This window comes from Adiantum capillus-veneris, chromosome 1 (genome assembly GCF_014529385.1).
Source record: "Adiantum capillus-veneris isolate H3 chromosome 1, ASM1452938v2, whole genome shotgun sequence".
Classification (NCBI taxonomy): Eukaryota; Viridiplantae; Streptophyta; class Polypodiopsida; order Polypodiales; family Pteridaceae; genus Adiantum; species Adiantum capillus-veneris.
The window spans coordinates 68,143,055-68,215,143 of record NC_140931.1 but is presented as its reverse complement, the minus strand read 5'-3'; the positions used below and the strand labels follow the sequence as shown (position 1 = coordinate 68,215,143).

The following is a 72,089-nucleotide window of genomic DNA, read 5'->3' as shown; positions in this document are numbered from 1 at the left end:
TGAGGAGGGATTCCATTCCCCCAAGCCACGTGGTGCAAGCTCCTATATTTGGCGGGTTGAAGCAAGTGTTCCCTATGTCAAACAGTGAGTCAACGAGCGAATTGAAGAAGAGAGATTCCATGAGACTTCCTTCATCGCGGCCGCCCTTTGAACCCCTGATCTACAACTCCAAGAGCTGTGTCTAATCCACCTCGCCTAGCACGACACATTGAATGCTATGCGACTATAGAACTTTTATCCCCAATTCCTCGCGCCCAAGCGATAAATTGCCCGTTGTTGATCCCTTGTCGTTGATCTCGTGTCACTTATAAGAGTTGGGTCACAGTAGGGGTTAGTAGGGTGAGTGTTTACTAAATAGATGTATGTCCATGTTTTCCTCCACGAATATAGAAGACCTCAAGTAACCCTACTAACACTTTGAAAAAGGAGGGGAATAAGCTATCTTTTAGGTAGTGAAAGGCTCTCCTCAAAAAGAGGCTTGCCTTCTCCAATCAAATACTTCCCACGATCTCCTTAAAATTAGAAACTCCAACTCTTTTCATCTACTCCGACGGGTGTGGCCTTCTTGCCCCCACTAATCCATGGTGCACCCCGGCTCTAAACGAGGGGCACCCGCCTAGATTCGTGGCCCACAGGAGGTTGTGGGAGCGAGTAAGGGCATTCCCACAGGGGAGATGAAGTATCTCTCTCTCTCTCTCTCTCTCTCTCTCTCTCTCTCTCTCTCTCTCTTTTGCATGCCTACATCCACCAAGCGGGTGAAGTCTGAGAAAAATGCACTACGGGCAGGTTTCCAGAGCACCTTTGGAGAGTGCAAGAGATCTTCACGTTGCCCTATATCTTGGTACTCTTCATGATGCAACCAAGGAGTCTTCAAACTTCCCATGGTCAAGCTCGAAAGGCTAAGCAAGAGAACTTCCTAGGACTACAAAAAACATGACTCATTACCAACATGTTGACACATTGTGCGAGGGTTGGATAGCCGGGAACATGCGCAAGGAGAATACTGGTCATAGCACTGGTAGCAATGCAAGGCTGCAAGAAACAATTTTATTTTTATTTTTTATTTCTTTGGAGAAGTACCTACAACTTTGAAATTACAACACACACACCCAACCCCCGTAGGTGGAGGCAACCCGACTCTTAAGGTGAGTCTTCCCGGCCGGGTAAGGAGGCCATTCCATCATATGGACTAGGGGAACAGCCCCTAAAGGTTTACATGTCAACGAGTGCTAGCTCAGTTGGTAGAGCATTAGCCCCTTGTGTCAAGAAACAATATTGATATTGATTGCAAGTTATGAAAGTTTTTGTGGAATGCAATGTGAAGGTCTCCCATTCAATGGCCTTGAGATAGCTATCAGGTTGCCCTTATTGGAGCTTGGGCAGAGGAAAGAATCTTTGAGCTATTGATGCGGAATGCAAAGTGAGGGCCCCTGTGCAAATATGCAACCATCTCTTGGTTTGCACTTATTGAAGGTTATATTGTCTCCCACAAGCATGGCAAAAAAGATGTGAGTTATATTTGTAGAATGCAAAGTAAGGGCCTCTCAACAAATGCGACCAGGATGTCAGCTCTAGGACTTTTTTGGAGGTTATGCCCAACATGGGCTCAAGGAAAGACGCTTTGCTGAGTAGTTTTTGTGAAACTTTGCAAAGTGTTGCCCTCTCTACAAACGCCATTACTTGAGGCTATTCTTGCAGCTTGAAGACATGTGGATCTTGGAAAAAATTGGTGACCTCTCTAAATCCCCAGAGTGATAAACTTCTAAGTTTTGAGACCACAAAACACACACACACACACACTCGTTACCATTCACACAAAGAGTTGGCAGAGTGTAGCAAACAACAAACAGAGTCAAAAAATCCACTTTTTAACTCTCTAAGAGTGTTCTAAGGGGACGTACGTACACACACACACACACACATTGTCAAGCATCGACCCCAAGCAAGCACAACAAATTCGGCATTGTGCGTAGATCTCGAGCAGCTTGGGAGAAAGCATGAGCCGATCGAGCAATTGATCTTGGCAGCAGACGGTATCAACCCGGAGTGGTAGAGAGCAAGAGAGAGATTTGGTATCTCTTCAGTTCGCGGCCATTTGACATCAGCATTAGGCTCCTGCTCCGCAAGCTTGACTTTGGTGGCTGCGACCTTGGTGTTTTTCTTCGAGCATTAGTGATTCGCATTGACGGCTCGGCATCGATTTTGACACCAATTTGGCGGTTCTTTGGCATCGGTGACTCGACGATTTTCAATGGCTCGGCATTGGCCTTGACCGACTTGGCGGCTATTCAGCTAGCATGCTTCCGCCTCGACGGCGAAAGACGGCATCGACGACACTTTTCTCGGTTTCTCGATCTCGACACTGCTAGAGACGATAGAGCGAGAGCAGCATCGGCTCTCTTCTAGCCCCCATCCAAAGCAACCCGCCGGCTTCGACGTACTCTCCACAGTGTTTCGCGCCTACGATTCTCTAGTTCTACTACGACGTCCACACACACTGACACATACAGCTCCAACGGCCCATTCCGGAGCGGGTTTTCCCTCTAGCACGCTCAACTCTTGGCAGGTGTTTTTGATCGACGTGTTTACCGATCGATAAGGTAGTGTGTGTCAGTTTCCCAACAGTTTTGCTCATAGGTTGCACAATGTTTCCAATGTGGATTATGTTGCACATGTAGTACTCATGTACGATTGTGTGGAGCATTTTAGAGATTTTTTTGGCACAGTCTTGTGTAGTTTCATTGTAATGGAATTGATATTTCTATTAATTATTGCAGCTGACAGGTGGAAAAGGTTTGACCGAGCTAGACCTACATATACGAAAATATATTTCATGTATTATTCAAGTGCTCTTTATGAGCTTCGGCCATTTATGACCGGTCGGCCAGTTTGTACTCACAATTAACCATTTAAGAAATCTATAAAACAAATACGTGCAAGAGGGAAATGGTCACTCTTGCACGGGGGGAGATTGCACCCAGTGTCTGTGTATTCTTCTCTCTTCTCCTCTCTTCTCTCTCGCCGTGCTGGCGTAGCACTCCACTCTAGGAGGTGCGTCTGCACGTGCTCTTTTGCTCTTCTCGCTCTCAGTCTCTCTCTGTTCGCATACGTCGTGGTTTATGTGCTATGGGAATCGCCAAGTATGCATATTTGTCAGTTTATGCTAGATATTATGTTATCTTGGGTATTTTGCAGGGCAGTCATGTTTCCGTTTGTAGCAGTGGTATCAGAGCATGTAATGGAATTGATATTTCTATTAATTATTGCAGTTGACAGGTGGAAAAGGCTTGACCGAGATAGGCCTACGCATATGGAAATATATTTCATGTATTATTCAAGTGCTCTTTATGAGCTTCGGCCATTTATGACCGGCCGGCCAGTTTGTACTCACAATTGACCATTCAAGAAATCTATAAAACAAATACGTGCAAGAGGGAAATGGTCACTCTTGCACGGGGGGAGATTGCACCCAGTGCCTGTGTATTCTTCTCTCCTCTCCTCTCTTCTCTCTCATCGTGCTGGCATAGCACTCCACTCTAGGAGGTACGCCTGCACGTGCTCTTTTTCTCTTCTCGCTCTCAGTCTCTCTCTATTCGCATACGTCGTGGTTTATGTGCTATGGAAATCGCCACGTATGCAAATTTGTTAGTTTATGCTAGATATTGTGTTATCTTAGGTATTTTGTAGGGCAGCCATGTTTCCGTTTGTAGCAGTGGTATCAGAGCGCAGGGGTTGTTCTTGGGGAGCTATTCATCATATCAACAAAGGACTCCATGTGCAACAGAATATGAACGGTTCATTCTATTTTTTCCTTATTTTATTTTTGTTGTTGTTGGAAATATTAGGAGAGACGTCTTGTTATTGAGAAATATTCATGTAAGTATTACGTAACCAATACATCTATGTTTTCTTAATTATGTATTTATACCTTGAATTAGTAGACTAAAATAATCTCTTGTTTAAGACGCGAATTTAAACCTGCTTAGCTTCATCCACAATATGCATAAGAGATTATATATTAAGTGTGTACTTTGGATATAGTTATATAATATGAGCAATATATATATATATATATATAGTAAGATAAATATGGAGAAATAGCACTCAGGGAACCAAAGAAGGAACCGAGGTGAAAAAAAAAGAGAATTTTCACATCGTATAAACAATTCCGAGGTGACCTCAATGACTTTTTGGATGAGTCTAGAGCTGAAGATCTGATACTCAGGAGGACCGACCTTAGGGCAGCGGCTCAAAGCTCGCTATCACCATGGTGCCTCCTCTGCAACCAGCGAGTTTTGTTTCTACTCCTTCATTTTCTTCTCAAAGTGACTTTCTGCTTACTGATCCATTGTGCAATGCTTGCTCACTGACTATGGACAAATCCCTAACACAAACCCAGGGGCTACCTGCACAACCCATCCACAAGCCACCCTCGAGCTCTTATGGCTTGTATCTTGTCTGCAGCCTACTGGAAGTCGTTCTCCATATCACGAGCAGCGGCTTGAGCGTCTGGCTTCGCCCCCTTTCCCAACCTCTCTCTCCCTTCCTCGTCAATAGGCAGCTACACACTCACAACTCTATCTCATTCTCTCTCTTGTTGCTCGGCGGCACCCAGTACACCTTTTCTCTGTGTTTTTCATGGCGTCGCTATTTATTATTTTATTTTTTTTAATCGTCATTTTCTGCCAAAAACTGCGTAGACTTTCACTCTCTCTCTTCACCAGCCAATCGATCGATCACTCTCCCTCCCTCTATCTCTTGCATGGCGGTTCCAGTCTGTTGTCAATCACTGCCAACCACGAGACTTTTGCGCTCTCTCACTCACACACCCGCCGCCCATAAGAGGCCGTCGGCCATTCCCCTCTGCAGTCCACCAACTCTCTCTCTCTCTCTCTCTGGCCGAATGGCGACACACCCACACACAACCTAGTTCTTTCTCTCTCTTTCTTACCAGGACTCCACCACACTCTCCGGCTTCAACTAATAGCTCCACACCCACAGGTTTAGTTGCATGCACACTCTCCAACGAACAGCTCTCTCTCTCTCTTTCGCAAGATCACAAACGGCCCTCTACAGCCGTGCCTACCCCACCAACCCTCGGAGTCGCAGTCACACTCACTCGCAGTCGCACCCACCATCATTTTGATGGCCATGCAAGGGTGAATTTGATGGCAGCACACGTTCTTAGTCGAGTTTACAATGCTCGCATTGCTACCAGGGGTTGGTATTAGGAGCTGCAGCAAGCACCCACTACTCTTATATTTATGTTCCACGCACTGTTGTCCGCGCTCAAACCACGCAGACACTGTTGACTGCCATTTTTTTAAAAAAAAACTACATATAGCATTTGGAGTAGCAAATGCTGGGTAAGAGACAACAGCTCATGCACGGATGGAGACCATCAACCGGAGACACACTTTTCGAGGTAACCTGCACGGAGAAATACCTTAAGCTTTACTGCAGCCCTGCATTTGGAGTACATGTAGAGAAACTGTCAACACAAAAACCGAAGAAAAGTGTGTGTGCAGAATCCTTTGGCATCTGAGGTCACAGTAGACATGAAAGTGACAACGGGAAAACAGGGTTAACTCAAGAAAAATAGGAATCAAAAGCGGTATATTTGTGCTATCTTTGACGACCTTGTGAGTTCCTTGAATTGTGAGTTCCGCCCAGTCTCTCTCTCTCCATCCGCGTCTCCCATTGCGGGGCTGCCATAGAAGAAGCATGGGAAAAGCTTGCAACACATCGCCACGGGCCTGGTTTGTTGCCGATTGCAGGTTGAGCCCAAGCTCGCAACCTAGTTCTCCTTTCTCAAGTGTTTAGTATTTCTCAATGCTCAGAACTGGCGTCACAGTAATGCTTGCACAATGCAATCCAATATTAAAATCTGCCCAGCTTGCATGCACGATGAACAAGACTCGGGGAGTTTTTAGTGGGCGTGTCGTCGACGGGCCACAGCTTGGAAGCTCGACAGACGGGACATATGGGAAGTTCAGCTCTAAGAACCGCAAATCACAAACAATACACACTAAATTTGTGGGGCAGTTCAAATTTTCAATCATCGACTTTTTTTTTCGCGCCATCATGTACAATCCCAGTCACCATCGTCGGTCTTGGTCCATCTCAGTTCCTATGCTGAGCTGAGATAGCATTCTCGATTGCTGCATCACTGTGAATTTCTTTTTGGTAATACATATAGATATATATTTGCAAACCATCCTTCACCTTTGAAGTTATCCCACATGATTCTCCACTCATTCGGTGATTTCTTAAGGTCTCCTAAGATTGTTCCAATGCTGCTAAGTTAACCACGTATAGTAAGTTGGTTATATTAATCGTCTTCCAAAGGCCCAAATGACCTATGAGATCTATGTGCTTCAATCTTGTTGGATCTCCTACCATGTCTGGGTACAAAATAAAAGGCAGTAACATAACGGCTACACTGAACATCAATGTCTTATGCAACTAGCTCGCATCGGGCTATCCTGGGATGTATTGCATCGGTCACTGAAGACCATCGACTCCACATTAATATAGTCATATTGGATGTGTCCCATGCCTTGCTAAAATAGTCTAGATCCTCTGTTCGAGCCTCCATCACTGATGGGGTGGCCCTCATAGACATAGGCGTCTTATGCTCCCAAGCATAATGACTCTATTGATCAATATACTTCTACTATAGGGGGCTTCTGACGTTTGTTGTACAACTTTCTCCTCTCCATGTCGAGTCTCTTCTTCTATCCTACTGGGATCCACCAACAAGTCACTTCACAGACTCTCACAAGGCAATATTCACAGTCCCAGTACTCTCTTTATCTTTTCTCCTTGACAAACACAGTTCCTCCACTTAGTAAGCATGACTAACACCTAGATATGGCCAGATCAATATCTTACTTGTATGTTTTCATTAGTGACATAGAAGTCTTCTGCAAGTCTTCTTGATTACACACTGTTAATGAATATTGAGTCTGGCAAATAACTATGATTGTTTAACATGTATATAACGCGTTCTTGAAGCATCTTTTACTTCTTTTTATAAACCTTGTCAAATTGATACTCATCTTCATTACATAAGTTTTGCCTAATTCCTCCACCAGTGATGCTATAAAATATTGTAGGATCTAACCTTTCTGCATACTACAAAGTTGTTAGATTTCTCTTGTTGACACTTGCATTACCAGTGATTTGACATTTGTACTTTGCTTTAGTCTATACTTTTTATTAGATAATCCAATTATCTATCTTCATTAACATTAACCAACTGATTATTTTGCTATTGACCTTCCTTTTTAACTACTTGTTTTGCATTTGACAGTTTAACTCCAAGTCCTTTCTTCAAACCACCCCCAGGTACGTAATTCTGCAATGTTTCGTTAAAGCATTTTAATCCTCTTCAATGAGTAAGTTCTTCAATATATCTATTGCTATAATTTGCCTTAACCTCTCTTCATTATGGTTCCTCTCTCTCATGTGATTACATTGTCATACATTGGCTTCACATACTCCTATGATACAACTCACCCGCTCTACTTCCTTCTAAGTTATTCTTATTTCGTACATTTATTTCATAGCACACAGTTAGTAGTTTGCAACCAGCATAATCCAAATGGATAATTTCAAAGAAACGAGATCTTTTGCTTCTTTATCACAGTATGTGAAATTACCCATCCTCACATTGTTGCTTGCTGCTTCCCTGAATGTAAATTTAAATTGAGCAACTTTATCATCAAGCTAATATACAACTACACACAAGATCTAATATGGATATTGAGAAACAGTTTTGTGCATCACTATGGGACCGTAGCATACTCCAATTTGGCACCGCCAGCTAGTAAATGTTTTGTTTTGTTTTTTTTCTTCGTGTCTTGTCTCGTCCATTGGTCACGTGCACACAGATTCGCCGATTTAGGCAGTGTGTCAATGCTCATTTATTGCAGATTCGTTGATTTAGACAACACAACCAACAAACTATAGATTCACAATTTTTAACAATACTAAATGCAGATTCGTCAATTTAGCAGCATTTTTGCAGATACGTCGATTTAGGCAGCACGACTTCTTGGTGTAGACTCGCCGATTGAAGCAACACCAATCACAAAATCATGTTGCAGTGGTGGCTGGCCACCATTGTAACTGGTATGATTTTGTTACTCGGGTACAGAAATTAAAGGATATTTGAATTTGAATTTGAAATGGATCATTTGATTCAAATTATTGAATGATGAGTGTGACCAATGATATCCTGATTCAGCAGGGTATAACATATACTGCTTATTCTACTGGTATAGGACACTAGAATAGGTAGTACGTGGATGACGACAGGCATAAACAATGTTATCTCGTTTCATAAATTTTCTATTTTTCAATGTGCTATTTCTGACACAGAATACTAATCACTATCTTTGACAAGTATGGTTTGCAGATTTTTATCTTTGCAACTGAGGATAGTTGGTTTCCAACGGAGAGGTATGTAATGGAGTTGATATTTATTGCAGCTGACAGGTGGAAAAGGCTTGACCGAGCTAGGCCAACGCATACGGAAAATATATTTCATGTATTATTCAAGTGCTCTTTATGAGCTTCGGCCATTTATGACCGGCCGGCCAGTTTGTACTCACAATTGACCATTTAAGAAATCTATAAAACAAATACGTGCAAGAGGAAAATGGTCACTCTTGTACGGGAGGAGATTGCACCTAGTGTCTGTGTATTCTTCTCTCCTCTCCTCTCTTCTCTCTCTCCGTGCTGGCATAGCACTCCACTCTAGGAGGTACGTCTGCACGTGCTCTTTTGCTCGCTCTCAGTCTCTCTCTGTTCGCATACATCGTGGTTTATGTGCTATGGGAATCGCCAGGTATGCAGATTTATCAATTTATGCTAGATATTGTGTTATCTTGGGTATTTTGCAGGGCAGCCATGTTTTCGTTTGTAGCATTCATGCTATGTATGCATTATGCGAATACAGTTTGAGCTAGCTATAGCTTGCAGATAGTGGATTCACAGGTTTACAGGTGTTTTTGGACAGGTATACTTCCATAGAGCCACTTGGTCAGGAGTGAGTTGTTTTGCCTATATGCCATTTTGTGGATTTGTTTATTGAGACACTGAGTGTCTATCTTTATGCGATTTGGTGAGATTTTTGGAGTTTTTGCTCATTTTTCAGGGGAAACTCTATCGGATTTTTTTGAGATTCTCGCCATGGTTTATGTGTATTCGCAGTTTACTCTCTAATGGTTTAGTGGTCGGGTTTACGCCCACTCTGGCAGTTATCTGCAAATTTTTGGCTTGCGGTTGTGTTGAGTTTTGGCTCATTTTGCAAAGGAAACTCTGTTCGTTTTTCCTTGTCTTCTCGCCATAAAAGTTTCAATGTTATGCCATTTTGTTCAGTGGTCGATATATTCCCACTTTGATAGTGATCCAAGTGTTAAGTCTTACTTTGACAAGTTTGTCAGCTTGGACACAATTGGATGTTCTTGTACCCACTCTCACAGAAGTGAGGATTAGTGTATGCTTGTGTGGCTACAGATAGATAGTCACATGTTTCACAGGTTTTTTCATATTTTTGCAGTTTCTCTTGTGGGATGCATTTTGAGCTAGTTTGCTCTCTACTTGCATATGTTGTTATGCGCTTTATGCTCGGTTGAGCAGTTTGTTTCACTTTATGCTTGCAGATAACAAATTGTGGAGCTGTTTTGTGCATATGCAAGCATCGGTTTTGATGCTATTGGTCATGGTTTTCATGATTGTGTAGTGGGCGAGTGACCCTTAAATATGTTGATCAAGGACAAACCACAAAGCTCTTACTCACATAAGAATTGTGCATCATAATAGGCTCATTCACACCTATGTAGAGTCCAACTGAATTTCTTAATGCCAAGATTGTCCTTCTTTCCACTTAAACCTTAGGATGAGTTAGAATGGACGATTTAAATTGGCGAACCTAACTCATAATTCTCAAAGATTTACAAATAACTTGAATCTAGACTACGTATGGAAAGCTACATCAACTTAGAGTGCTTTTATTACATATAACTATTAAATCCCCTTGCAAAAAAGCACCTCTTTAACTGCACACTCTTGTTGTATCATATGAGAAGAAGTGGGTCTTTGAGATATGTTCTTTAGTTCTGTGTATTATATGTTAGATCTTTTCTATGCTCCCTTGTAAAACATGCTACGAAATTCACTTCTAGTGGTTCCTATGTCGCATGAGCCACAGAATCTATTGAACTTAACATTATAAACTATTGGGATTGTTGAAGCTAAAACAAACACAATGCACATTTTGTCTAGTATGGGGAATTGCTATAAATAAACTCAAAGAAAGTATGATTATACACTAGCCAGTAATGTAACCAACTCAAAGGTCTTTATATCCAGCCATCACAAAGAAGCAAACATGCTTAAACATTCCGTCTTTTAGATCAAGAACACAGGCAAATTATGATATTCCCCTTTGTGATATGACTACATCCCTTCACTAGGCACAGCGACATGGGTAAAATGTTGATCTAGTACCAAACATTGATTTAGTGACGCAAAGATGGGTAATGCCATGTAGTTGATATATAGGCATAAGAAGAGAAACACTATTACAAAGGAAAGTGTCAAACAAATTACATTTTTTTTGTAGAGTAATACCTAACCTTCTAAAAGTATTTTCCAACTTAAATTGACCACTTAAGTCCAGGGAAAATAAAAAGAGAACAAGTGAAATTGGTTAAGTGCTAATGGATCAACCCGGTCAAGGCTTGGGACCAAAAGGGAAAAGTCCATAAAAGAGCAAGAATAATTGCTAGCTAATCATCTCAATCAAAGGTACAGGTAGAATGTAGCCCCGAGTTAGCTTCATAAGCCTCCAATGTTTATGCAAACATCTTGCACCCAACTTAATTAATTAAAAGGTAAGCTTATGGTTTCTATTAAATGAAAGGGAAAAGCTAAATACTAACACTAGATTAGCCCTTCCTCATGTGATAAAGTTGACTCTAGTCTTTGTTTCTAAGCTTGACTAGGCCACATGCTTGCTTTGTGTGAACTTAAACAAGTGTGTGTGATGTCTCCACTTGCCAAGGTGAGTCCCAAGAGAGGGAGGCGAGTTCTAGCATGAAAGGCAAGAGGGAAAAGTGTTGGAACATGCTTGAGTTGCATTAGGAGGTGTTCCCACCTCATTGGTGAAGTGTGAAGCATTCTAACTTAACACTAGTTTCACTCTTGCAAAACTATATAAGAGAGGGCTCGTTGCATTTTTTAGGCTCTTTCGCCTCTCACACACTCTCTCAAGTGCCCAAGATTGGCAAAGACATCTCTCTCTCTCTCTCATGGAGCTCTAGAGACGGACTCTATGCTCAAGCTCTTGCCCATGGATGCAAATCCAAGCCAATGAAAGTTTCTTCTTGTCCATCTCTTCTATTCTATTACTAAGTTGTGTTAAGAGCCTGCCCATGAGCAAGTGTACATGGAATATCATTTCTCTTGCTTGAAAAATACTTTCTTTCCACCTTCATCTTCCTCTTTCTCTGCAGTTTCTTTCTCCCCGCTAGGGTGTTTAGGGTTTGGAAAGAGGGTTATACCATGGAATCTTGAAGAACGCCATCTCCTTGATTCAAGAAAGGATTTGCAAGAGCACAAACATGTGTTGTAAAAAAGCTCTCTTTTTAGAGGATTATAATACAAGTCCTTTTGGAGGGGGACCGCCGACCCCAAGCAAATCCAGTCCTCATCAAGTTTTCAATCTTAATTGGTTATTCTCTTTGAATTATTTACACGATTGAATTGTTTTCAATGTGTATTTGTGTAAATAAATCGGCCCGGCACAATCTATATTCTCGTTGCTATCTCTCTCTTAAGGAAAACCCTATCCTTTCATAGTTAATTTTCATCCAATCTAAAAGTAAGTATCAGATTCTCTAACATTGGTATCAGAGCTGAGGTTTCTCTTTTCTTTCCTAAGAAGAGAGGTCCTTGAGTGATCTATGAAAGGTTAGATTTGTTCATTGCAATAGGATAAGTGGGACTGGGATCTATTAACTTGGTTGGTATGCCTATTTACAGGGTACGCGGGGCACCATCAAGATCCATGGTCTTAATAATGAAGTCTTTTGGTACTTGCCTACGGCTTTACCATGATTGAGATATTAGCCGTCGGATAGGAACCCGTGCCAACCTCACACTGTTAAATCCACTCTACTCTTTACATTTAACAATATTCTAAACCACTTGTGTAGTTACTCGAGTGCTAATTTTTAATGGATAAGAGGAGTGGTAGCTAAAGTTTTGGAAGTGCCAAGGAAAGAGCTAGCATACACATATAAGGGTGTTTAATCATGGCCCAACATAATCAAGAGAATGTTATTAATATTGACAACTTAGATTGGCTCATGGTATAGCTTTGATGATGGTTGCAGAGTTGTTAATTACCTAGCTACAAGAAGCAATGGGAAACCCTATCTTGCAAACAGAGGTTCGAAATAAAATTCAAGCACTTCAAGTTCAGATACTCTCAAGTGCCCAAGAAGAGAGAATTTCTACGAGGCTTCCTAGTGAGACCCCCAAAAGAGGAATCTCTTTGGGTAATGAAGAGGAGATACCGGACGGACCTCGATTTCTTGTTCCGAGGATAGAAGATCTATCGATAAGCTACAAGGGTCTACCTACTTTAGTAGAATAGATCTCAAAAGTGGTTATCATTAGATAAGAAGAGTGCTCAAGCTATTCATAAGATGGCCTTTGGAACAATTTTTGGCCTATACAAATTCTTGGTACTCCCTTTTGGACTTACCAATGTGCCGGCTACTGTCATGCCAAGGGTAGGACTAGGCGGGCACGGCCCTGGCAACGTGCCAGACACACATGCAGTAAAGGGGTCTATATATGGAAGAGGGCCAAGGGCCTATATATAGGATGGTTGGGAGGTTATTCGCAACTTTGTCTACCCTGCGGTCTCATATTGGTATCAGAGCTTAGGGTAGCTGCAGCTATGGGGGAGGGAAGGAGGAAGTCGTGGTGTTATTGCATGCCTGGCAAGAAGAGGCAGGTTCATCTCTCTCTCTCTCTCTCTCTCTCTCTCTCTCTCTCTCTCTCTCTCTCTCTCTCTCTCTCTCTCTCTCTCTCTCTCTCTCTCAAGCCGCGGCTATGGTGGACTATTTGGGTGTCGAGACAAGCGCGGGAAGCGACCCTAGCACACAGAGGAGGTCCAAATTTGACCTGCACATAGTTGCATATAGGTGTCCTTGATGGATTCGCACTGTTGAGCTGAGGCGTTTTCGTCACTGGCACAAGTGCCATGGAGGCCTGCTGCGCAATCTGGGAGTGGAATCGCCCTTCTCTGCGCTACCCGATAGGATTAGCCATTGCTAATCAGGTTCACACCATTTTTAATTTTTAATTTTTTCTTTGTTATTAGGTGCCCTAGGATGCCCAAGGGCCATCTTAGGGGGCCGCCCCACCCCACCCAAGACACCCGCCCCACTCAGGGACCCCGCCACACCAAGGGGTGTGCCAGAGGGGCCACCCAACAGGCCACAGTGGTGTACCAAGATCACAGATGGAGGCTAGGGGTGGATTAAGGGAGCCACAAGCGTAGACGTTGGCATGCAGGGTTCCGCAGGGTTACTGTAAGACGATTTTGGCAAGTCAATTCCTCGAATTTTACCTACAAAAGCTTGAAACCGCCGACAAACAGAAAAAAGAAAGTGGTACCCACATACAAATTGGCATAGGTACACGATTCATGGAGATTCAAAAACCTAAGGCAAGCCACAAACATGCGCCATGCGGCCACATGCACGGCATGTCAATTCCAGTGATGAGGTATGCAATAACTTTTTGTTTGACATGTTTTCAAAAATACTATGTAGCTCTTGCCTGCACCAAATGTGTGAGTGCTACGACACTCCAACCACAAGCAAGGCTTGTATTAGTTACCTTCTCTCCACATTATACGCAAGCATAAGGGGCTTCTATCAAGCATGTTTTTGTGGTTAGAACAAGCACGCCACGTGCGAGTATTTTTCTCCCATCGACAGGATCAAGCATGCATAAATTATTCCCAAACTACGGCTGTATCTCTCCATAAGGTGATACATGAGATCGGTTTGATATGTTTTTCTATTCTATGTTCGTGAGCATGACTTGATTTTGGATCAGTTGGGCTATGGGATGCTTATGAAGCATATTCTCCAGCTGGTGAAAGTATCATCTTTAATTTTCAATATGGTAAGATCTTTGACATGGTCATTTAGTTGAAAGTATTTGATAAGGTCGATCCTCTTGTGCCATGATATTTGTACATTGGCAGTAGCATCTGTTGACTACAAAAACTAAGTTTTTCGATGAAGCAAGGCTTTGCTTTTGGCATCTTGCATTGATAGATCCCATGTTTGAAATATGCTATGAGCATACGAACTTGGGAAAATTCGACAATTTTCCTGGAGGTTATTTCATTACATGCGAAGCGGGTGTATATGATACACGCGACAACTCTCTCTCGTGTAGCAGAATTCGCTAGAATCCAAATTCAAACGAGTTTATCTTCGAAATTTCTAGGCAACGGGTTACGTTCACTTCCAGTTTTTCTTGTTTTTTCATCTTTCCACTTTTCATGGAAATTATTGTTGCTATGCAAAGCAAAATGCTTTGGTAGTTTTACACGAAGCAAGGCGTCTCCCTTGTGCCAAGATACTGCCCATTGACTTGGGAACAAGGGCATTGGCACACAAGTTCAGGGAACTGGCATAATAGGGATATCACCTCACAGAATCCCTACCAATCTAGCCGGTGCACGACACTTATGGTTTTGGGCTCTCACCTTTGAGGCGGTCACTCTCGCCAAGGGCTTACCACTCTGCATGCAAGACATGCTAGCCAAGTGACATGAACTCCATCACTTTTTGCTTTACGCTTCTGCTATAACACCAGACACTCTGTCAAGGGCTAGATAAGTTTTGGATTGTTTGACATGATTTTTGGTTGCTATCAACGCACAACAACACTAAAAAGAACCTCAAACTTGGACTTGATTCACAGGCATAGTGCCCTATTCAAGTAATCCTCGTACAGTCACGACCCCATACAAGGTAGATGGGTCAAGATTTGACTTGTGTTTTTTGTTGCCTCTCTTGATGAGAGCGTCATACAGACAGATTGTTGTATGCTTATAGAATAAGTTGCAACCCAGGCATAAGATGCACAAGAGCACACGGATTGGGTACGCACTACAATAGGTTAAGAAACCTTCCTCAACCCAGCATGCTATCTCTTTCTCTCTCTTTCTTATTTCTCTTGAAGAATAATGAAAACTTTCTAAGAAGCTTTTGATACATGTTTTTCTCATGAGTCAGCCTGAGTCAAGGTGCTCTAACTCTCAGCTAGAAAGTGGCCAAGACGCCACCCAAATTAGTATTCCTCGGTTCGTCGATTGAACACTAATGTTGGCATTCCTTGGGTGATTGTTCTCAAGATCAAACAAATCTACCAAGTGGAGTACCCATCGACGTTAATGGACAAGCAAGAGTCTTGTCATTATAGATGTTTTGGGTGTCATTTTTGCACTACATGTTTTTAGTGCGACGCTCGAGTTGAGTTTTCGATAGTCTTAACCTCACATCAACTGATCTATCCCACGGAGTCTAGATGCAACAAACAGTTGAGACAGCATGGTTGTCCATAAGAGTGAGGCATTTCACTTGTGTGTATCTCTTGCTCTCTCTATAGCGCTATGAGTGTCTATGGAAGCACAATTTTGGGGTAAGACCCTACGGGTGATTACTAAATCACTCCATAGGCATTGAGGATCACAGTTTGATCTATCACAATTGTACTTTCAAGGAAACAAGTCTACACTCTACCACAGGGTAATAGACACATTCAACTTTTCCAGTTGATTCCAATCATTTTTGTACACGGTCGACTATGTTAGTTACTGTTAACTGCTAATTGAGTAGTTTCTATACAAGTTCAATTTCTTTATCTTCACTAATCGCTAACTTTAATGATTAGCAGGTCAAAGAAATTTTGATATGGTACGCTTACAGGTTGAGGGATATACTTGACTTCCGGGTAAGTATCAAGTATTTTCCACCTCATTGTAAGTATATGCTTTTGCTTTCATCCAGCTTGCTCTTTAGCCACGTGACAAGGTCATGTAAGAGCATAGCATTTTAAGAAAAAGTGTCATTTTCTCTTTTCCCTGTTCATCAAGATATTGCGATGGATTTGACTCTTGTTGAAGCAGTTGCAAACCTACATGGTGCGGTTCTGTCTAGCACATGTTGTCGCTTGGGATACAACATGGTCTAGGAACTCAAGGAGTTCGGTTTAGCCAATGTGGAGCAATGATAATGAGGGTCCCCCTCACTCCCATCTCAGAGTGTTTGCCGTTACCTCCACAAACAAGTACATCTCGTACTTGAAGGATGTCCTTTTTTCCAACATCCTTATTTGAGACATATTCCACATGTGGAGAGTATGAGTCTCTGGGACTGACACTGGCACCTAATTCCTAATGATGTGTCTCGACAAAGTCCCTAGGTGCTGGTCACATCCGTTTGTTAGACCATTTGGAGCACACTATATCAGGAAAAATTTCAGTGGCCAGAAATCGTCGGGTACTAAGTACAGACTTGTTCCGATTTCAAGTGATGTGAAACCACCACATAACGGATGGTTGTTTCTACAAATAGCCAAGTGTGCTATATTCATGAGCATGGTTGGTACCTAGGTGTGACTGCGTTTTCACATTATGTTATGATCCAACTTTCATTGCAAGGCTTTCACGTACGTACAGTGGAAAGTCTCGTCATGGAATTGCGGTTTGGATATGTTTGTGTTAAATGTATGCACACTAGATGTTATGGGCCCTAGTGTTTAACACAGATTTATTTGGAGCGGCATGCAAATTCCTGGACTTTATTCTTACTGCACCCTTTTGCACTGCAAGTGCAATCTCTCTTACAGATTTACTATGAGTTCACACCTTGCCATACACAATAATGGTTTAGTATGGGTGTTTGTGATTGGATGCTCTAAACTCTATGAGTTTACTTCGGTCAGATTCACATCAAGTATACAATTGAAACCTCACTTGGTGAGTCGTAGGTTATCATCAGTCATGGAAGATTGTCTGTAATTGATTGGGGAAAGCACCTCACTCTTATTCTCTACTATTCATCCCGCGTTGGATGGGCAGCTTACAAGCATTCTATTTAGTACTAAAGGATATGCTAAGCGCATACGTTAGTTAATCACTCTAGAGGATATGCTAAGTGCATACGTTAGCAAGCAGCGAAATAACCATATTGGTTACCTTTCTGGTTGGGAGTTTGTTTCACATGATGAAAGGCATGTTGCGACTAGTTTTAGTCTCTGCCTATTATTCTCAAGTTATCAACCTTGATTATCAGTTTGGATGAGGTTGGTTACTCACAAGAAGCAACAACAAGTCAAGGACTTGGTTGGTGTTGATAAGTATATCAGCGTGTTACTGTCATGGAAAGTTGAGCATAGGTCTTATTGCACGTTCCAATACCTTCAGAAAGTTTGAAACATGGGTATGCATTTAGACACCTTTTAGTTGTGATAACTCATTTAGCATACTCAAGTGAGTTCTAAATGGAGTTCCATGCTATGTTGGTTATGGGTCGGTTAATCAAGACGATTGCACAGGGACAACAATGTGGAAAAATCAAGATGTTATTCTTGATTTTATTGAACCTCCCACTGAACTGAGTTTCGATCCAATGAACCGTTGGATCCATGAGGGATGCCACAGTGGAAAACATTGGTGTTCTTATGAAGATACCAACACTTGTGTTTTCGAGGACGAAAAGGCTTCTCCAAGGGGAGAGTAATGTCATTGCCAAGGGTAGGACTAGGCGGGCACGACCCTGACAACGTGCCGGACACACATGCAGTAAAGGGGTCTATGTATGTCAAAAGACAAAGTATGACAGTGGGAATGAGACCGGCTTGCTTTAGCCATTGCGTATACGTGATTCTCCATGGAAAGTATATCCATGGATTTCATCTTTGGACTACCCGTCCATACATGGGAATATGGACAATAGTAGACCGGTTTAGCAAGCAAGCGCATTTCATACTTATCAACAAAAAGAGTATTAAAGCACACCATATAGCAACCCTCTTTATCTCACAGGTCTTTAAGTATCATGGTTTACCAACATATATAGAGATACTATAGATGTTCCAATAATGACTAGCAATTTTTGGAAAGGTCCCTTTGAGAATTTGGGTACTAAGTTGAATTTCTCTTTGGCCTATCACCAACAAACGGATGGCCAAAGTGAGATAGAAAATTCAACCATCATAGATCTACTTAAAGCCTATGTTACAAAAGTAGAACAAAAAGATCAATGGGAAAAGTATATACCCTTAGGAGAGTATGCGTACAATAACATTATCCAAACTTCTACAGGAAAGGCACCCATCGAGGTAATTAAAGAAAGATCCAAGCTCCTATTGATAGTCAAGACACTCGGGAACATATTTGTTGCTGATGAGTATAGCAGAGATCTTAAATAATCTTTTCAAAAGATCAAAGAAGCTATATCCATCACACAACATGAGCAAAAGGTTGTTGTTGATAAGCATAGACAAGTCTTAACCTTCAAAGAAACTGATTGGGTATTACTTAAGTTTCCAGAAGCACGCTTGTCACATTATGAGCAAGGGAACACAGGACACCCAACGGGTCACCATAAATATTATGTCGAGTTAGCAAAAATATATTATGGCCTACTTCAAATTTGTAAGCCTATCAATGAAACAACTTTTACCTTATAAAGGCGAGCCACCCAAAGAACCAGTAATTGAAGAACCACCTGAGTTTGAGGGTCAAGAAGAGATCTTGTAGCCAGAGAGCATCATACGACTTGAAGACAAGATTTTAACAAGTTGTAAGACTATCTGACAATATCTTGTCAAATTTAAGAAGTATTCTTTTGAAGATGCAAGCTAGATGCAAGACATCTAGCTAAAGGATGCTGTAAACCTTGTAAATATTTAAAATGACTCTTTTCAAAGGTAAGAAGCGGTTTGAACAAGTATAGTTTATAAATAATTTTTCTTGTTTTGAATCTAAGATTTCTTTCAAATGTTCATATGTTTTAAGTGTATGCATACCATAAATCACGCTTATGGTAGTTTGGTATCTCAAGCACCTAGTGGACCTTGCCAATCTATTGTGAAAGATGATTAGGGCTAAGTAAAGACATGCTTGTGATAGCTAAGCCTTCCAAGTACCAAGTGGATTTAGTCTCAACACTGTGGAAGAATATCGACGAATATCCAAAGGAACATGACTAGAGATGATGTTATTTTCCCTACCCCATAGTCAAGGACGATTATGATTTCAAGGGAGAGATAATGTCATGAATATAAATTTCTAACCTTTCAAACGTATTTTTCAACTTAAATTAGTCAATTAAGTCCAAGGAGAATAAAAAGAGAACAAGTGAAAATTAATTAAGTGCTAATGGACCAACTCAGTTAAGGCTTGGGAACAAAAGGAGAAAGTCAATAAAAGAGCAAGGGTAATTGCTAACTAAATATCTCAGTCAAAGGTACAGGTCAAGGAAGGATAAATGTATCTTGGGTAGCCATGATCAAAAGTACATGAAAAAGTAGATGACCCAGAGCAATTAATTAAGTGATAGTGGACCAACTTAGCTAAGGCTTGGGACCAAAAGGAGAAAGTCAATAAAAAATCAAGGGTAATTGCTAACTAAATATCTCACTCAAAGGTACAGGTCAAGGAAGGATAAATGTATCTTAGGCAGCCATGATCAAAAGTACAAGAAAAAGTAGATGACCTAGAGCAATTATAGGAGTCTAAAAATAGAAAGTGAATTTGTTAAGCTAAGTTCATTAGAATAACTCTTTAAACTCTAAGTATGAAGTCTAGGAAGCCTTAGAGTGAAACTCCAACTTGCCACAAAATGTCTAAATTAAGCAGGTTTTGGGAGCAGTTAGGTAGCACCTCCAGAGCATTGTGCTAAGGTTTTGCACGGGAGGTGAAAGTTTTAAAGCCCAAAGGGTGAGTTTTTTTTAAACCAAAGTTTACCCTAATTTAGCAGGTAGGTTGTAGCTCCGAGTCAGCTTCATGAGTCTCCAAGGTTTGTGCAAAGGTCTTGCATCCGACTTAATTAATCAAAAGGTAAGCTTATGGTTTTTATTAAATGAAAGGGAAAAGCTAGAGACTAAGGTTAGATAACCCCTTCCTTATTTAGTAAAGTTAACTCTAGTCTTTGTTTACTAAGCTTGACTAAGCCATGTGTCCAAGGTAGCAAATGCTTGCTTTATGTGTGAACTTAAACAAGTGTGTGAGTGTGTGTGGTGTCTCCACTTGCCAAGATGAGTCTAAAGAAGGGGGGGGTGGGGGGGAGTTCTAGCATGCAAGGCAAGAGGGACAAGTGTTGGTCGAACATGCTTGAATTGCATTAGGAGGTGTTCCCACCTCATTGGTCAAGCTCTTGGCTATGGATGCAAATCCAAGCCAATGAAAGTTGCTTCTTCTCCATCTCTACTATTCTATCACTAAGCTATGGATGCAAATCCAAGCGAGCGAAAGTTTCTTCTTCTCTATCTCTACTATTCTATTATTAAGCTATGCTAAGAGCTTGCCCATGAGCAAGTGTACATGGAATATCATTTCTCTGGCTTGAAAATACTTTTTTCAAGCTATGCTAAGAGCTTGCCCATGAGCAAGTGCACACGGAATATCATTTCTCTGGCTTGAAAATACTTTTTTCAAGCTATGCTAAGAGCTTGCCCATGAGCAAGTGTACATGGAATATCATTTCTCTGGCTTGAAAATACTTTTTTTCACCTACATCTTCGTCTTTCCATGCATTTCCTTTCGCTCCACTGGGGTGTTTATGATTTGGGAAGGAGGGTTATACCATGAAATCTTGAAGAACACCATCTTCTTGATTCAATCAAGGCTCTGCAAGAGCACAAACATGTATTGTAACAAAGCTCTCTTTTCAGAGGATTATAATACAAGTCATTTTGGAGGGGGGACCAACTCCAAGAAAATCCGGTCCTCATCAAGTTGTCAATCTTAATTGGTTATTCTCTTTGAATTATGTGCATGGTTAGAATGTTTTTAATGTGTATTTGTGTAAAGAAATCAGCTCGACACAACCTATGTTCTCCTTGCTATCTCTCTCTCCTAAGGAAAATTCTCTCCTTTCATAGTTAATTTCTGCTGAATCTAAAAGTAAGTCTTAATTTCTCTGACACTCTCATTATAGAATGGACCCATTTATGTGGAGTCAAGAAAATGAAATTGTTGCATTAAACTTTGAACTATTACTCAAGGTGATGGTGGAAGCATTGTAGAGGTAGAGATTTGTAAGCTCCCCAATCTTACATTTAAATAAAGAAACTTCAATCATTCCTTTGAATATAAAGTTTGAGTGGAGTATCAAATGTCTAGATAGCCATTAGAGTGGCATGCAACATGTAAAGAGGTGTTTGTGTCTTAAAAAAACAACTTACACTTGGAAAGAGCATTGGTGCAAAAAGTTCTTTCTCAATAAGAAGCAAACCATGAGGTGGCTGTAAGTAAGATAGGGTGATGCATTCATCGACGGGAGCTAGCCTAGTTGGTTGAGCATTCGTCTCGGTGAACCGAATTCATCAGTTCAAATGCGGCTGGGGATGCCCGAAGATGCACTCTTGTAACTCCACGAGCGGGATATGCTTGTGTCACTACAAAAAGAGATAGGGTGATGCAAGCATGAAGTCAAAAAGAGTACCACATTGAACTAGAGATAGAATTTCATTAAAATCACGACACTCACAACCTTTGCCACAGTCATGGAAACCAAGTTAGATTGCTAGCATTAAAGGCCGTTGAGTAAAGTGTGTTGAAACATGCTCTGACAGTATCAACAAGCATATGAAGGTAGAACTCGGGATGCTAGCAACATTGACCTAAGTTGAGTGAAGGCTCACCCATGCACAAGGAGTATTGAGTTAACTCAAGAAAAAGTGTGTGAATCTCTCAAAAAGTATGAAAATAAGCTAAATTTGACTCATGAAAATCATATTTATCGATTTCTCTCTGCACATTTGCAGAGCGTGTGAACAGACCCTTTGAAGGAGGTACATATATGAGACGTGGATGCTCAATACCATGTCTCATAATAAAATCAATGTGGATTGACAAAGCATCAATCTACATACTTTATAAAAAATCCAGGGCGCTCATGCCACGTGGTTGCATATAGATGCCTCTCTCTGCAATTTCTCAAATTTTGGGCCCTCCACCTTCTCTTGCAAGCGCTCTTCTCAAATTTCGAGCCCTCAAGCTTCTCCTGCAAGCGCTCCCCTCGATAGGCAAGCATATATATATATATATATAAGCCTTGATATCCCTCTAGCGCTGCTTCATTTCTTTTTTATCCTATCCTTGCCTTCTTTTCTCTCAAGTGTTTTTCTTCAGATCAATTTTATTGTGAGCTTTTTAACCGGAGCCAATGTCTGCAAGCATAGGTGGAAAGGGCTTGGTTTGAGCTTTTGAACCAATCATCTAGGGGAGCCAAGGTCTGCAAGTAGAGGTGAAAAAGAGCACGCGCGTACTCACACACACACACACACACGTAGAGAGAGAGAGAGAGAGAGAGAGAGAGAGAGAGAGAGAGAGAGAGAGAGAGAGAGAGAGAGAGAGATTGAACATTTGTTTTTTCCTTGCAGGTTTTTTATTTTTTCCCTTGTAGGTTTTTTTATCTTAGATAAACCTTTTTCTTCACCAACTCTATCTATCCCTATAATCCCTCAAGTCGGGTAAGCTCTCTCACTCTTGCTCTCAATGGCAATTTTTTATCTCAACGCTCTCCATTTTCTGTCGACGCACATGATACCAAAGTCTCTCTCTCTCTCTCTCTCTCTCTCTCTCTCTCTCTCTCTCTCTCTCTCTCTCTCTCTCTCTCTCAAACTCGACCTTAGGGAAAAAAAAGAATAGAGATAATAGGGGTCCAATTGGAAAAGCATTATCTCTCTCTACCTAAAAAAGAAGAATATAGATAAATTTATAAATTGTATATTACTCGGAAAAAGTAGAACAATTTTTTTTAAATTTGTAATAAAGAAAGGGTAAAATAGATATATTATAAATTAAAAATTATATTTATAAAGTACAGAAATTATTTTGTAATTTGAAAATTGCATATTACTTCAAAAAGGTAGAACAAAAAAAGAATATAGATAGAGGTAAAATTAAAAATAGAGCAGTTAAAAAAAAAAGAAGTACTTGAAAAAATTAGAGTAAAAAAATTTAATTTGTAATAAAGAAAGTGTGTAATAAATACATTAAAAAATATGAAAAGATATTTATAAAGTAAGATAAAAAATAAGAATGAATTAAATATTAAAAAGCATAAAATAAATACCAAACAATTATTTAAATACATATTACTTGAAAACATTAGAACAAAAAATAGTTTGTAATAAAGAAAAAATGAAATAAATACATTAAAAATTAAAAGTTGTATTTATAAAGTAAACAATTGAAAAAAAGTAAGTAGAAAGTAGAAAACTATCTAGATATATATCAAACGATTATCTTAAATACAAAAAGTAGATAGATATTAGATTGAAAAAGTATACAAATATCTATCTATATCTCGAGGCGTCCACTAGGAAATACGTAAGATAGCATGTGCGAACAAAATAAGGGATTTATGATTAGGTACATTTACAAAAAAAATGTACTTACATAAAGGGTTTTTTAATTGAGAAAGTGAAAATTTTCATAGTACGTAAGGGCTTGTTTTTTTTTACTAAAATGCATACATAAGGGGTACATAAAATACTTGAAAATATACATGTAAGGGATTATTGAAATACCTTTTGTTCGCATGTGCTATATGCAATTTTTACATAGCGGATTCCTCGGGAGCTATATGCTTTACAAAAAAAAGGGGGACTTGCATCCCACTTGAAAAAAAAGAGTAAAATGGAGGAAAGTAGTGGAATAGAAAAAATGGAGCAAAAACAAAATTCTCAGTGAGAAATATAGAAATGACGAACGAAATACAATAAAAAAATAAAAATATATAGAAAAGAAGAATAAAAAATATGTTTGAGTAGATATTAGAGATTATATTATCCAAGTAACTCATGTTCATCTTTTCTTGTAGTGATGGATAGCCCTTCCAATGGTCTCCGATTGCTGCTATAGGAGGACATGATGTTAATGAAGTTATTATGCCTACACCTCCAGATCGTAATAGTCTACGTGCCACAAAGCAACTTACTAGATCAAGAGGATGTGGGGATGGTGAAGGCTCTTCATAGCGTTTGCAGATTATTCAAGGAGTCTGTGAATGTAATGAAGCTAGCCAACATGAGTCCAATGAACATTTATGTAAAATTTGGAAAGAGGTTCAGCCACCTACGAGTAGAAGTGATCGAGAGATTGTCCGGGAAGAGTTGATCTCAATGATGGGACATTTGGAGGTCAATCAACATGAGCTCTATAGGTTTACTGAAACCGCTCGATATGAGGTCATGAAGCAACTCTCTTTGTGCTTAAAAGAGCACAGGGAGTAAGTTGAAGCCTTGAGAGAGCAAGTAACCTAATTAGGGAATGACGTTCAGTCCTTGAAAGTAGCTATTAATTGTTTGAATGCTATTGACAAGAGGATTAGCTATATAGAATGATAGAATGATGATGACTCCTAATCTCATTACTACATCCACCTTTATGGAGAGGACCTGTAAAAACGGCGAACGAGGTGGTACATCTAATGGAAGATTTTGAGGTGATAAGGATAATTAGCTATTCTCTTAGTTTTTGTATTTGATATAATATTGACAACAAATTCAAAATGATTTGTGTTGGCTATACAGTGCAGGAATCACTACTACTCAAATTATCTAGTTAATGGGTCTTTACGAGTGAAATTTCTATCAAGGATTGGTCGGGTTTCCCTTGCAGTTGATGAGCAAATAGGGCTAGGACATGTTTCGGTGAGAGAGGTGGGACAATACAAATCCTTAAATGTAGTGTCTTCACTTGGGTTTGGTTGCGACAAATGGTTACTAAGATTCTACACAGTAGGTGATGATCCTCAACAATTGGAATAAAATGTATGCAACATTGGACCATGGGTGTTCCACATGTAAGGTTGAGTTTTGTTTTGGGTCTTTGCCATTCTATTTTTTGGATTCCTCTTATTCAAGGACTATAATTGAAATGGCAATTACAATTGGATATAAAAGAATTTATTGTACAATTTAAGTGTAGTGGTGGGTAACAATTTTTCTTTTTGAGAGATAAATGGCTTTGCTTTGCTTTTACTGAAAGATTTTGAATAGCTTCTCTTCTTATTTGCCATCTTGCCACCTTGATGGCCCCTCCTCATTCACCAAAATGATCTCAAATAATTGTTGCAAACATACCCACTTGGTTCAAACCAAATGATGTATGCAATGAGAAGTGATATGTTTACTTTTGATGCTTTTTTTCATTTTGTAATAGTCTCTGTATATTGTGAGGTGTGGCCTATCTTTGATTTCTTTTTGCCTCCACAGGCGGCCACTCCGCCGGAGGCAGAGGGAGTCTCACTTGTTTTACTAAAGATGATGCATTTGCACAAGGACTTCAAGCCATGAGATACTTTGCACGATGCCTATAGACATCCCTAGTTTGCTAGCGGTTGCCTAAAAGCACAATTGAAAGCTAATAATTAGTGCACTTCTAAAGGAAAAGGTTGTGCTATGAAGACATATTTAAGTTCTCTTTGTTGTGTTATGAAGACATGTTTAAGCTCTATATAGTATATCTTAGTCCTAGACTCATAGTGCAAAACGTGTCCTGCTCCACCTAACACTTGCAGGCATTGGAGGAGGTTGATCAAAGCATATCATGTATGCTCGCAGTGCAATCATACAGACTGAAGTGTGTCTTCCCAGGTCCCTATTTTATGTAGTAAAAACTTTTAAATTCTTGACACTTTTTGTGGTTGTCGTGACTCTTAGTAGTAGCATTCCATTTACTGGTGCTATGATCTTTTATTTCCGATTTTTGAGAGCATGCACCGCAATGTTCATTTTGGGGTACCTTCTTCTAGCGACTGTAATGCTTCCACTTTTCAAAGGGCACCCTCACATGCCTTGCTCCTCTATCCATGCCTAACTACGACATCCAACATTGCCCAAGCAATGTTTCACATTCGCACGTTCCAACAACATGACACATGGCGGTTCATTCAGTCTGTAGCCAATAGAGGGCCTACAAAAAAGTATCTCATCATCAATAGCTGTGGTGAACGTGGCCTTTTAAGGCTGAAGAGTGTGGGTCAGTCCAAGCATTGCTAGTGAATGACACTGGGCGAGGGCATGGTAAAGTGGAGGAGAGACCGCCCTCGTCAACGATGCCAACATGGTGGCGCTTGTGCGAATCTATCTAACTATTATAATGGAAAGAAGGGTGGGAGGAAAGTGCCACATGGCTGATGGAGGCATCAATCCAACACTCAACGTAAAAATTTCTAGCTCTTTATAATGCAAAACAAAAAATGGTTACACTCACAACCGTAGTTGACGTGAGAAGAGCATGCATGTAGAGTAGGCGTTTGTAGGACATTTGTACGAGGAAGCGAGGACTCAGGAGGAGGCCTATTCAAGTAAGGATGTGTGTGTGTGCGCCCAATGTGTGCTACTGATTTGTCCGCCTTCATGCCCGACAGTCTCCCCTACAAGACCGCTGCCCTACCTCCACTTTAACCACCTATTGTGCCACCCTCCACTGCATCGACTTCTTGCTGGCCCATCAAGCCGTCTAGCCTATTCATCATGCCACCTCTGTTGAAAATTTTTGCCTCCCTGAACTAAGGTTGTGGTAGCTACAATGTGATTTAAAGCAGGAGGACAACACAATAGGTTGTCTGCTAGGCCCACCAAAAGCGAGGAGGTCTTTTCAACTAAGGCTCTCTCTCTCTCTCTCTTTCTCTCTCTCTCTCTCTCTCTTTTTGGCCCTATGCCTTCGTTGCCTCACAATGGGGGTTGAGGGTTACATGCCGCCTAGGGTTGATTTCGACAGGCATCTTTGCCCTTCAAATTCCCCAGATTTTATGAAACTCTTGGCATTTTAATGTATTTTTTGAAGGGCAGCTCACATTTTCACCTGTACAAAACTGGGAAAAGAAACCCTGGGCCATGATGTCGTCTATAGCCTTGACACTTGTTCTTGTGAACATTGAAAAAGAGGCTCCTGAGTCCTAGTCCCCGTCCGTGCGGAAGCCCCACAAAAAGTCGAATAGAGGAAATTCGCGTGTCGGCCGCCTACTGTCAGAGCTGCGCAGACATTCAGTTTTCCGGCGTCTACGACTTGTAAAACCTCTCTCTCTCTCTCTCTCTCTCTCTCTCTCTCCCCTTTTCTGGGCCAAGCTTCAATATAGAAGCAGCCAGGAAGAAATTTAGCTCCCTGAAGCAAATAGGACCAAGAAGAGCAAGGAAACGGAACGGGAGGGAACGGCACGACTCAGAGACAGATAGAGCAGATATAAACGCGGTAAGGGGGACTTGGCCTGGGGTTCTCTCAGAAGCTATGGCTTTATCTTCTCTGACGCCTCCCTTTTGTCTGCATTCATGAGAACATAGCCAGGCAAGCTCTCCATTACAGCTTGAAGCACACGTGAAGCAGCAGGGCTACGTTAGCTATGGTCCCTTGTGAGCTCACTTCTGTGGTGCGGGAGTCATCGGCTTGGGTTGCTAGCCAATCTTCACATGTCTTCATCAACCAGAAAGGTAGGAACAATGAATCTTTTTCCATTCGTCTTCTTTTTGGCAAGCTGCAAACCTTCTTGCCTTCCTTCTCCTGGGGCTTCGCTATTGTAGTTTAGAGTTGCGCGTATCTGCTCTCTGCACAATATGCAATGCATAGTGTCCCTCTGAATCTCAGTCTTACACGAGGTCCATATTGTCCCTTCTACTTCTGTATTTAAAACGTGGCTCCTTTGTTCGGGACATTTCGACCTTTGAACCCCTTTATCCAAAGCCTTATTGATTGCATTTCCTGTTCATAGCAAGTCCACAGATTCCTCGCCCTTAAAAAGACACTCAGTGCACTTGCCTTATCATGAATGTTACGCTTTGGATGGGTGTCTGTGGTTTTTTTTTTTGGGGGCAAGGGAAAGGAGCTGATCTCTATTACTTGGAACACCCGTCAAAAGCCCAAATGATGCGGATTCGGAGGGGAAATACAAAAATCTGTGTGTTGGGAGCATATGTTGGTACGCACTAGTGGAAGGAGAAGCTGTACGATTACTATGCATGGAGCTAATCCTTGTACTTTCCTTTGAAGATGAATTTGTGTTTATCTTAGTATATTGTCAAGTGTGCCTTGCATCTCTCGAGCTGTGACTCGGATAAAGTTAGCTTTGTATCAATACATGCATGTGAGCAAGGGAGAATCGTTGTTAGTTGGAGTGCTCTTGCATTTGCTCGAGAGCATATTGTGGAGTTGCGATGAGTGTATAACTAGATTATGTTTATTTGCACTTAATTATAATGTGCATATTGACCATTTTCTGGAGAGGCTGCCAAAAATTTAAGTTGCTTTTGTCTTCATGAAAGAGCATTTGAGCATGTAAAATCATCACTGTGGGCACAGCAGTATGGGGTGACTACTCGTGTCAACCTGCTGCAGGATGTAACATTTTGGGAAAATGTGTCTTGCAAAATATAGCGAGATGTGCTGCAAAGAAGGCCTTTGTACATGGGATCCTCTCCCAAAGAGGTTGCGAGTTTTTTAATGTGAAAAATAGGGAGAGGTGAGAGTTCAAGGATCAACCTTTGTACATGCTTAGGTTTATATCTGAGGTTTCTGTTGTTGCTGAATTTTTCTGTGCCAGGGCAGTGCTATATGCTGCTTAAAGCTACATGTTATATTGTTGTATAAGTGGCTAGTTGCATCAAGGAGGATATGGTGTAATCCAAAATAGATTAAGAAGCATAAAAATTTCTTCATTGCTAGAACAAGTAGTAGACTCTTCCACCTTGAATCTCCAGGCTTCAACAAGAAAAGTTGAGCAATGTGGCCTCCCAAGTGCAAATACTCGTCCATAGTACAACCCGTACCCAAGGTTGATAGCACTGTTTGCGAGGAGGGAAGAGGGAGCAGTCCTCTTGTGCCGACCCACAACCGGCGAGACCTTCCTACAAGGAGCAATGTAGTCCTTAGAGACAGCAAGGTGCATTTTCTATGAGGAACAGGTTTTTTTACATAGTGGTTTGATTGGGTATCTTTGGATGCATGTTACTTCTTAGTGCAACAAAGAGGCTTTTTTTTTGGGGTTGGGGGGGGGGGGGATGGGGGAGGGGTCAATAGTACAACAGGGGAAGGAGCCATCTCAATACACATCTCACTTTAGACTATCTTAAGAAGAAGGTGGTTAGGTATGGCTAGTCTCGGCGATGCTAAAGACTAGAGTCCCCTGTTGAGCAACAATCGGGTCTCGTGAGATGGGATCGAAGTACACCCACTATCCTTGATGAGAAGGTGAAGTAGTTTGTCCCTCGATCAAGGCATGCCAATCGGGTGGAATGGCCTCATCAATCTCTTTCATACGTGCAGTAACCGCTCTCCGAATCTCGTAGGTTGCTTGATAACCTGTGCCCCAACCAAGGAAGCATGCGACCAACGGTATAACGAGCTTGCCGGTCCGTCATCCCATCTAGCCCAATTAATGTGAGTCCTCTTACCTATCTGACGGCCATCTGCAGCTGTCACATATGCATTCCAGTCAAGTGGCTGTCTTGCTACCTCCTCGATAGAAGAAGGCAGGTGTCGGATCAAAGCAAGACGAAAGTCCTTCCAAATCCACGCAAGCAGCGCATAAATGGTGACAAATGGGACGCATCCAAGGGTGCATCTGTGAAGATGAATCTGATGGTATGGCGCCAGACATCGGCAGTATCTAGAGATTCAAAACGAAGAGACGTATGTGACAAAGCACGATGCAGAAATTGGTTCCAAGGCTCTACCCTTGGAAGCAATCCGCATACTATGAGCTTCACAAGCAGTGCCTTGCTTTGCATCTCTGGATCAATAATCCCCAATCCTCCCTCTCTAGGCAAATTGACTGTCTCTCAATGGACTCATGGTCGAGTGTCAGTAGAGCCATCCATACCACCCCACAAAAAGCTGCATACAAGGCGCCTTAAACGTGCCATGATGCCCGAGTGAAGAGTCATGCAGGATGTGGTGAACCAATCTGTTCTAAGAAGAACCTGATTCACCACAAGGGCTCTTCCAGCCAAAGATTACTGTGAGCCTTGAGGATGACCAATGGCAAAGTTTCTTCCTGATGGATTGTAGCACGGATGTAAACTACTACACATCGGAGACATCAATCCCGACATGGAAACCCAAATATCTCCAAGTGTGCCCTTTAGGTAGCCAAGTGAAATTATCGTGTGCACCCTAGTGACAATCTTCATCTACTCCTACTACAAAGCCAAAAGACTTGTGCCAGTTTATGAGAGCACCACTGGCCATGCAGAAGATAGCAAGAGCATCCCGTAGACTGCCCAAAGTGAGTGTGTCATATCGAACAAAGAGCATAGTGTCATGAGCATATTCCTAACCCAACAGACGTGGCGAGTCAGCCAACGGCATAGCAAGACCTCTCAACTGTGGGACATGACCCTGTGTAACTAAGTCAGACTTTGTAAATAATTAATTTATTTACGAGAAAAGAATTATCTAATTAGTTGTGTGCACACCAGAATAGACCTAGCAGTTCCAAGGCCTCAGGTGAGCCTAAATGCGGGCTAGAACACCTCAGAGGGACCTTAGCAGAAATTACCCTGAAGCCCTAGTGATTGGGAAATCGGGTCTTCAGAAAGGGGTAAGCAATAGCCTCAGATTTTAGGCTTAGGAAAACATACGCGCGTCAGTACAAGCACATGAATGAGATGGGGTCCTTAGAACAGTGACCCTAAGGCTAATAAAGCTAATAAAGCCTTAGGGTAAGTTTCGTTAAATTAAATTTAACGGTCCGTGCCCGGGTGGGCGGCCGGACAAGTGTGAACAGGTAAAGGCGGTGCAATGCCGGTGCGGCATTGCGCCGACAGACCTTTGGTGTTCTCATAAAAGAATCATTGGTAGCAGTTGTTAGTTAGTTGCACATTTTTAATTAATGAGCTAGAAGTTTTTAAAGTCAAAAGTTGAATGGTTTTTAAGTTTTTAAAGTAAGTGTGCCAAGTGGCACACTTACCAATGCAAACTAACTCTCTCTCACTCTCACTCTCACCCTCTCTCTCTTCCTAGCGCCCCCTCTCCCTGATGGCTATTTAGGAGCCCCTCCTCCCCCATTTTCAGGGCTGGCAGTGCACCTACCCCCCCTAATGTGAGCGTGCTCTACGCGGTGGAGCCCTCCATTGAAGCTTGAGAGCAGCCCCTTGCGACATATGTGGTAGCCTTGTGCTCCCATTGTCAAGAACAAGGGATCTCACAGTCATAGACACCTTCTGGTGAAGTTTCATCGCGAGAAGCTGTCGTAGACGCTCTCTTAGCAGAGTGCGGCTGCTGTAATTCTCTGTTTTCAGCCCCTAATCACCTCGATTAGGGCTGTTTTCAGCAAATCAGCCATAGAAATTCTCTTCTCTTTCCTTATCCTAAGTCTACACCAAGTTTGGTGCGATTCCATCGCGAAGAAGACCTCTGTTTCGGCGTAGGGGTGTGCACAGGTAAGAATTTCAGGTTATGTACAGAAAATTACAGCAAGCATGTGCGTGTGCATTTTGCTTGTTTTCTCTTTTGTGTTCGATGCATGAATGAATGAGCATGAAGGCAATACATAACGGAAGATGGACTCTCCTCTGTGAGATTCCGAAGAGCTGTTTTGGCAGATAGACTCTCTTTTCGAGAGCTTCCAACCAGTCTCGCAGAAGATGGGAAATCCCCTAAGCAGAAAGAAAGTGGAAACACTTTCTCAGTAAGTAGTCAGAACAGAACAGAAGAAAGAATAGAGGACGGGCGTATGCCCCGTTCCTGTGCTTGTAAAGATTCTCCCTTAGTAATAAAGATATTCTCTTTATGGGGGGGACCAGCCCATCTTCTGGTCCCCAATGAAGTGTCAAGTTTTCTCGCTCACTCTAATTCTCTTGAGTATTTGAAGTGCAATTAAACGTCAGTTTACGCTTCCGCATTTTTGTGACAGTGGTATCAGAGCAAGGTCCTCTCTCTCTTCCTGAAGGGATTGACGACTCCTGGAAGACTGCAGAAATGGGAGGACGCGAGATAGAGTTATCTCTCCTTCAACAGCAGGTGGAAGAGTTGCAGAAAGATCTCTCCCATCCAGAAGTCCAAAAGATTCTCCATACTCTTGAAAAAGGGAAGGAGAAAATGCCGATGGGGTCGGGAGAAATCCCGCAGAACCCAAAGGCGCCACAACCAAGAAAAGATCCTTTGATTGGAACTTCCCGCATGCACGAGAGGCAGAAGAAATCTCCAGAACGTCATGTGCGGTTTAATCCAAAAGTTCAAGAGCAGGATCCCCCTGATTCCCCTCAGTTCTCTTTCATGAAGGATCTGGAAGACATAGTTTCTCCGGAAGACATGTTTCTCGACGATCCGTCGCAGCAAGAAGTACATTCAAGGGAAAGGACTCCTGTCCCCAAGGAGTCTAAGCATCGAAAGAAGGAGCACCATAAGAAGAAGCACCACAGGCAGAAAACATTCAAGTCGGGAGATAAAGATGTGAAATTCGACACCTACAATGGACGGCGTGATAATGACAAAGCTTTGGCTTTCATCCGCCAATTTGAAGTTGCATTTGCTGAAGGGAATTTTAAAGAAAGATCCAAGCTTCGCCATGTTAGTTTGTACTTGAAAGGCACCGCCAACAATTGGTGGTTAACCCTTATCCTGGAAGATCGCAAACCCCAAGATTGGACCGCTTTCAAGAAGGAGTTCTACGCACAGTTCCTTCCTCCAGACTATGAGGAAGAGGTAAAGAAAGAATGGGATCGACTTTCACAGTCAGAGAACGAAACTGTTCCACGCTATGTGGATAGGTTTTGGGACGTTCTCTTGAAAGTCACTCCATTCAAGAAGATTGACGATTCGGAGAAGATGCGCAAGTTTGAAGCAGGTTTGCATGAAGCCTTGCAAAAGGCTATGAAGCTTTACCCTCGAGGTAACTTGCAGATACTTATGGAATCAGCCCGCATAGCTGATGGAATACATGACAAGGGTACTCCAAGGAAGATGGAGCAAAGCACTTACCATGCCAAGCAGAAGGTTCTCCATGAGCAACCTACCTCTTCTACTTCTTCTCAAAAGAAGAAAAGAACCGCCTCCGAAGCAGAAGCAAAGCCAAATCAGCCCAAGAAAGGGAGATATCTCTCTCCTGCTGAGTTGCGAACCTACATTAGTGAAGGAAGATGCTTCAAGTGCGGACAAGTTGGTCATATGAAGGGTGACTGTCCAACCAAACCTCCACAACCACCCTCCTCCAATGCAGTCCCAGATGTACAGGGAAATACAACCAAGGATGGAAAAGAAAGAGCTCTTCTCAAAGCATGGGGTAGTATCAACAACCAGCGGGCTCTTATTTTGTTTGACCCTGGTAGTACAGACAACTTCATCTCTACCCAGCTAGCTGACGACCTGAACTTGTAGTCCCAATCGTTTTGGAGTCTCTATTCAAGCGCAATCAGCTTTCAAAGGGCAGAACTCAAACTCTACTCCAATCATAGGGAAGTTGAATCTAAAGGTCGACGACTACAAGGATCAAGAGTCTTTCTTACTAGCTTCACTTGAAGGATGAGATGTTATCTTGGGAATGCCTTGGCACTACAAGATGCATCCCATTCCTGACTATGTTCAGAAAACCTTATCTTTTGCTCATAAAGGAAAGGAGTATCTTGTACTTGCAGATGCAGGTGATTGGCGTATTCCTATCGCCAACCACATTGCCATCAAGAAAGAAATGAAAAAGTGTGTTTCAGCGTACTTGATTTTTGCAAGAGAGAGAGATGTGTCTGTTTCACAACTTTCTTCCTCTTTAGAGAAAAAAAGACTTAAGTTAATAGAAAGATATAAAGATTGTTTTGCAGATGAACTTCCAAATGAACTCCCACCTTCGCGACCTGAGGATCATACCATTGATTTGATCCCAGGAAGTTCTCCTCCAAATCAGCCCCCTTATCGAGTTAGTCTAATGCAGCAAGAGGAAATTCTCAAGCAGGTTAACGAACTTTTGGAGAAGGGCTTAATAAGGCCTAGTACTTCTTCATATTGTTCACCTGTCTTGCTAGTACAGAAAAAGGATGGCACATTCCGCATGTGCATAGACTATAGATCTCTGAACAAGATCACAATCAAGAATCGATTTCCAATCCCTCGGATTGACGACATTCTTGACAAGTTACAAGGAGCAAGTGTCTTTAGTCGTATAGACTTGAAGAGCGGTTATCATCAAATCAGCATAGCTCCTCAGGATGTGCATAAGACTTCATTTAGAACAACCTTCGGGTTGTATGAATTCTTAGTGATGCCTTTTGGACTCACTAATGCACCAGCTACATTCAACAGAATGATGGATAGAATCTTCCACTCATATAGAAGTTTTACAGGCGTTTTCTTTGATGACGTCTTAATCTTCTCAGAGACGGAAGACGAACACTATAAGCATCTCGCCTTAGTGTTTGAAGAATTACGCAAACACAAATTATTTGTGAATGCTAAGAAGAGTGAGTTCTTTTTAAAAGAAATCCACTATTTGGGCCATATAGTATCTCACAACCAGGTGAGAATGGACCCTGAAAAGATTCAAGCAGTTGTAGAATGGTCTACGCCAACTACAGTACATGATGTACGAAGTTTCCTTGGCCTCTGTTCTTATTATCGGCGTTTCATTCGAGCTTTTGCCGCGATAGCAAGTCCCCTCCATGACCTGACAAAGAAGCGGATTCCATCCCATTGGGGGTCTGGACAAAAACAAGCTTTCGAAAAGCTTAAGTATCTACTCAGTCACGGACCCGTTCTTACCGTCCCTGATCTTCGCAAACCTTTCGAGGTATACTGCGATGCATCTGGAGATTGTGTAGGAGCAGTTTTGAACCAAGAGGGTCACGCGATAGCCTATGAAAGTCGGCGCCTTAAAGATGCAGAGTTGCATGTCTCCATATACGAAAAAGAGCTAATGGCAGTTATTCATGCTCTTTCCATTTGGAAACACTATCTATTAGGAGCTGATTTTATTATCAAGACAGATCATCAAAGTCTTCGCTACTTTCTCACACAGAGAAAGTTATCAGAAAAGCAGATGAGATGGGCCAACTTTCTTTCAATGTTTCATTTTCAGATTTTACACACTTCTGGAACAAAGAATGCAGTTGCAGATGCTCTCTCCAGGCGTCCAAACAGCGAGATGTATCCTCAAGATCCAGACTTCGCCACAATTTGGGCAGATCTTCAAGCTGGTCACTCAAAGCCACCTTATTCTATCAGGGATAATACACTCTATCGTCAACAAGCAATATGCATAGCTCAGCCTTTACGACAAAAGGTGATGGATGAAGCACATAATTCTCCTTATGCCGGGCATCGGGGAATTGCTTCCACCACTAGTGCCCTCGAAAGGTATTTCTTTTGGCCAACACTCCGTGCGGACATTGAAAAACATGTACGTGAGTGTTTAGTATGCCAAAAAGTGAAATATGACAAACATAAAGTTTATGGCAAACTTCAGCCGCTCCCTGTGCCTAACACGCCATGGGAAAGTATTGCCATGGATTTTATTACGGATCTTCCTAGATCCAAGAATGGAAATGATGCAATCTGGACTATAGTAGACAGGTTCAGTAAGCAAGCACATTTTCTTTCAGTAAAAAAGACGATCAAAGCTGATCATATGGCTAGAATATTTCTAGCTTAGATTTTTAAACACCATGGATTGCCAAAGACTATTGTCAGCGATAGAGATCCCCGCATGACTCGTTTATTTTGGCAGGCATTGTTTGAAAACTTGGGAACTAAGCTTGATTTTTCATCAGCTTATCATCCTCAAACAGATGGTCAAAGCGAAATCGCTAATGCCACTTTTTTAGATCTCCTCAAGTGCTATGTTTCGGAACGACAATCCGAATGGGAACAGTACTTACCAATAGTTGAGTTTGCGTATAATAATACCATACATTCCTCAACTGGTAAAGCCCCCTTCGAAATTATTTACGGGAAGCCACTCTTACTTCCTATTATGGTGACCAAAGAAAACATCTTCGCCGCAGATGAATTTGTGCGCAATATTGATATCGCCCATCAACAAGTAAAGCAAGCAATTCTTCGTACTCAAGAGCAACAGAAGAGAAAAGTAGACAAGCACAGAAGGAATCTCAATCTTGAAAAAGAACAATATGTCCTGCTTCGGTTTGAGAAAGCTAGATTGAAAAAGCGGGTCGGCAAAGGGAAAGTTGTCAAACTTTCCCATAGATTCTACGGCCCTTTTAAAATTACAGATAAAGTCAATGATGTGACTTTCAGATTGGATTTGCCTTCTCGCTGGCGCATCCACAATGCTTTTCATGTCAGTCTCCTCCGACCATATGTTGGACCTCCTCCAGTGGCGCCAGTACAAGAAGATCCTCCAGAAGTCGAAGAGACTGAGGAAATCCTTCAACCTGAACAGATAATACACCACTCGGAGAGACAACTCAAGTCAGGGAGTCTACATCGAAAGTATTTAGTCAAGTTCAAGAATTACACTCCTTTAGATGCAAAGTGGATGACTGAGTCCGATCTCAAGGACTACCCTGACATCTTGCACAGTTATGTTGACGCTCTACAGTTATGTTGATGCTCTACAGTTGAGGTCAACTGTTTAGAACCAAGAGGGATGTAACTAAGTCAGACTTTGTAAATAATTAATTTATTTACGAGAAAAGAATTATCTAATTAGTTGTGTGCACACCAGAATAGACCTAGCAGTTCCAAGGCCTCAGGTGAGCCTAAATGCGGGCTAGAACACCTCAGAGGGACCTTAGTAGAAATTACCTTGAAGCCCTAGTGATTGGGAAATCGGGTCTTCAGAAAGGGGTAAGCAGTAGCCTCAGATTTTAGGCTCAGGAAAAAATACGCGCGTCAGTACAAGCACATGAATGAGATGGGGTCCTTAGAACAGTGACCCTAAGGCTAATAAAGCTAATAAAGCCTTAGGGTAAGTTTCGTTAAATTAAATTTAACTGTCCGTGCCCGGGCGGGCGGCCGGACAAGTGTGAACAGGTAAAGGCGGTGCAGTACCGGTGCGGCATTGCGCCGACAGACCTTTGGTGTTCTCATAAAAGAATCATTGGTAGCAGTTGTTAGTTAGTTGCACATTTTTAATTAATGAGCTAGAAGTTTTTAAAGTCAAAAGTTGAATGGTTTTTAAGTTTTTAAAGTAAGTGTGCCAAGTGGCACACTTACCAATGCAAACTAACTCTCTCTCACTCTCACTCTCACCCTCTCTCTCTTCCTAGCACCCCCTCTCCCTGATGGCTATTTAGGAGCCCCCCCTCCCCCATTTTCAGGGCTGGCAGTGCACCTACCCCCCCTAATGTGAGCGTGCTCTACGCGGTGGAGCCCTCCATTGAAGCTTGAGAGCAGCCCCTTGCGACATATGTGGTAGCCTTGTGCTCCCATTGTCAAGAACAAGGGATCTCACAGTCATAGACACCTTCTGGTGAAGTTTCATCGCGAGAAGTTGTCGTAGACGCTCTCTTAGCAGAGTGCGGCTGCTGTAATTCTCTGTTTTCAGCCCCTAATCACCTCGATTAGGGCTGTTTTCAGCAAATCAGCCATAGAAATTCTCTTCTCTTTCCTTATCCTAAGTCTACACCAAGTTTGGCGCGATTCCATCGCGAAGAAGACCTCTGTTTCGGCGTAGGGGTGTGCACAGGTAAGAATTTCAGGTTATGTACAGAAAATTACAGCAAGCATGTGCGTGTGCATTTTGCTTGTTTTCTCTTTTGTGTTCGATGCATGAATGAATGAGCATGAAGGCAATACATAACGGAAGATGGACTCTCCTCTGTGAGAGCTTCCGAAGAGCTGTTTTGGAAGATAGACTCTCTTTTCGAGAGCTTCCAACCAGTCTCGCAGAAGATGGGAAATCCCCTAAGCAGAAAGAAAGTGGAAACACTTTCTCAGTCAGTAGTCAGAACAGAACAGAAGAAAGAATAGAGGACGGGAGTATGCCCCGTTTCTGTGCTTGTAAAGATTCTCCCTTAGTAATAAAGATATTCTCTTTATGGGGGGGGACCAGCCCATCTTCTGGTCCCCAATGAAGTGTCAAGTTTTCTCGCTCCCTCTAATTCTCTTGAGTATTTGAAGTGCAATTAAACGTCAGTTTACGCTTCCGTATTTTTGTGACACCCTGCAAAAAAACAGAAAGTAGGCAGCCTGAGGACATCCTTGGCGAACTGAACAAGACAGAGGAAAATGGCGCTCAATGTGGTCCCTGATTGTGACAGCGCTGAAGCAGTATGGTATAATACATATGCACCTCTAATACACTACAAGAGAAAACCCATCCTTTGATTAGTGCCTTCCCAAGAAACCCCAATCTACTCTTTCATAAGTCTCCGCACATTTAAGAAGCATGAAAGCTATAGGCTGATTTGTTTGACGAACTTCCTCGATTGCTTCATAGAAAGTGAAGATGTTATCCAAGATACAATGGTCGTGCACAAAACTTGTCTGTGAAGCATGGATGAGATCAATCTTTAAGGGTTTCAAGCGCATATTGATCATGCGAGCGAAGACTTATACACAAAAGACATGAGGTGATCGGTCTCCACTGTGGGAGGGACGATTGCAAGGTGCAGCGGAAGTGAAAGTTGAACTTTGCTCCGAACTGTGGTCAAGGTTCCTTTTACTTACGGAAGGGAGAGCCTTCCGTTCCTCTAGTAAGAGAGTGCAAATGATCACAAAACAAAAGTGAATGACACTGTGAATGAAGGTGCTGAGTCTGAGAGATAGAGAGAGAAGAATACGAACACTAGAATGTTGTCAAACCCTCCTCCGAAGGCCCCACTCTCTATGGCGAGAGCGGTCTACTATTGATTGCACAAATCTCTACAATGCTTGGACTTGCCGACGATGTTGACATATGAGGACGACGACGAGACGGCTGAAATCTGAAAATGCTAATGGTTGAAATCTGACTCTATGTCGATGATGACGATGCGATGACGCGCTGAAAACGCAGATGCTGAAATCTGCATTTTCTGGGCTGAAACTGTAAACTTCGCGGAATCTGACCGTGCAGCGAGGATCTGCTGCGGGAAGGTGAGATCTACGAGGTTCGGGACTTGTTCTACTGTGTCTAAATGCTGAAAACTGAAAATGCTGATGCTTCCCGGTGTTCCATCGCGGTGGATTTGCAAAACGTTGAAGTGTTATGCTGATGCAAAAACGCTAGGGCTGAAAACCGTCTGCTGCGGTGGAAATCTGCTAATGCTATGGCTGATCTTCAAACCAAAACGCTAGGGCTGAAAATTGTTTCCTGTTGCAAAAATGCCAAGGTTCTTACTGTAGCCAGGTTGATCTGTTGTACAAAATGCCATGGCTGGTCTTGATCCAAAAACGCTAACTTCTCTGCTGTGATGCAAAAACGCTAGAGCATCTTGGGGGTCCTACTGAGAAGTTGCCTGTTGAGCATGTGCTCCTGCTGCCTCTTCTCCAGAAGTGCTAGCGCTAGGGTTTTCTTATATAGTTCACTTGCTAATTTGCCCTACCCAGTTCCCAACAAAAGTCTCTTAAAAATAATAAGTGGAAAATGTCAAAAATAGGGAAAATAGGTCTATGCACTGTAAAAATGTTCCTGATGGGTTATGATGGAAATCTAATGATCATGCTGTGTGCAACCAGAGGATATGCATCTAATCCAAGTGCCTGGACATGCACGGTCTGCGAACAGACTCACAAAAGTGCCAGAACACTTCCTATTCTAAGCTAAATGAACTGAACTGAACTGAACCCATGTCATGGAGTAGCTTGTCCACGTACACATAGGGTTAGATGTGCACGTGACATCCCCTACTTTTCAAAGTGAGGTACTGGTACCGAACTGTATGGTGTCGAGGGAGATTGCCAACAGTGTCTGGAATTCTGGAAGGACTCTTCGCCAGCCCACTCCGATGCGTGGGTCATGTGATACTTGAACTCCATAAAGGTCTGCAACGCTTGCTTCTTTTGGCCGCGTCGAAAGCGACAGTCTTGTGTGGCTCCTTCAATGCTTCAACTTCGTCTATAGCCATGCGTCTACCATCTTCAAGAATCTCCGAGGATGAAAATTCTTGAAACCACTTTCAACAAAAAAACATGAACATACCCATTCGATGTAAAGTGACTGGAAAAGCTCTCGTCTTCTCTAAAGACTGTGAATCCAATGTAGATGAACTTAGAGACATAGTGCCAAACCGTTCATCAATCACATGCAAACAATGAGATCGAATCTTTTCTTTATGATCTAAATCAATCAACTGTGGCAAATCATAATGGAAATGCCGATGCTTGATGCTCAATCCTTCTTGTGCTCTTTCTACGACTATGTTATGCCAAGGAAGAGACATGGAATGTGACTTCCTTGAATGCATACTTTTCAGCTTTTCATGAGAAATCCGCATACATCCGTGCTCATTCATGAGTGAATCGTGCTCAACATACAATATGGCATGCCTATGAAAAGGGATCACACACAGACGCTGACTAAGATACAAAAAACGAACACGAATAAAACACTGAATCAATGCGTGTTGACTAATCATGCGAACACATAATACTTCCTGGGGGGGGGGGTTTATGTGGACCTAGGCTCGAGAGCCAAGATCGGTTCTTCCTAAGGGGGTTCTTTGGACCTAGGCTCGAGAGCCAAGATCGGTTCTTCCTGAGGGGGTTCCTTGGACCTCGACTCGAGAGCTAAGATCGGTGCTTCGTGATTGATCGAATCTCCAATGAGGTTAGCTTCACTAGAAAAAGTATCAACTAAACCATCATTCTTGTGAACAATCACAGTTTCTTCCTGCAAATCATCATGCTCGTGAATAATCACATCTTGATCATCATTATCATGCAAACCATGTGTGTCATGCTCTGGAGAAGACGAGACTGAAAGAGTCTCCTTCTCCTGTTTTTGTTCAAACTGCGCCTGCACTTGCCCTTTCCGAAGCTTTGTTTCTTGCTTCGCTTTTTATCGTTTCTGTCTTCTTCGCTCGAATCTGAAGAGCTAGAAGAACTGTCAGAAGAAGAAGAAGAACTGGGTACTCCTTCAAATCGAACACGCTTCTTTTGTTTCTTTGCCTTATCAAAAGTTGACTGATGACCCAAATATCCCGGGAAGTTAGGGCTTTTTGGCTTTCTTTTGCATGTCAAAAAGCTGAGCAATCCGTGCATCAACCACCTCTTGTAATTCCTTCTCTGAATATTTCTTGTGAGCAGAAGGTTTCTTGAGAGTGGGTGTAGTGGTTTTTTGCCACTGCTCATGCACTTCTTGAAAAGAAGTCTGGCTCATATATTCTGCAAATTTTGGGTCCTTTGCAAAATTGAGCATCATCTTCGTTGCATCGCCGATCAATTGATGACGCGTCATCTCTCTTTGCTCCGCCCGAGTAGGCCGAGGCGGGTCATACTCTCTGTCTGAATCTTCGTTGTGATCCGTGCCCGCATCTCCAGATGCAGAGGGAGTCGATTGATCCTTGTGTGAAGCCATAGGTACGGCGGAAAAAAAAATTGGGGATTGGATTTCCGTAGAAGAGAAATCAGCCGTGCTCTGATACCACTGTAACAGACTTGGACACTCCAAATAACCACTTCAAACAATTCACAGATCACAATAGATTTGCACTGGCCCGACAGAGTTCTGTGCCTAGAGATATTGACCCCAAAGATTGGCGCCCCTTTCGGTATATTAATCAGTTCAAAGTACAAGAGAGTGGGTCGGGATTCACTCTCAGACTCTGCGTCCAGATGCTCTGAGAAGTCAGGCCCTCACCACTAATTTAAAGGTTACAAGGGATGCCCAAAAATAGAGCCCCAAAAGCTTCAAATCAAAAGCAATTGTTCTCTCTCTCTCACAGAGAGTCAAAACATGAAAGCAAAAGCATTCTCTCTCTTTCTCATTGCGTAGAGAAAAAGAAAAATTTGCGTCGCTCATCATTTTAAAAAAAATAAAAATAAAAAAAATAAATAAATAAATAAATTATATATATATATATATATATATATATATATATATATATATATATATATATATATATAATAATAAAAAATAAAAATTTCTAGCCTTCTCGATTTTCAGAAATTAGGGTTTTTGACAGAAATTAGGGTTTGCAAGATTTTAGGTTTTCTGGCAGAAATTAGGGTTTTCGCTGTCCGCCACGTCATCACTTTGTGACACCAAGACCCTCAAGAACTCAAGTTTCTTGTGAACTTAACAACCCAAGACTTCAGTGGATGGTCATCACCCGAAGTGGTATGGATACTTTGCATGAAGGTGATGAGCATGAAGAAGGTGACAAAGAATTTTCCGCACTAGCAGGTTTTTCTGACCCTCCCTCTTCTCCATCTACGCCACGGTTTGCACCGAATCTTATAGAGGCTTTGGTCAAGTCAATGAAGGACATGATGGCACAACAAGAAGCGACTCACATTGCCTTGGAACGCGAGCGTGATTCACGAAAAGAAAGAAAAGCACAAAGAAAGGAGGCAACCGAAGAGACCCGAGCGGCCTTGGAGGCCGATTGTGAGGTTCAGAGAGACCTACACATGCAAGAGTTGGTCTGACAGGCTCTCACCTCGAGACCCGCACTGGACAAAGATGTTGGTGGTTCATCAAGTAGCTCACGTCGAGAGTTGGACTCCAACAACCCCGTCACAAAGAAGATCACGTTCAGTAAGTATGATGGTAAGATGAATGCTACAGTTATTCATTCTTGGTTGCATCAATTTAATGCTTATTTTGCGACAACTAAGAAGACAGGAAATAGCAAGGTTTTGACGACAGCTATGTACCTTGCCGATGACGCCATCAATTGGTACCGTGCATGGCAAGAGGCACAATTGGCCGTGCACCTAGAGGAAGCTGATGATGGCGCACCCCTTTCCTTCAATTGGGCCGACTTCCAAGACAATCTCAAGGCGCGGTTTATGTCCCCACAATACCTAGCACTGTTGAAAGACGATTGGTGCGGTCTCAAGCAAAATGGTATGCCAATTATGTCTTTCTCTAATCGTGTTTTGTAGCTCGGCACTCAAATACGCAAATCGGATGTGGAGCGCAAAGAGGAATTCCTTTATGGATTGGACGAGTATATCAAGTTTGATGTGGAGGTACTTGATCCAATCGATCTCAACAAGGTGGTAGCGATTGCTCTCGCATAGGAGATGAAGCACAACAAGGGAAAGCCTAAGGAAAACAAGACTTCAACAAGTACCTCTCAGACCTCTTAGAACCCTCAGCATGGTAAGAATGGTAAGAACGGTAAGAACGGTAACTCTTCTAACCAATCTTCCAATAGTCTCTCTGAAAAGAACTCTCAAAGTGAACCTAAGGGTAAAGCTAACACAATTGCTAAACCTAAGATGAAAAGGTAGAACAAGGAATTTTAGGTGTATACATCACGTCGGAAGAGCAAAGCATTTATTCTAAGGAAGGTCGTTGTTTTCATTGTCACATCAAGGTTCACATAAAAAGAACATGTCCTAAGCTTGAATTGAATGAATCTAAAGAACCCACAAAACCCACTTCCTTTGTCAATGCAATAAATGAAAACACGAGTGTGACCCAAGTCTCTCATGATCCTTCCATTGATGAGTCTCTTATCAAGTGTTATGGTCATGTGAATGGTCAGCGTTTTGTCATATTGTTTGACCCAGGCAATATGCATGATTTGATTAGTGACTCTTGTCGAAAGAGCCCGCTTGGAGGTTTGCAAGACACCTCCTTTCGAGGTGTGAGGCTTCTCTCCTGGTATGGACTCTCTCATCACGCAAGAGTGCCTTGATGTTTTGTTCACTGTTCAACAAGTGTCCTTCCGCAGAAAATTTGTAGTCTCTCCTCTCTTAGGATGTGATATGCTTTTAGGCATTCGATGGTTTTGTGAGCATAACCCTCTCAATGATTAGGTGAAAAGTACGTTCATTTTCAATGTCAGAAGTGACTCTTCCCTTGTCATTCGTGGAGAGCAAGTTGTTCATTCTTCATCTCTCATTCCTAATGTGCTGGCGAAGATTGAAACGATTTAAGAGAAGGAGACTCTCTTCGTCTCGTCGTTTCCAAAGCATGACACATGATTTGCATGATGAATTACATGATAATGATGAGCATGATGAATTGCATGATAAGGACAAGCATGATGATCAAGATGTGATTTCTCACAAGCATGATGATTTGCATGAAGATAATGTGATTGTTCACCAGGATGATGGTTTAGTAGATGCTTTTCCTAGCGAAGCTAACCTCGTTGTAGATTCCGTCAATCACGAAGAACCGATCTTGGCTTTCGAGTCGAGATCCACATCACCCCCACATGCAGATTCGATTGATCACGATGAGCTGATCTTGGCTCTCGAGTCGAGGTCCAAAGAACCCCCACAGGAAGTATTATGTGTTTGAATGATTAGTCAGCACGCATTGTTCGAGTGTTTCATTTGTGATGCTTTCTTGTATTTTAGACACCGTCATTATGTGATCCCTTTTTATAGGCATGACATATTGTACGATGAACACGATTTACTCATGAATGAGCACGGATGTATGTGGATGACTCATGAAAAGATGAAATGTTTGCACCCAAGGAATTCACAATTCCATGTCTCTTCCTTGGCATGGCACAATATCCAAAAGAGCACAAGAAGGATTGAGCATCAAGCATCGGCATTTCCATTGTGATTTGCTACAGTTGATTGATTTAGATCAGAAAGACAAGTTTCGACCCTAATGTTTGCGTGTGTTTGATGAACGGTTTGGCACTCTGTCACTTTGTTCATCTGCATTGCATGCACAATTTTTTCGAAAGAATAGATTTTTTCGAGTCACTTTACATGGAATGGGTATGTTCATGTCAATTTTCAACCTCGGAGATTCTTGAAGAAGGTAGACGCATGACTATAGACGAAGTGGAAGCATTGAAGAAGACTTTGTGTTGCTTTCGGTACGGCCCAGTGAAGAAGGCATTGCAGACCTTTATGAAGTTCAAGTATCGCACGACCCACACATCAAAGTGGGCTGGCGAACAGTCCTTTCCAGGATTCCAGATGTTGCTGGCGATCTCTCTCGATGCCATATAGTTCGGTACCAGTACCTCACTTTGAAAAGGAGGGGATGTCACGTGACACATCCAACCCTATGTGTCCATGGACAAGCTACAGCATGACCAGGGTTCAATTCAGTTAAGTTAGTCTAGAATAGGAAGTGATCTGGCACTTTTGTGAGTTTGTTCGCAGACCGTGCATGTCCAGACACTTAGAGTAGATGCATATCCTCTGGTTGCACATAGCATGATCATCATCATTACTATTAGGATCCATTAGGAGCATTTTCCAGTGCACAGAACCTATTTTCCCTATTTTTGACATTTTTCACTTATTTATTAAGTGACTTTTGTTGGGAACTGGGTAGGGCAATTTGCCTAAGTTAATATATAAGGAAACCCTAGCACTAGCATTTCTGGCAGAAGAGCAAGGAAGTGCACAAGCAATAGAATTGCAGCAGGCGTCTCCCTCTCTCTCTCAAGCAAGAACTTCCAAGAACCGTGGCGTTTTTACCATCGAAGGCCTGGAGTTTTTCAGCTTTAAGACCAGTGTTTTCAGCCCAAGTCCACAGCATTTTCAGCAATGAACCACCAGCATTTTGAAGCCAGCAAGAACCCCTCAGATTAGCGTTTTAGAGACCAGCAGGCTAGCGTGTTTTAAAGGCAGCATTTCAGCGTTTTCATAACCAGTATGTGCAGCGTTTTGACAGCTTACCTCAGCGTTTTTGGGACAGCTTGCAGCAGTGTTTCCATAGCATCAACTACAGCGTTTTTGAACCACCAAGGACAGCGTTTTTGAACCAGCAAGGCAGCGATTTGCAGCAGCAGAACTCAGTGATTTGCAGCAGCAAAACTCAGTGTCTTAGTAGCAGCAAAATTCAGCAAAATACCATCGAATTCAGCAGATAAAGAACATCCCAGTAGATAGCCTTTTCAGCCGCCGACGTCGCTGTTCTTGTCGTCACCGTTGTCTACATACTTAGATCCACATTGCATCATAGCCTCGCAACTTGCATCAGCATCTTGTACTAGATTGTGTAATCAATAGAATAGACTTCTCTCGCCATCGAGAGAAGGGCCCCTGGAGGAGGGTTTGACAACTTCCTAGTGTCGTATTCTCTTCTCTCTCTATCTCTCAGTCTCAGCACCTTCATTCACAATGTCTATTCACTTTGTTTGTGTCCATTGCACTCTCACGAAAGGAACGGAAGGCTCTCCCTTCTGTTAGTAAGAGGAACCCTTGAGCACAGTTCGGAGCACTCATCTTGAGCAAAGTTCAACATTCACTTCCGCTGCACTTTACATACGATCAATTTCTGCCATTCTTTCTGCTGTTCTTGCTTCGCGTTCTAACTTCCTTGCTTTGCGTTCTAACTGTCTGTCCATCATCATCTTGTTGAAAGCCTCCATAGGAGTTAGTGCAATGCTTGGCGTAGATAGAGAAGGGGAAGGGTCAAAAAAACAAAAACCTCCTGGTGGGGAAAACTCTTCTTCGCCACTCCCATGCTCACCACCTCCAAGTGAAGTATCCATTCCGCTTCAAGTGATGACCATCCACTGAAGTCTTGGGTTCTTAATTTCACGAGGAACTTGGGTTCTTGAGGTTCTTTAGTCTTGAGGTGCTTGAGGGTCTTGAGGTTCCTGAGGTTCTAGAGTCTTGAGGTTCTTCTTTAGCTTGTAATCTATGTTAGAGAAGAATCTTCTCTTTACCCGGGCTCTTCTCTTTCCTGCGGGCGCACCCCTTGGTGGCCTTGCGCTCACACCAAGGTTGCTTTTTTCCACCTCACCTCGATTGGCCAGCCGCTAAGTGCACGGTCCGCTCTCTTTGAGTGAAAAGAGGCACAAGGGGAGGCCGGACAAGCCCTTCTTTCTTGGGTTTCCTGTCACTCTGCAAAAACACGATTAGGAATCGACACGCCCAAGAGGACTTGAGTTACGTGCGACCGCAACAAGCAAAAAAAATTCTGTGGTTATTGTGGTTCTTTCCTTGAGTGATACAGAACACTGCCAAAGCTCTGATACCAATGTAAGGTGTAACGGAAGTGAATGTTGAACTTTGCTCAAGATGAGTGCTCCGAACTGTGCTCAAGGTTCCTTTTACTTACGGAAGGGAGAGCCTTCCGTTCCTTTAGTGAGAGAGTGCAAATGATCACAAAACAAAAGTGAATGACACTGTGAATGAAGGTGCTGAGACTGAGAGATAGAGAGAGAAGAATACGACACCAGAATGTTGTCAAACCCTCCTCCGAAGGCCCCACTCTCTATGGCGAGAGCGGTCTACTATTGATTGCACAAATCTCTACAATGCTTGGACTCGGCGATGATGTCGACAACGATGAGGACGACGACGAGACGACTGAAATCTGAAAATGCTAATGGCTGAAATCTGCAAATCTTTATCTACAGAATTCTGACTCTATGTTGATGACGACGATGCGATGACGACGCGCTGAAAACACAGATGCTGAAATTTGCGTTTTCCGGGCTGAAACTTTAAACTTCGCGGAATCTGACTGTGCGGCGAGGATCTGCTGTGGGGAGGTGAGGTCTGCGAGCTTCGGGACTTGTTCTGCTATGTCTAAATGCTGAAAACTGAAAACGTTGATGCTTCCTGGTGTTTCGTTGCAGTGGATCTGCAAAACGCTGAAGTGTTATGCTGATGCAAAAACGTTAGGGCTGAAAATCGTCAGCTGCGGTGGAAATCTGCTAACGCTATGGCTGATCTGCAAACCAAAACGCTAGGGCTGAAAACTGTTTCCTGTTGCAAAAACGCCAAGGTTCTTGCTGTCTTGCTGTAGCCGGGCTGATCTGCTGTACAAAACGCCATGGCTGGTCTTGATCCAAAATTGCTAGCATCTCTGCTGTGATGCAAAAACGCTAGAGCATCTTGGGGGGTCATGCTGAGAAGTTGCCTGTTGAGCATGTGCTCCTGGTGCCTCTTCTCCAGAAATGCTAGTGCTAGGGTTTTCTTATATAGTTCACTTGCTAATTTGCCCTACCCAGTTCCCAACAAAAGTCTCTTAAAAATAATAAGTGAAAAATGTCAAAAATAGGGAAAATAGGTCTATGCACTATAAAAATGCTGTTGATGGGTTATGATGGAAATCTGATGTCATGGTGTGTTCAACCAAAGGATATGCAGCTAATCTAAGTGCCTGGACATGCACGGTCTGTGAACAAACTCATAAAAGTGCCAGAACACTTCCTATTCTAGGCTAACTGAACTGTATTGAACCCATGTCATGAAGTAGCTTGTCCACGTACACATAGGGTTAGATGTACACGTGACAATGATCCATCTCCACCTTTTTAGAAATAAGTTCACAACACATAGAGGTAGGCATCTCTCTTATGTCAAATATGTGTTGCAAACGTGAAAGCATAACGGGGCGGAGAGCACCCCATAACCTCAAGAACTGTCTAGTCAACCCATCCTCTCCGAGACAGGAGGCACTATCCTGGCCAACCACTACGTCATGCATCTCCTGCATAGAGAAAGGGGCTATTAACGTATGGCACATAGCCTCTGTAACTAGGGGATGTACATGAGGCCAAACCTCTTCTCTAGCACATAGAATATCATCTGTAAGCTAATCAACAACAAACAAATGCTCAACATAATCTAAAGCTATGTCAAGGACCTCGTCAGGATCCGTATGTAATCTGCTTGCAAAATCACGTAAGGCTCTAATGGAAGTCCCTTGGGACGCTCTCGGAAGTGGACAAAGAAATCCTTATTCATCCTATTTGCTTTGGATATCCATGCCGAGATCGAAGCATGATAGGCGAATTCGGATTTCTTAGTTTGAATGTGACTTAAGTGTCTCTCTGGTGTCAATCTCAGGTTCACCCAGGAACACATTTCCTGGAAACTCCTCAAGTCGGCAAATGCAGCTCAAGCGGTCTTGTAGGTCACGCTCCTTGCGAAACAGGCGTTGTCGCCGCTCTGGAGTGGTCTGTCTCCAAGCCTTAGAGGACGTAGTGATGCGTTTAAGCATATGGGACACAGGATCTGAAGAAGCAGTGCGAGTCCAAACATCCTAAATTAGCTGAGACAAGGAAGCATCCTCCAACATCAAGTCAGGTATGCGCGATCCACTTCTGGCATAGGGAAAATTTCAAAACTCAAGTGCAAAGAAATTGTGGTATGATTAGAGAGCAATGTGCAAGGCCAAATTGTAACTGTATCACCATGGGATGCTACCCATGCGTCGCTCATAAAATTTGTCTAGTCTCTCTAACAAACAACTGGACTGCCGTCTAAAACCCCACGAAAACCGCAAAGACTGTGATGTGCGAGCCACATATGAAATATGTCAGGCATCTGTGCCAAAAACTGCAAAAAGGAATCTCTCTCTCTCTCTCTCTCTCTCTCTCTCTCTCTCTCTCTCTACAAGATGCAGCAACAGAGGCATACCCACACATGGAGCCTGGGCAACGACGACATTCTGGGAGCATACCCCATAATAGCTAGTATGATGAGGAGTACAGAGAGACTAGAGCCCGACTTCAGAGGGAGGTACTTCTAGGAGTCATTACTCACAGCCAGTGATCGATTGCTTCTCGGCGTTTGGTACGATGGAAGGAGAGGGCGTTTCTAGCTCGACTAGAGCATGATTTATATCAGTAGTTTTTGAGCCGGGCAGCCACATCTTCCAGATCCGCCAGAGCCATGCCTATACACGTGCTTTCTTTACCGTCGAGATGGTAAAGAAAGCCATTGACAGGATGAAGACCAGGAGAGCATATGTGTTAGATTTACACCACAGTGTTGCTTCACTCAAGTCTAGGGCTAGTTTGTCTCCGGGCTGGCCAATCACTGCATTGTTCGGCCACCCACCTTGTATGGGCTCCTATATCCTTATTTTTCCTTGCTGAGTCGTGGGGCTTTCATTGGCATTGCCCAACCTCCCCTTTGGCATCTACATATGTGAGGTGAGGGGGGTACCCACATTATATCTCAGTTGTACATGTCTTTTGCTCTGGTAGTCATCGGGGCCCCCATAGTTACTTGGAACGGGAACGGGGAACGGGAATGGGAAGGTCCAGAATGGGATGGGAATGGGGAGGAGGAGGGGGCCCGGAACGGGAACGATAGCGGAACGGTTGACTAAAGTAAGGTTTGAAATACCTCCATTTAGCTTAGTCCCAAATCAACTCCTACACAGCCCCAAAACTGCCCCCAAACGTGCCCCCAAAGTGGCCCAAATATGTCCCCCAAACATCCCAAAATCTGCCCCCAAATGCCTACTTTTGCCCGTTCCGCCCACATTCCACCGTTTCGCCCCATCCATGCCCCCCCCCCGTTCCGGAACACCATTCTGGTTACACCTCGCACCGGAACGGCGTTTCATTCTTGACTCCGTTTCGGAAACGGGACTTGTCCGGAACGCCGTTTTCGAACGTTTGGGTTGTGTTCCGTCCATTCCCTGTTACACGGAGTGGGGGGACTGATCGCCCCCTCTACACATAGCGTTTTGTGTTGTCTATACTCTCTCTCTCTCTCTCTCTCTCTCTCTCTCTCTCTCTCTCTCTTCCGCACACGCGCACTCTTACATGGTATTGGAACGTTTAGGCGAATCACTTTTGGCATTGAAAGTTAAAGTGTTAGCCGCAAAATCAATGAGAGCCTTAGTATCACGAAACCATTTAATGCCCAAAATCATATCACATCCTGAGAGAGGAGAAACAACAAATCTTCTAGTGAAGGCAGTCTGTTGAATTGCAAACAACACATCAAGGCACTCCTCCTTGATGAGAGCGTCCATACCGGGACGAAAGCCAGAGACCTCGATAGGAGATCTCGGACTAACTTCGAGGCGGGCTCTCTCAACAACAGAGGAACTGATCACATCATGCATACTACTTGAGTCAAACAATATGACAAAACGGTGCCTTGACGTACGACCATAACATTTAATGAGAGAATCATCAATGGGAGGGTCCTGAGAAACTTGGGGCACACTCGTGTTATCATTCATTGCATTGACCGAGAACGTGGGTGCTGTGGGTTCTTTAGATTCATTCGATTCAAGCTTAGGACATGTTCTTTTTATGTGACCCTTAATGTGACAAGGAAAACAACGACCTTCCTTAGAATAAGTGCTTTGCTCTTCGGACGTGATGTATCCTCCTACAATTCCTTGTGCTACTTTTTCATCTGGAGTAAGCTTAGGTTTAGCAATTGTGTTAGCCTTACCCTTAGATTCATTGGAAGAATTCTTTGATAAGAGACTGTTGGAAGATTGGTTAGAAGAGTTATCATTCTTACCGTTCTTACCGTTCTGAGGTAGTCTGCGAGGTACTTGTGGAAGTCTTGTTCTCCTTGGGCTTTCCCTTGTTGTGCTTCATCTCTTGGGAGAGAGCGATCGCTACCGCCTTGTTGAGATCCGCAGGGTCAGACTTTGACATCAAACTTGATGTACTCATCTAACCCAAAGAGAAAAGCCTCTTTGCGCTCATCATCCGACTTGCGTAATTGAGTGCCTAGCTGCAAAACACGGTTAGAAAAAGACATGACTGGCATACCATGTTGCTTGAGATTGTGCCAATCCTCTTTCAATCGTGCGAGGTATTGAGGTGGCATAAACAGCGCCTGGAGCTTGTCTTGGAAATCAGCCCAACTAAAAGAGAGGGGGGTGAATTTGTCAGCTTCCTCTAGATGCGCGGCTAACTGTGCCTCTTGCCATGCGTGGTACCAATTGATGGCATCACCGGCAAGGTGCATAGCTGCCGTCAAAATTTTGCTATTTCCTGTTTTCTTAGTTGTCGCAAAATAAGCATTAAAGATGCAACCAAGAATGAATCACCGTAGCATCTATCTTACCATCATACTTACTGAAAGTCAACTTTTCGGTGACTGGGTTGTTGGCATCCGCATCGTGGCTTGCACCACTTCAGGAACTCCCACGATCTTTGGGTGGATCGTCTTCGAGGCTAGTACTTGGGCAAGCAATTCTTGAGTGCGTAGCTGCCTTTGAGCTTCACGCTCGGCCTCCAAGGCCGCGCTTCGTGCTGTCACTTCCTCCTTTCTTAGTTCTTTTCTTTCTTTCCTTGCGTCGCATTCGCGTTCGAAAGCAAGGCGCTTGTCTTCTTGTTGTGCGGCAAGTCTGGCGTTCCTTTCGTCTCGCTCGCGGTCCTTGGCTGCTTGCTCACGGTCCTTAGCTGCTTGTTCGGCGGCAAGTCTTGCAATTCTTTCGTCGCACTCACGGTCCCTAGCTTCTTGTTGTTCTGCTTTGTTTGCGAGTTGTGCCAATGCAATATCGACTTGACCATCGCCTCCATAGGTGTGGGTCCAACTCGTGGCGTAGATGGCGAAGGGGGAGGGTTGGAAAAATCTCCTGGTGGGGAGAATCCTTCGTCGCCGCTCTCATGCTCATCACCTGAATGCGAAGTATCCATTCCGCTTCGGGTGACGTCCATGCACTATGATCTTTGGTTCTTAAGTTCACGAGGAACTTGTGTTCTTGATGGTCTTGAGGTTCTTGAGGTTTTCTTTTGCTTGCAAATCGCATTGGAGAAGGATCTTCTCTTCACCTGAGTTCTACTCTTTTCCGCGGGCGCACCCCTTGGCGGCCTTGCACTCACACCAAGGTTGCTTTTTCCCACCTCACGTCGATTGGCCGGCCGCTACATGCACGGTCCGCTCTCAATGAGTGAAAAGAGACAAAAGGGGAGGTTGGACAAGCCCTTCTTTCTTGGGATTGCTGTCACTCTTCAACAAAACAGGATTAGGAATCGACACGCCCAAGTAAACTTGGGTTCGTGCGACCGCAACAAGCAAAAAAAAATTCTTGTGGTTCTTGTAGTTCTTTCCTTGAGTAATACAGAACACTTTCAAAGCTCTGATACCATGTAAGGTGCAACGTAATGAATGTTGTATTTTCTCAAGATTAGTGATCTATATTTGCTCAAGGTTCCTTTTAGTTCTTAGGGAAGGAGAGAGCCTTCCGTCTTATGGAGAGTGGTATGATCACGAACAAAGTGAGTGGATATTGTGCGTGCAAGTGTATGAGACTGAGAGGAGGAGAGAAAAGAGATACGACACCCGAGAGGTTGTAAAACCGTTCTCCGAAGGCCCCACTCTCGTCGGCGAGAGTGGTCTACTTTTGATTGCACAAAGTGGTACAATGCGTATGCAATGGACTGATGCAACTTGGACTATGCCGATGACGACGACGGTGATGACTTAGAGGCTGAGATCTGTGAGACTTGGGGGCTGAAATCTGCAGACTTTGGGGCTGTGTTCATAGGGCTGAAAAACGCAGGTGTGGCTGTTTTTTTAGGGCTGAGTTTTGTACCCAAAACGCTGTAGACTGCAAGGGTCTTAGGGCTGAATTAAGCGCTGCTGTCATTGCTGTAAAACGCTTTAAAAAACGCTGGAATCTGCTGTTTTAAGGCTGCGTTTTGCTGCTGATTTTAATGCTTGAAAACGGCAGGCTTTGTGGGCGACCACAAACGCTAGGGATTGGGCTGTTGGTCGTGGGGAAAAACGCCAAGAAAAAGGCTTGCTGGCGATGGGCTTCTGGGGAGGAAAACGCCAAGGATGGAGAGGTATGGCGCTAGGTCTTGGATGGGGATGGCTCACCAAGGATGGCTTGGGGAGGTTCTTGTTGAGAGAGGGAGGGAGTACCTGTTGCTTGAGAAAGCCTGCTGTGCTCCTTGCTCATCTGCCTAATTGTGCTAACTTGGTTTTGCCTATATATTAACTTACCCAATTTGCCCTACTTAGTTCCCAACAAAAGTCACTTAATAAATAAGTGAAAAATGTTAAAAATAGGATAAAGTCACTTGAAAAATCCCCAAACTGACTCTGATGGAATCTGATGGAAATGCTTATGCTTATGCAGTGTGCAACCAGAGAATATGCATCTATACTAAGTGACTGGACATGCACGGTCTACGAATAGACTCACAAAAGTGCCAGATCACTTCTAATCTAGACTGACTGGACTGACGGGAACCCTGTTATGGTGTAGCTTGTCCACGGACACATAGGGTTGGATGTGTCACGTGACATGCCCTCCTTTTTAAAGTGAGGTACTGGTACCGAGCTACATGGCGTTGAGGGAGATTGCCAATAGCATCTGGAATCCTGGAAGGGACTCTCTGCCGGCCCACGCGGATGTGTGGGTTGCACGGTACTTGAACTTCATAAAGGTCTGCAAAGCTTGCTTCTTTGGGCCGCGCCGAAAGAGACACAGTCTCTTCTGTGGCTCCTTCAATGCTTCAACTTCGTCGAGAGTCATGCTTCTGTCTTCTTCAAGAATCTCCATGGTTGAAAATTCCTGAAACCACTTCCAACACAAAACCATGAACATACCCATGCCATGTAAAGTGAATGGAAAACATCTTGTCTTCGCTAAAGACTGTGTATGCAATGTAGATGAACATAGAGACGGAGTGACAACCCGTTCATCAAACACATGCAAACAATGAGATCGAATCTTTTCTGTTTGATCGAAATCAATCAACTGTGGCAAATCACAATGGAAATGCCCAAGCTTGGTGCTCACACTTTCATGTGCTCGTTCAGAAACTGTGTCATGGCAAGGAAGAGACATGGAATGCGACTTCCTTACATACATACTTTTCAGCTTTTCATGAACAATCCGCATACATTCGTGCTCATTCATGAGTGAAACGTGCTCAACATACAATATGTCATTCCTAGGAAAAGGGATCACATAACGATGCTGACTAAAATACAGGAACCGATCACGAATGAAACATTCGAACAATGCGTGTATATCAATCATTCGGACACCTAATACTTCCTGTGAGGGTTCTGTTGACCTAGGCTCGAGAGACAAGGTCGCTTCTTCTTGAATGATCGAATTGTCCTGTGGGGGTTCTTTAGACCTCGACTCGAAAGCCAAGATCGGTTCGTCGTGATTGATCAAGTCTACAACGAGGTTAGCTTTGCTAGAGAAAGCATCCACTAACACATCATCCTTGTGAACAATCACATCATCTTTATGCAAATCATCATGCTTGTCTTTATAATCTAAATCATCATGCAAATCAATATCATTCAATTCCTCATCATGCTTCATACAATCATGCAAATCCTGGGTATCATGCTTTGGAGAAGAAGAGACTGAGAGAGTCTTCTTTTCCTGAATCCTTTCAATCTTGTCTTGCATATTAGCTATGAGAGATGGAGAATGAGCAATGTCCTCTCCATGAATGACAATAGGAGAATCACTTTTGGCATTGAGAGTTAAAGTGTTAGCCGCAAAATCAATGAGAGCCTTAGTATCTCGAAACCATTTAATGCCCAAAATCATATCACATTCTGAGAAAGGAGAAACAACAAATCTTCTAGTGAAGACAGTCTGTTGAATTGCAAACAACACATCAAGGCACTCCTCCGTGATGAGAGCGTCCATACCGGGACGAAAGCCAGAGACCTCGATAGGAGATCTCGGATTAACTTCGAGGCGGGCTCTCTCAACAAGAGAGGAACTGATCACATCATGCGTACTACCTGGGTCAAACAATATGACAAAACGGTGCCTCGACGTACGACCATAACATTTAATGAGAGAATCATCAATGGGAGGGTCCTGAGAAACTTGGGGCACACTCGTGTTATCATTCATTGCATTGACCGAGAAAGTGGGTGCTGTGGGTTCTTTAGATTCATTCGATTCAAGCTTATGACATGTTCTTTTTATGTGACCCTTAATGTGACAATGAAAACAACGACCTTTCTTAGAATAACTGCTTTGCTCTTCGGACATGATGTATCCTCCTACAATTCCTTGTGCTACTTTTTCATCTGGAGTAAGCTTAGGTTTAGCAATTGTGTTAGCCTTACCCTCGGATTCATTGGAGGAATTCTTTGATGAGGGACTGGTGGAAGATTGGTTAGAAGAGTTATCATTCTTACCATTCTTACCGTTCTTACCGTTATGAGGGTTCTGAGAAGTCTGCGAGGTACTTGTGGAAGTCTTGTTCTCCTTAGGCTTTTCCTTATTGTGCTTCATCTCTTGGGAGAGAGCGATCGCTACCGCCTTGTTGAGATCCGCGGGGTCAAAGACTTCGACATCAAACTTGATGTACTCGTCTAACCCAAAGAGAGAAGCCTCTTTGCGCTCATCATCCGACTTGCGTAATTGAGTGCCTAACGGCAAAACACGGTTAGAAAAAGACATGACTGGCATACCATGTTGCCTGAGATTGCGCCAATCCTCTTTCAATCGAGCGAGGTATTGAGGTGGCATAAACCGCTCCTTGAGCTTGTCTTGGAAATCAGCCCAACTAAAAGAGAGGGGCGTGAATTCGTCGGCTTGCTCTAGGTGCGCGGCTAGCTGTGCCTCTTGCCATGCGTGGTACCAACTGATGGCATCACCGGCAAGGTACATAGCTGCCGTCAAAATTTTGCTATTTCCTGTTTTCTTAGTTGTCGCAAAATAAGCATTAAATTGATGCAACCAAGAATGAATCACCGTAGCATCCATCTTACCATCATACTTACTGAAAGTCAACTTTTCGGTGACTCGGTTGTTGGAATCTGCATCGTGGCTTGCACCACTTGAGGAACTCCCACAATCTTTGGGTGGTTCGGTCTTCGAGGCTAGTACTTGGGCAAGCAATTCTTCAATGCGTAGCTGCCTTTGAGCTTCACGCTCGGTCTCCAAGGCCGCGCTTCGTGCTGCTGCTTCCTCCTTTCTTGGTTCATTTCTTTCTTTCCTTGCGTCGCGTTCGTGTTCGAAAGCAAGGCGCTTGTCTTCTTGTTGTGCGGCAAGTCTGGCGTTTCTTTCGTCTCGCTCGCGGGCCTTGGTTGCTTGCTCACGGTCCTTAGCTGCTTGTTCGGCGCCAAGTCTTGCAATTCTTTCGTCGCGCTCACGGTCCCTAGCTTCTTGTTGTTCTGCTTTGCTTGCGAGTTGTGCCAATGCAACTCGATTCGTTTCTTGTTGTTGTGCCATCATGTCCAATATCGACTTGACCACCGCCTCCATAGGCGTGGGTCCAACTCGTGGCGTAGATGGCGAAGGGGGAGGGTTGGAAAAATCTCCTGGTGGGGAGAATCCTTCGTCGCCGCTCTCATGCTCATCACCTGAATGCGAAGTATCCATTCTGCTTCGGGTGACGACCATGCACTATGATCTTTGGTTCTTAAGTTCACGAGGAAGTTGGGGGTTCTTGATGGTCTTGAGGTTCTTGAGGTTTTCTTTTGCTTGCAAATCGTGTTGGAGAAGGATCTTCTCCTCGCCTGAGTTCTACTCTTTTGCACTCTTTGGCGGCCTTGCGCTCACACCAAGGTTGCTTTTTCCCACCTCACGTCGATTGGCCGGCTGCTACGTGCACAATCCGCTCTCAATGAGCGAAAAGAGACACAAGGGGAGGCTGGACAAGCCGTGCTTTCTTGGGATTCCTGTCACTCTTCAACAAAACACAATTAGGAATCGACACGCCCAAGTAAACTTGGGTTCGTGCGACTGCAACAAGCAAAAAGAAATTCTTGTGGTTCTTTCCTTGAGTAATACAGAACACTTCCAAAGCTCTGATACCAATGTAAGGTGCAGCGGAATGAATGTTGTATTTTCTCAAGATTAGTGATCTATATTTGCTCAAGGTTCCTTTTAGTTCTTAGGGAAGGAGAGAGCCTTCCGTCTTATGGAGAGTGGTATGATCACGAACAAAGTGAGTGGATATTGTGCGTGCAAGTGTATGAGACTGAGAGGAGGAGAGAAAAGAGATACAACACCCGAGAGGTTGTAAAACCCTCCTCCGAAGGCCCCACTCTCATCGGCGAGAGTGGTTTACTTTTGATTGCACAAAGTGGTACAATGCGTATGCAATGGACTGATGCAACTTGGACTATGCCGATGACGACGACGGTGATGACTTAGAGGCTGAGATCTGTGAGACTTGGGGGCTGAAATCTGCAGACTTTGGGGCTGTGTTCATAGGGCTGAAAAACGCAGGTGTGGGTGTGTTTTTAGGGCTGAGTTTTGTACCCAAAACGCTGTAGATTGCAGGGGTCTTAGGGCTGAATTAAGCGTTGCTGTCCTTGCTGTAAAATGCTGTCAAAAACGCTGGAATTTGCTGTTTTAAGGCTGCGTTTTGCTGCTGATTTTAATGCTTGAAAATGGCAAGCTTTGTGGGCGACCACAAACACTAGGGATTGGGCTGTTGGTCGTGGGGAAAAATGCCAAGAAAAAGGCTTGCTGGCGATGGGCTTCTGGGGAGGAAAACGCCAAGGATGGAGAGGTATGGCGCTAGGTCTTGGATGGGGATGGCTCACCAAGGATGGCTTGGGGAGGTTCTTGTTGAGAGAGGGAGGGAGTACCTGTTGCTTGAGAAAGCCTGCTGTGCTCCTTGCTCATCTGCCCAATTGTGCTAACTTGGTTTTGCTTATATATTAACTTACCCAATTTGCCCTACTTAGTTCCCAACAAAAGTCACTTAATAAATAAGTGAAAAATGTTAAAAATAGGATAAAGTCACTTGAAAAATCCCCAAACTAACTCTGATGGAAATGCTTATGCTTATGTGGTGTGCAACCAGAGGATATGCATTTACACTAAGTGACTGAACATGCACGGTCTACGAATAGACTCACAAAAGTGCCAGATCACTTCTAATCTAGACTGACTGGACTGATGGGAACCTTGTTATGGTGTAGCTTGTGCACGGACACATAGGGTTGGATGTGTCACGTGACATGACCTCGACACGTCAGATCACTTCCTTACAGAGGAGCATCTACATGGACTTAGGCGGAGGATCTTGGATCTCTTCTTGGACAGGTTCATTGCTTGGATCTACATACTGGAGTGGGACTTCAGTGCTCCCGCAAGATGCGGGAGATCAGGCATCATTACGCGACTTCATCCGGAGTCACCCAATCACCCTTGCTAACCTTACAACAGACGTATCCCCTGACCTGGGCAGTAGACTACTCCCAGCTCATTCACATTGAGAGCCACACCAAGTCACGGTTTGGTGGCGTTGCTGGTTTGGATTCTATTTTGGTTGACACCGGAGGATTGGAGGCAGGAGATACATGCAAGACAACGCAGATAGATTGGTCTGGCCTCTCCTCTTCTTCGAGGATCTTCATGGCGCTGTGAGCGGGATGAAAACACACACAGCGCCTCTATAATGACCCGACACACACTCTTGGAATGATACACACACACTATGGGGCACCACTCGGCTTACACAACCAGCCTGGCCGAGACAGGAAACACACAGACGGAGTGAGAAGAGAGAGATTTCCCACTTGCCCACTCAACACTCACACATACACACTCACACACACACACACTCTCAATTCAACTCAAAGGAGGAAAATTGCTGTTGTTTAGACTCAATGAAGCTCAGCCCAACACCAATGGGGCAAATAGTTTACACAGTATTGAGGAAATACACCAGATACAACCACAAAGTTAAGCAGAGGCTTCACTCACCGGAGAAGATTACACAGAAAAACAGCAGAAAATCTGTGAGGAATTTGGCAAAATGGACAGCGCCATTGCGTCCGGAACGCCCAAAAACCCCAGTCTACAATGTCAGTGCTCAAATCCGACCCCGGATGAGCAGTTTAGGGCCAAAAAATGCTTCAAAAACAGCAAAAACACAGTTGCGGCTGTTCCTCCTCTCTTCTTCACGTTTTTTCTGGTCTTCTCTCAGTTTTTTCAGTTCCCACACTTAGCTTTATTAGTTGGGCACCCTTGGCCTTTTAGATGACCTCAAACGGACCCCGAACAGGCCAAAAACTGACCTCGCAATGCTAGTTGTCACCTTTTTGCATCATCCGCACACCTGGCACTCAGTTTTTTCAAATAATGCATCCCGCAACCACGTGAAGTGGCCCCAAAAAGTGGTCCTCATGATGACCTTTCTGCATAAGTATCACAAGAAAACACCCACGTCGTGTCCATACTTCTCCGCGTGCAAGTATTGACCCCGTTCGACCTCCTGACGCCACTCGATGCCATCTGACGCACCTGCTTACCTCATGTCGTCGGCCCGCGGATAGCTTCCTCGAGAAATTTTACGCGCTACCAACTCCTCCTTATTGTAGAAAAAACACACTGGTACTGATGATAGTGAAAATCGATGCACTATGTACACCCTGTCCTACCTGTACACATGTGGGCCCCACGTAACCACCTGGCTTTGAAAAATGGGCAATTCTTTATTTGATGCACCGTGCATGTATATGTACATATGCGCAATCCCTTGCTCCAAAAAAACTCCTGACATAATTTGCCCATCCCCTAGCTTGCTAGATCATTCATGATCAGCAGCAGCAAAAAGCGATATGAGACTCGCAACCTCACAAGTCTCCTCATCCTTCACCAACACTTCTTGATCCACATACAGCTCATCTTGCTCGACCATCATCAACCTGGCATGATACAATTTAAGACGCAATCCATTTACCCTTGACTTATGTAGAACACCGTCCAGGTTAGCCAGCTGATATGTGCCATTCGGAAAACACTCCACTACCTTGAGAGGGCCTTCCCACTTAATTTGAAACTTCTTTTGGAAGGTGTTGTCCAGCTTACTATTGTAGCGCAAAACCAAGTCATGCTTCTTGATACCCTTACTTTTGACCTTTTCGTTTATCTTTGCCAAAGCCCTATCTTGCATCTGCCCATAATGTTCCAATGCACTCATCCTATCCAGCTGAACCTCTTGTAGCTGTAAGAGCCTCTCTTCGAATGCATCACTAGTTGGCCCAAACAACTTCTCTAACAACTTGACCGCAGGCAACTCTACTTCCACAGGCAATAGTGCTTCTTTTCCATACACCAAATGAAATGGAGTAAACCCTGTACCTGTCTTCACCGAAGTATGGTAAGCCCATAATGCACTAGGCAATTCCAAATCCCAATTCTTTCCTTGGTGCTCTGTCACTTTTGAAAGAATCTGTACCAACTCAGCATTGAATCTTTCATTTAAGCCATTACACTGCGGGTAATAAGGAGTGGTATGCTGGTGCCTAATCTTCCACAGATTTTGGCAAAATGGACAGCACCATTGCGTCCGGAACGCCCAAAAACCCCAGTCTACAATGTCAAAGTGCTCAAATCCGACCTCGGATGAGCAGTTTAGGGCCAAAAAATGCTCCAAAAACAGCAAAAACACACTTGCGGCTGTTCCTCCTCTCTTCTCCACGTTTTTTCTGGTCTTCTCTCAGTTTTTTCAGTTCCCACACTTAGCTTTATTAGTTGGGCACCCTTGGCCTTTTAGATGACCTTAAACGGACCCCGAACATGCCAAAAACTGACCTCACAATGCATAGTTGTCACCTTTTTGCATCATCCGCACACCTGGCACTCAGTTTTTTCAAATAATGCCATCAGAGGATCAGGACTATTCTAGCATGATATGGGAGACGCCTAGTATGACTATTCACAGAGGCGGACATTGACAAAGCTCTTCAGCGACCAATGCAATACTTTCTTGGACACGCCCTTCGATGGCGGGCATCCTCGGGCATTGATGATAATGATGATGTTTTTAGTCTTTTAGTTTAGTCTTTCACTTCATTTTATTTTTGTACCATGACATTGGATTAGATCCACAAGGATTGTATCTGTTTTGTCTCATAGGTCATGTTGGCCTTTTAAAGATGTTCAATATAACATTTCATTTCATTTCATTTCTCTCTCTCTCTCTCTCTCTCTCTCTCACCTTTTCTATTCTCCATATTGCAGCTGGTAATTTAGCATGGTTGTAACTTGTGGCAGCGTTTTGATTTTCTTACTTCATTGCCTTGCTTTATTGTGGGTAAAGCTCACTTTGTCCTGGTTAGAGTTCAGCTAGCTTGTTTCCTAATGGTTTTGTTCAAGTTTGTTGTTCATCAAACGCCCCATGTATTCCTAAGGTCGTAGCCTTATTTTTGGTCCTGTTTAGGCATTTCACGAATCACATTATAATTATTCTCACCTCTCAGATTATAAGCTCTGTTCTTATGATCTAGTGTGTCTGGATCTTTTTGCAGGACTAGAAAAGGTGGTGGATGAGCTGAATTCTGACTTACACATGGATTTGTGGGACTTTGAAGGCATTCATTATTTCGATGGTGGTCCCTTGACCGTTCAATATCTATTTGTGCTGGATGCGCTAAATTTTTGCTTTTGGCCTGGTATGTTCAAGCATTGGTGGACTTCAGTCATATTTCTGCTACCTTTTGATTCATTGCTTCCTTAGCACTTTAGGCGTGGAATTGTGCATTTACTCTGCATTTGGATGGGCAATGAAACTTCTACTATGTGATTCATTAGCACAGAATTTTGAATTGACATTGTTAGTTATGAGAGTTCACAAAGAGTTCCATACATTGTTACTCTTTGCATTGTCACTGTTGGTTTGGTTGGCGACTTATCAGAATCCCTATGTATTGCCGGTGGTAAGAATCTCAGATAACTTGTTGGTAGTGTCTTAACAATAACAGCTACTTTTGCAGCTTGTTTGTTGAGGTAGTGAAAAGCTGAGACAGTTTCAATGGAAAGTGACTTGGACTGTCTGTTGCAAGTATCTTAGAAGAGGCGACTCCAGGTCACTCAGCAAGTGGTCGTGTTTGATATTTGCTTCCCTTTGGGGCCTCGCTGGACATGTGATCGCCTTTGTAAATAAGAGTGTCCCTTTTATATCATTGCTTTTAGTGTAATAGCTCACCAGCATTGTACTGCTGAATGTGGTTTTCTTTGGGCACTTACAAAAAATCATAGTCAACAGTACTTCTAGCGTTTTGCCATTTGTACTGTATGATAATGATCGTGCTTCCTAAGAACTGAAAGATGTTTTTGTTTGTTTCTTACTGACTTCAAGGATGGTATTGAGTAATTTGTTCAAGTAAAGCTTGAAGTATGGATAGTTCATAAGCATCAAGCAGTTTGTGATGCTTTTTGCAGATGCAGACTTGCATTATGACCATGTAGCTGCAGGTTTAAGATCTGCCTTGATGGCAGATGCTTCTACCTTTGATGCTGATCGCCTTGAAAAGTTTACAGGTTGGTTTGTCAATATCTGATGGTTACACATTTCAATTTGTAACTACATAGTCAAAGAACTCAAGCACAGTAGTTGAATTCGGCAGGCATGGACTTACGTAAGATTTTGAATTGGCCGAGAGAGCTTCCGCTTGAAGAAGAGCGGGCTCGCTTGCTTAGAGAGGTACAGTTGTTTGGGCCCTGGCCTGGGAAACTTTCCTGCGGAGAGTTTTTTGGTTGTTTTGTCGTCGGGTTTTTTTTTAGGCTCTTTGTAGGATTATTCTCATTCTTGTAGCTCTTTAGATTGGAACTGAGTTGAACCGGAGCTTCAGTGGGAAAGCAGCGAACCTTGTTGCTGCTGCAAATGGATCTGCACTCACACTGGTGAATCTGATTGCAAGCCATTTCCCTGGTATGGTTTTCTCACAGCGATCGTCTAATTTAGACATCAGAAAATTATGGGCGACTTATGTGTGCCAAGCCCTTTTTTGTCCAGGTTTTCGAGATCATTGCATCTACAAGGGGCGGCAAGTGTTTATCTACAAAAGGGCCCAAATATTTGTTGCTGATCTTTGGGGCGCTTTTAAAGGCAAGAGCTTTGGTGCTTTCAAAGACATCCAGGGATTAACTATGTTTGCCGACTACATTGTGCCTGCAATTTTGAGGCACCTTGGGATAATATCCTATAGTCCATCGTTAGCCAACAAAGTGGATAGTTTCAATGAACTGCCACCTGGTACCGAGGAAGAAGTCGAGATTCGAGCTTGCACTATAGTGGCAGTTGAAAAGCTAGGAGAGCTGCTGAGTGCAAAAATAGGTAGACAGGTAAGCAAAGCTGTCTTTTTTAATATATGGGATATGACATCCCACTCCCCGGTCAAAACTAAGAGTCTTCTTGGCCATGTGCAGGTGTTGACAGTACAATTAGACTGGTGGCTTTGGTCAACAGGGATTTCTCTCCAATCAAAGCTTCCATGCCATCGGACACACACCATCTATTACTAGTCACCTTGATGTGTCGAGTGCCTGCCTATTGGCACAGTTTTGGGTTGAGTTTCTTCGATGTGTCCCAGAAATCAGTAATTAGTTTTTTGAAGCTCTCAAAATGTGCCGAGCCCGGTCCCTAGCAATTTCTGTAGCAGGACGTTGCTTTGTTGGCTGCAAGCTTTCATCTTTATGGTGAGGATCCACTTATCAATTGAGTGATTTTGGATAGAATTATGGTTGTTCCCCTTGAAGATACTGGAGTGACAAAAAAGGGCATCCATTTGTTTCTTCAGTATATCAAACCCTACAATTGCTGGTCAGAAGCACGGTATCAAGCGTACTCACTGCATTTTTTGTAGGACATATGAATTTTTTTTTTTCCGAGAAAAAGATCCTTCTATTAGTTAATGAAAACTGCCCGTAGGGCTACAACCACCTCTGCAAGAGAGGGCTACAACAAACATGATGGGGAGACTCCCAATGAAAGAACAACATATATACAATGAGGCTAAATCAAGAGATGGGAGGAGGGAAGAGCCACACAGGTGGTCGGTAGTGCCATCTGAGCACACCTTGGACACTGGTGTAGAAAGGCCCAGGGCTCCAGAGTCGAAGGAAAGCCTCGCGGCGCTCCCGCATGCGGTCGGAGCTGCCCTGTAGTCCCTCTAGCTCTCCTCTGAGAGTATGGATCAGCTCTAGCCAAAAGTCACGAACAGTCTCTGCTGGTGGCACAGAGCGAGCCTCAAAAATGCGGAAACAGTGGGCCCGCCAGATGAACCAAGTGTCAGGCCACTGATGAGCTCCCAACACTCCTCTCTCTCACTGCACCACTCTTGTGGAGTAAGCTCTGTAGCAGGTTGGAGTGTAGGTCGCCCCCCCTGTATCACTATCATCTTGCTGGTGGAAGATAGCTCAAACTGAAGTGCCGGGCCCGTGAGAGTGGACCAAGCTGCTGCCCCCCAAGTGTACTGTCTAGCCGTCGAGAGAGTAGGCATCAGCCGAAGAACTCGTAGCCACACCTGCTGGGCCGAGGAACAGTCCCAAAGACAATGACGCTGACTCTCCACCAACTGGTCACAGGCTGTACATGCGGCCGAGAGACCACTATGCACAAGCTAGCTCCCTACTGCTGTAGCTTTGTGTGCAACCAGCCACTGAAACAAAGTGACGCGCCTTGGCTGGCTGGAGTCCCACAGCCTCTGCCAAAAGGCTGCCAAGAACTCGACTGTGAGGCCTCCTCGTGCCAATGACGTGCTGTAGCTGGGTGGGCCTCTCTCTATGCTGCAAGTATATGACGTCCAAGCCGAACAATGTACTGAAAGAAGGGGACTCCTGGGTGGTCTGCAAAAGAGAAGGGGTCCCTCCATAGCCACTCACCAGGATCCCACTGTACTCGTGCCAGTGGACAACACTCCCAAGCCCATAGCCTCCAGTGTCCAGTCTCAAGAGCTGTTGGGTCAGGGTCTATGACGCAAGTCCTCCCACAGATGCCCACAACTCGGATCCTCTGGAAACAGTACTCTACTACCTACGGGGTCCCTACTGCAACTCGTTGTAATCGTCCCCACCTTGAAGCTCGAAGAACAGGGCTGGGACAGTCTCTGAGCAGGCCTTGACTGAAATGAGAACCTCCAGTCGTGTGAAGGCTCCCATCCACCGGGGTGCTACTGGCTCGAGAGGCGTGAGCCACTCAGCTGGAATTGACTCTGAGATGTTCTGACACATGCTCTGCACCCCTCTCATGCCCTGTAGCTGGAAACCCTGCACCTCCTCTGACAAACCTGTGAACTCTAGCTAGTCACCTAGAGAGCGCGCTGGACCTGCTGCCATGGGACCCCAGGAAACATGAGGCCGACTACCAACCAAGTGGCCTCTCTGAGTGCTAACCATGGGGTTCCAGACGAGGGGCAGGACATTGGAAAATTCTTTTATATATGTCTCTAATCGTTAGTAGCACTACCAGTCTGCAACAGTGAAGCTTGTTCATTAATTTCCATTCAAAAGAAGTAGCTCTGTAATGGAATTTGTTTCCTTGGTCCTGGTTCAGATACAGTAACATCGATGTGGTATTATTATGCAGAATTTTTTCTCTACCAATTCTTATGATGAAATTGATTCCCTTTAGACCAGCCAGTATCTGTGGGGCTTTGCGGTATGCGGCTGATTGGATTTTTTCCTTTGCTGAGATACTTTTATAGAGCTAATCTGAACTCTTTTTGGGAATGTTCAGTGGGTAAGGGTCATCCAGTTGTGCAAGTCCAGATATTTAGTGTATTGTCAATGTCTTAAGTGACCATATCAAACAAACTTAAGCTTAAGTCAGCTGAGCTCTACGTTCTTGATAGTTGCCATTGAGGTCCGAATTTGGAGCTTTTCAGCTCGAATGAGTGCTTTTCCCTTGTGCATAATCTCTTTGCTCACTATAACTTTAAAGCTTTTTTCTTTTTTGACAGCAACAGCATGACAACAAGCCAAACAGTCGCAAAGCTGCTTAGGCCCGATCACTTGTCTATTGGGTTTGCATATAACAGACTCAGAAGTCTATTGGGATTGTCTTCATTACAAGGAGGTTTGTCTACTTAAAGGAAATATAAGTTGATTTGGTCCAAAATTAGTGTGGGAGGCCGTATGCGTGATGCTGTCATTTTATTTCAGCTCCATGTAAACTTCAAAGTATGGCAAACCGTAGCTTCAATGTATAAAGCTACATTGATGAGCAGTCCTTTGCCATGATGATGGATTTGTGTAAAGCTTTTAATGTAGTGCCTAGAGTAAGACACACAAAAACTGTATGCTTCAAGTGAGATTACCAAAGTGGCGACATTTAATACTAGGGTGGGTTGAGAAGTGGTAATGTAGAGTCCTACAAATACTTGTGAGTCATTTTTTACAATTCCCTCTTTCTCTTTGAGAGGAACCAATTTTGAGATTGACATGAAGATAAACAACCCTCACAAGATTCTATAGATTTGGGGATCTAGTCTTGACTATCGCAGTTTGTTTGGCAGAAGGTATGATGGATGGAGAGCCATGGAGAGACTCCTAATTAGTCTTGACGATCGTGATCTTTTTGGCCAAAGGTATGATGGACGGAGAGCCATGGAGAGACTCCTAGTTTGTATGATGTCCAAGATTATCCAATGTAAGGTCACAAAGTGCCACATGAGGTTGTCCCCAAAGAGTTGGTCTTAACGGTAAGGCTTTGGCCTCTCAACCTATGGGTTGTGGGTTCAAATCCTCCATTGGGTCACCTCTAGAGGGACACCTTGTGCTCACATGGGTGTCCACGTTGCTAGGGCTCTTGCCCTTGGACACTCGAGTGCATCCTTCTCTCGGGGTGGGTCACCTTAGGAGGAGGTTCCTAGTTGGTTGCTATGAGTTCTCTCCGTCATTCCCAACACGTGGTGCATCAAGTAGGTGGCCATGGTGGCGATGCCTATGCGTGGCTCTTGCTCGATGGTAAGCGGTCTTTGCCCGACCATGTTTTATGGCTAATATTTGGAAGGGATAAGCACCTCCCCGTGTGAGCCCTTTGGTGCATTGAAAAAGAAAAGTGCCACATGAGGTCGTGAGAATAGGATGGAAAGCTACAAATTTGGGGGCCTAGATTAGATTTGGGGACCTGGCTTCAAACATTCGGGGTCCATATGGTTGATTGTATAATAAATCAAGAGCCATGGAGAGACCGCTAGTCAGTGTGATATGTAAGATGATCTAATGTAACAATGTACTCTCACATGAGGTCATTAGAGTGGGATTGGGAGCTACACAAAGTGGTTGAGGCACGTACGAGATCATGATCTTTACATACAGGGCTTATGAGAGCTTCCAAAGCGCTCTTATGCTAGATTGGCCCTCAAGTAATCTCAGCAACTGGCTATTAGGGAGACTCTGGTAGAGGATAATTAGGAGCTACACAAATTATTGTTGAGACATGTTCTAGGTCAATATCTTACATATACGGATGGGAACTTCCAACTCATCATTATGCTAGATTTTCCCTTGAGTTGAGTCTCAATCGAGGAGGCACCATTGCTTGCACTTCCTTTTTGCCATTATCCTTCTCACAGATTATGTCACCAATACAATTACCACGGCTGTATCTAGTAGGCCATTATTGGGAGGCATAGAATGGCTCGTACGAGGTTCTTCACAGAGGATGAGATTGATTCCATGATTCAACAACCCATGATAGATGTCATGTGAAGGTACTAACCCATGATAGATGCCATGTGATGGTATTTATATTGCTCTAAGAAGTCCGAAGTCGATAAATTTGGATTGAAAAGGTAATGGGAGCCACTAAGAATTTATCTCCTAGCAATCTCCACAATTTCCTAACAATATTGACATGATTTTTGGATGAAAAACGGCCTAGGAATGCACTTGAATTATGTTCCTGGAGCGGTTTGAAAGCAACAAAACAAGTTTTTATTCTTGATATAATTGAAGCTACAATACCTTCACAATATTTAAAGTGTCTTTTCCTTTTATTGTATGAAGATTCATTGCGTGAAAGGGGAACATGTGCTTTTTGCCACATATACACAATTTCAAGGGTCGTCAAGAAAGGGGAAGTACTCCGCCCCATTTATAACAACGTATTAATGGTCTTAATATCGCCTATTGTTGTCCACCTTGAGGTTTCCTTGATTCCCCGTCATTCTTGAAGGCCTTTTATTGGCACTAAACTATAGCGTCACATCATCGATGTGTGACAATGTCATTTCCATCGTGTCATGGTATACTTATGGTTTATTGCATTTCTGATTATTGCACTTCTGCACAAAGCCACACCATGGAAGGGGCGGAGGGGGTTAGTCTTTGATTTACATTATTCTTTAGATCAGGTTGTGACCAAACTTGAATCTTTTTAAGAAACCAAATGAGTTTATAATTATCAAGGTGCAAATCTGTTCCCATATGATTGTTTTTTTGTGCTTACTCTTGATGGCATACTATCTCCACATTTAAAATTAGATATGAGCCGCCTAAGTGAGCTTTCGCTGTTAAAATCCAATATTGATAACACATACTTGATTTCGACTAGGTCATATGGCAACATTATGCCCAAGAATTGTTAGAGGCTTTTGGTATGACTGAGTGGAGGCCGATCTCTACTTCAATGGATCCCAACCATAAGTTGTCCCTGGATGACCTCCCATATATAACTGATGCTACAAAAAAGTAAAGAAAGCTAGTCGATTCTCTTCTTTGGTTGCTAAGCACTAGTCTCGACATCACTTTCCTAGTCAAAATTGTTATAGTCAAGATTGCAGAAATGCGCGCGCGCGCGCACACACACACACACACACACACACAACTTGGAGATGGAGAAGAAACTCAAGGGGCACACACCTTGGAGATGCAGAAGAAACTCAAGGCACACAATAAAGGATATATTACTAAGCGTGTGAATACAAGATGAGTTAGCCCTAGAGTGTTGGGCGTTTATACAAAACAGGAGGGAGAAAAACCTTTTAGTGGGGGAAAAAATCCCCCAGTGGTCCTAAGTGTGTTCACACACATCACTACCATATACATGGTAACAAAGCCCCCCTAGGAGTGATGCGGTGAATGAGAGCTAATACATATAGGGAAGTGCCATTCCCTCTGGACATGATTAGTCCACAAAGGGAAGCAAGCCCAAAGATTTGTGATAAGTTTTGAACTTCTCACGAGGCAATGCCTTTGTGTGAGCATATCTACAAGGTTGTCCTATGTTGGCACAAAAACCAAGATAACCTACAAGATGATCTAATCACTGGAGAGTCTCTCCATGACATGATGATAATGCATCTCGATTTGCTTTGTGAAAGCATTATATTGAGTTCCTCGTAATTGCCAATGCGGTATGAATGTACGTGTAGATGAGAGTGCCAAGACTCCTTTTCAACTCCCAAATTAGTCGTAAGGGGCCATACAAACTCAACCATACCTGTGAAAGCGTCCTTGTACTCAACCTCATAGCTAGATGTGGCCATAGTAGGTTGCTTCTTGCACAAACTACCAAGCATGAAACGAAATCTACGTCATAGCAACCAACACAATCCGAGTCAGAAAAAGCATGTAAATTTGGAGGCAATGATTCTCCCTTAGAATAAAACAATCCAAGATGTATAGTGCCACTCGAGTAGAGAAAGATCCTCTTAGCTACTTGGCAATGCTTAGAACCTGAGCCATGCATAAATTTTCTCACTTGTGAGACTGCAAACTGAATATTTGGCCTTGTAATGCATACATAAATGAGGCAACCAATAATTTTTTGGTAGATGGTAACATCTTTGGGATCTCTAGCGTCATGTAGACTTAACTTCAAACTTGTTTCCATATGAGTGGCAATTGGCTTGCAATCATCAAGTCCAAATCTGCTTAGCTAACTTTACACATGCTTTGTTTGGCATAATGCAATACCTTCATCACAATGCTTCAACTGAATGGTCAAATAATGATACAAAAGCCCCAAATTTGATGTGTCAAATGTGGAATTAAAATTAGCTTGAAATTCAACAATATCTCAGCAATATGTGTCTCATTCGGACCAATGACTAGCAAATCATCCAAACACACAAAAACGATAAGTTATACATCATCCACACATTTTACATAAAAAGTGCGGCCAGTTGGAGCATTTCAAAAGACACGCGCAGCCAAATGATTATGCATCTTCTCATACCAAGCATGAGAAGATCACTGTAATTCATACAATGCTGTATTACATCTTGTGCACTTTCTTTTCGCGTTCTTTTTTGAAAAAACAACGAGGTTGCATTACATATACTTCCTCATTGTTTGCATATGTGGATTTGGATTCCCCTTCTAGCTCAATTATACTTGTAACAATCAAATTGTGTAAATATATTATTCTTATAGAGACTCTTCTCTCTATAGAATTGTTATTCTTGTACTCCTCTCTTATTTTGTAAGGTGCTATCCATGGGAACTAGGCTTAAAGACATCTTTTAGAAGCCCTAGGTATAAAGGTCAAAATTAGAGTAAGAAACATAAATTTTTGGATAAGCGTCGTACAAAAAGAACTGCTATTGCTACACATAGCTACTTTAGAATCATCATAAATTTTCTTTTGGTGATGCAAAGTGAGTTTTGACTATTGGGTTGTGTTTCTCTCCTCTTGCTCTTTCATTTGAGTACGTACATTGGTAGTTTGGATGAAGTTCAAACTCAGCTATGTGGGCTTACATTCACTATTTTGATAGTATTAACAATTGAGAATGCTATTTTTTGGATAGAAAATTGATCCTAGCTTTAGGAGATGATGTTAGACCACTTCTGTTCATGCTTTATTGACTTGCAAAATGAAGGATCGCGATTCATGTATCTCTCAAAAATGGTATGTTATGATCTATATAAGTTCTATTAGCCCTTGCCTATAGTCTCCCAAGTTTTCTTGGTGTTTTGAGCTTATTTGGATGATAAATTATCAAGTATTTATAGTAAGAGAGATGATCAAGCATACGTTTGTTGTATACCGATACTGATGATTCAATGAACTGCTCATGAGGGCATCTCTTATAAGAGTAACTCCATTAAGTATGACAAAACCAATGGATCTCCACACCCATTCCAATTTCTTCTCTGAGTATTGATATATTGTGTATGTTAAAGCTAAGCTATAGATGTTCGTCGTGACGATTCGCTAACATTGGTGCTATTTCTAGGAATCAATCTTACGATGGTCGAGTGACCTTGTGACCATATTCACTTTGTTCAAAAACCACCATAAAACCATTCCCGTTTTTACTAGCAACATAGTGTGGTAAAACAAGGTTTTGGGCCTTGGTAGAGTTCATGAGTTGAGGACTTTCTAGAGCTATCATTTGGTAGCAAAGAGTGTTATGACTGAGTGAT

At 43.1% G+C, this 72,089-nt stretch overlaps 1 protein-coding gene across 3 annotated transcripts; it reads left to right on the top strand.

The window, feature by feature from the left end:
• The first annotated feature begins 27,253 nt into the window (after positions 1-27,253).
• On the top strand, positions 27,254-64,543 carry LOC147464929 (uncharacterized). 3 transcript variants are annotated; one of them, XM_086517123.1, is made up of 8 exons: positions 27,367-27,541; positions 27,635-27,777; positions 62,243-62,386; positions 63,156-63,254; positions 63,341-63,417; positions 63,537-63,645; positions 63,730-64,058; positions 64,143-64,543. In XM_086517123.1, exons 2-8 carry the CDS (start codon positions 27,690-27,692, stop codon positions 64,236-64,238), a joined length of 942 nt encoding a protein of 313 aa, XP_086373249.1. In that variant the 5' UTR covers positions 27,367-27,541; positions 27,635-27,689; the 3' UTR covers positions 64,239-64,543. The 3 variants fall into 3 exon arrangements, with proteins under 3 accessions (XP_086373254.1, XP_086373249.1, XP_086373245.1); XM_086517119.1 differs by having other exon boundaries at positions 27,631-27,777; XM_086517128.1 differs by lacking the exons at positions 27,367-27,541; positions 27,635-27,777 and adding an exon at positions 27,254-27,360.
• The last annotated feature ends 7,546 nt before the right edge of the window (positions 64,544-72,089 follow it).

Coding starts and splice junctions, on each gene's coding strand:
- LOC147464929 (XM_086517123.1), top strand. CDS start 27,690: ATGGTCCCTTGTGAGCTCACTTCTGTGGTGCGGGAGTCATCGGCTTGG. Junction 62,387..63,155: donor AAATTTTTGCTTTTGGCCTG/GTATGTTCAAGC, acceptor TGCTTTTTGCAG/ATGCAGACTTGCATTATGAC. Junction 63,255..63,340: donor TCGCCTTGAAAAGTTTACAG/GTTGGTTTGTCA, acceptor TGAATTCGGCAG/GCATGGACTTACGTAAGATT.